Source organism: Adiantum capillus-veneris, chromosome 14, assembly GCF_014529385.1.
Source record: "Adiantum capillus-veneris isolate H3 chromosome 14, ASM1452938v2, whole genome shotgun sequence".
NCBI classification, from domain to species: Eukaryota; Viridiplantae; Streptophyta; class Polypodiopsida; order Polypodiales; family Pteridaceae; genus Adiantum; species Adiantum capillus-veneris.
In genome coordinates, this window is record NC_140944.1 from 146,020,561 (window position 1) to 146,092,649 (window position 72,089).

Genomic DNA, 72,089 nt, shown 5'->3' on the forward strand with positions numbered 1-72,089 from the left:
AATTTATCATTGGACCCCTTTGAAGCCTAGCCAATAGGCTTCAAGCAACACATGAAGGTAACATGGGTAGGGGCCTGACATGTGTCCTTGCTGCCTCTTCAAGTTGGGCTTCCCTTGTGTGTGTGAGTGGGTGTTCTCTCTCTAGCCCCTAGGAAAAGGGCTCGCCCCCCCTCTTGTAGGAATGCTTTTGACTTTTAGGTGATCAAGCACCTTACTCACCAAGCATGACAAAGCACTTGAACTAGGGGGTGTTCCCACAAGCATCTCAGGCAAGCTTCTCAAGGCACCTCAAGTACTTTAATCATGCAGCAAGTCAAGCACCTCAAGCATGGAGCCAGTCAAGCACCTCAAGCATCTTAATCAAGCACCTCAAGCATGAAAAACACCTCAAGCATGACAAGCACCTCGAGCTTGGGCCGGGTTCCCACCTCAAGCTCAGCCCTAGCTTACTTAAGGTCAAAGGACTTTTACACACATTTATTGGAGGTCTTCAATGAAGCTAACCCTAAGGTCTTATGCTCCATTGGTTAGCCTTGCTCTTTGATAGACCATCTCCCTTTTGGGCCCCTTTACCATTGGCCCCGTGTTGAGATAGATCTATAAGCACATACCTATATCTTAACACTTGTTCCCGTTTATTCTCCCACATTAAGTGATCAATTTAATATGAGAAAATCATTTGGGTTAGTTAGATATTAGATTTTATGACACTTTTTCCATCATTTCTTCTTACACTAATTACAAGAAGAAGAGCATTTCATAGATCCCATAGACATGCCAATATCCATTGAATGCTCCACTTACACAATGTACTTTTTTAACAAGGCTTGCTCTCCTGTGAAGATGACGCCTTGCAAGGGTAATGACAAGATAGCCATGTCGTTGGTAAGAACTCCATCACAATAGTGCAGGGTGATTTTCATTGCAGCACAACTCAAGTTGTTTTTTCCATATTGCTATTGCCACACATTGGGGCTAGAGAGATAGCATACGTGCCTCTTCATGCACAAGTGCGAGACCTATTTATGACAATGTTGCAAGTTTTGATGTTCCATCGCTACTTTATTTGCATTTGCACATAGAACTATTCTTGTAAATTAGAATGCAGGGGTGTCTTTTATGTCAAAAGGAGAGCTAGTCTTTCATTGCCACTTTCCTTGCACGGTTTGGGAAAAGTGTTCTACTCAATCAAGGTAAAAACTTAGCAATTAAGGCATGATTTACACGAGGTGGAGGTGGAAAGAGTATGACTAACATGACCACAATTGATTCGTCAAAGCTGGGATGTTTTTCCATAAATCATCTTTCGAACCCTTTGATAGCAAAAAGTTACCAAAACAACAGCTATGTAAACTAAGCCTTTGCAGTTTGAATGCACCCTAGGGTAAAGGAGCCAATAAGAGAACATGACCCAAAACAAGTACAGCTATAACTTGGAGCTAATATATTGTTAAGGTAATGAATGGACACCTACATGAGTAGATCTTGACATGTGCTACAATTTCATACCCATTTTAATGAGCATCATTGAGCACAATTTAAAATAGAGACATTACAATTTGAGTTTTCCTAAGTTGGCCCCTGTATTCTTAACTGTACCTAAATTGGCTCCTTTAGCCTAATATGTGCTCTTTACACTGGTCGAGAGCTGCGAGGTGAAGGCTACAGTCCAAAAGTCTGCACGCACGATAAAGAGGGAGAGAGAAAGAAAGAGAGACGGCGGCCGGTCGTTCTAGTTGTAATTTAAGCAAGACAAACGTTGCTGAAACGTGAAAACTATCAAATAGTAAATACGCTCCGTCAACAAGACGTGTTTTGTGTGCTTCTGCGTGACCAAACAAGCATTGTGCGCGCATAATTGTGTGTGTGAGTGTGTGTGTGTGAGAGAGAGAGAGAGAGAGAGAGAGAGAGAGAGGTGCCTTCTTCTGGTGAGAGAGTCTCATTGGACTGCTTGTTGTTTAGGTTCCTCTTTCCCGCGTTCGGTGGGTTATTGTATGGATACAACATAGGTGCCACTTCTTCTGCCAGCTTATCCCTTGAGGTAGTGTATCTTCCTGGGCTTTGCCATTCACTTGCAATTACGATGGATTGCTGATGAGCTCTGCTTTTTTCTTGTTGCCCTCCTTACTGATCACGATTTATTAAGAGTGAAGGAATTGCTGGAAATAGTTTGTCATACAGTTTAATAGTGCTGCAAGGAGACAAAGGCACTCAAGTTTTGTCTAGAGAAGGACTTAAGTTTTCTTTTGGTTGATATATTGAAAGGTTGCTAACCAAGCATCAAATAGGCCAAAAACATAACTTCTGGTTCCTTTTTTTGAAAGATTTGACTGATTGCTAAGTATGGAATGGGCTCTTTGCCCTTGCCTTAGCACATGTTTTGCTATAGAAATCTAGACAACCAACTTTATTTTGGTAAGATGCCTTCCTTTCAATTAAAAAAGCTCAGAATGTGCAAGGTAGACCCTTACACCATACTTCGGGGTGAAGCAGGAGAGGCCAGGGGACACGGGAATAATGAATGAACCCTATGTTTTGGCTGGGGTTTTCCCCCTAAGGTTTGCTCATGTATATCGCAGGGCTTGCCCTTCGTCTGCTGCAGCGCCATCTCTGTCCAGCCTCGCCATCGCGCCAGCCCTGTCCAGCCTCGCCTCAATTGCGCATCGCGCTCCCTCCCCAGCTGTCACAAGCACGAAAGCGTTCTTAATTGAAAACTTAATTCACAAGACTGAGAGAAAAGGAAGAAAAAAGAAGGGTGAGGGAACGAAAAACCCTAGGGCTAGCGATGGCGTTACAAGCTAACAGCGCCGCCGCCCCTCCCCTCCGTCTCTTCGGTGAGATGGCCTCCCAAGTCATCTCACCACCGATAGCCCCCGACGCCAGACCTCCTAACATTTGGGCGTGAGGAGGGCTTCCCCACTCGTTGGTGCACAATAATTGTGTCGACCCCCACGTCGGGGGACTTAACCTCACCCACGAATTCCTTTCACACCATAACCTAACCGCGCTTCTAAACGGAGGCGATTTTCCCCTCCCTCCCATCAGTGCGTCAAGCTCGAGGCGGCACGACAAGCACGCCACGATGCAGGTTGCTACTCCCAGACGCCTCCTGCCCATACAACAGCAGGGTTTCATTCTCCGTTGTTGAGGGCTTTGCCGCTCCAACCGCCCATGCAGCTCCCACAGACCCTAACCAGGGAGGAAGCGGTAGCTCTACTTCAAGAAGCTTTGGACAAGTTGCAATCGGTAAGCCCCTTATTATTCTCCCTGCTGCTCAAGTTCGTAAAACTCAAGCCGACCTAGAAAACAGAGCACTGATAGGTATGCTAGCAGCCTTGTTTCCCTGTGGAAGTATCAAAAGGGTGGATTAAGAATCATTGGGGTCCTTTAGGCGTGGAGGTTGAGACCATCCAGGCACTCCCAAAACATCAGTACGTGTTTCTGTTCAGAAACTTGGAAATGGCTTTCAAAGTGCTTAGTGCAAGCCAATCGCTATTAAGAACCTCTCTCCTGGGCTTATTCAAATGGCACAAGGAGTATAATGCGAAGAGACACGCCCTCACAAAATACCCAGTGTGGATGGAGTTCCCGAACCTCCCTCTACACTTCCATAATCACATTCGAGTTTTAGGGGATCAACTTGGGAAAGTGCTGAGAATACATCCCGGCGTGGCACTCTCAGGCTCTGATAGAAATGGATACTTCGGTAGATCTCCTTCAGGAGATGGTAGTGGTGCTAGATGATGGGGAGTTCTGGTGTACAAATACCTTCCCAACGCATGCTTTCACTGCAGGGTTAAAGGCCAATTTGTCAGAGAATGCCCTGTTAAAAACCCTCAAAGCTCGTCTAATCCCTCTACCCCTGCCGACAAAGTCAGCAGCAACAACAAAGAAGAACCGGCTAGACCCCCCCTCAGACTCAAAGAACTGGGACCCCCCCTCTGAAAGCCCGTCATTAGTAGGAACAGAACGAGAGGGTCCAACAGATACGCTATTCTGGCCTCCCTCCCCGAGTGGGAGGAATCGGACGTGGCAGACTCCCTAGGTCAAGAATCAGGAGACGAAGATGACTCAACATCTCGACTTGAGTCACAAGTCAACAAAGTGGACAGAGAAACCTCGACATAACTCAACAAGGCCTCCCCTATCCCGCATAATAAGGAAAACTTTGGCACCCAAACCTAAGGGAATCGTGGAGACAGGCCCTGCGCCCATGGAGGTGCAAAAAGATAATAAGAGAGCCCTCAACTCGGTGTCACAGGCCTCTCCTCAGACTCAGAACAAAAGTCGCAAGGATAGAAGAAACCCTAGATGAAAGTCCTCTCATGGAATATCAATGGGTTATCTGACCCTTCCAAAGCTAGCAAGATCAAAGCATGGATTGCTAACTACCCTGTAGAGGTGATAGGACTGCATGAGATAAAGACAACGGGAGTCAGCTCGATCAAAGACTCAGTGCCATATCCAGGGAACTCAAGTGGACATACTCCTCTCACTCGAAGGGCTCAGGAGGAACCGCCCTAGGAATCCCCCAAAGATGGAAAACCAATCACAACCTCTCGTCGATGGGAGAGTACTGGGTAGCCTTGGCAATCGAAGCCCCCCTCCAATGCACCCTAGTCTATGCAGGAGGTTCTGCCAGAAAGAGGACGGCTTTATGGAAAAACCTTAACAGTATACAAGGTCAGGTTATCATGTTTGGAGATTTCAACATGGTAGAAGATCTAGAGGACAAATATCAACGTAAAGGGCAAACCTTGGGAAAGAAGGGAGTGGGACCTTCTTAAATCTAATTTGGAGCTTTGGGACGCGGGGACGCCTGGGGAATTCACATGGTAGAATTACTCCAAAGGGGAGAATGCTAGGAAAGCAAGGCTGGACAGATGTTTGATAACTGTCCCACTGGCAAGGAGTTTCAACCGCATCAAAGCCAAGCCTCGCCTTACCTCTTGTGCCTTGGACCACTATCCCCTAGTCATCACTATTGATGACAAATGCAACAAAATACGCAACCACTGGCTTCACACTAACCCATCCCTCTTCCAACTTGAAGAAGTGCGTGAAAGCGTCAAGGCCATATGGGTGCAAGAATTCTCTAAAGGCTCTACCCCAGCGAAGGCCTGGGTGGAGTCCATTGCTAAAACCCAACACACCCTCATTAGCTACAAGAAAATGGTCTTGGAGATCAGAAGGAAAAGAAAAGACAGCATATACAACGCTTTTACTAACTTGGAATCTTTAAACAACCAAGACGGAGAAACACAGGACAAAATATCAACTCTAAGATAGCAATTAAGAGCAGAGGAAGAGCTCACCATCAAGCATATTGACGACTTCTTCAGAGTATGGTGGGCAGGAAAGATCGACAAGCCTACTAAGAAGATGTTCAAGCTCCTCAGAAAAAAGAACCAAAGGGAAACCATCCCGCTATTACAGGGTCCGAATGGCAAAGCTTCATCGGAGGCTGAAAACTTGGAACTTGCCAAATCTTATTTCTCGGACATGCTCAGTCCCCTGGAGACAGCGTCAGTGGCTAAAACTGAAGCTAGGGTACAGATAAAGAGTTGCGGCAAAAAGGTCATCCCTCCTCTAATTGCCTCCCAGCTGGACTCAGACTTATCAATTTGGGAAATAAAACGAGCCATAGACTCTCTCAAGATCAAGAAAAGGCCAGGATTGAATGGATTGCCGGCTGAATTCTACCAAGCATTTAAGGATGCTATGGCACCTATTTTGGTCCTGGTCTGGGAAGAAGCATTGGCTTATGGCGCCCTACCTGTCCAGATCAATACGGGAGTCATCAAGCTACTGCATAAAAAAGGTTCCAAAGAAGACATCTCCAACTGGAGGCCACTAACTATGCTCAACGCGGCTTATAAAGTCTTTGCTAAAGCAATTGCAATCAAGATAACTTCAGCTCTTGCTGAATGGATCTCGTCCGAACAAAAGGGTTTCATCAAAGGCAGAAGAATCATGGAGGCTATCATCGCAATGTGGGAAGGTATCGAGCACGCGGAAGAGTCAGACCAAGATTACGTCTTTGTGAAAGTTGACTTCGACAAAGCTAATGATCGGCTAGAATGGTCCTTTCTCATTGATTGCTTAGAAATGATGGACTTTGGTCTAACAGTTATCAGGTTTGTCCTTACCTTTCTTGGTAATGCTAAGGCTAGAGTCTCTCTTAATAACTCCCTTTTCGAACCCTTTCCCCTCAGTCAATCTGTAAGACAAGGCTGCCCACTGGTCTCCCTCCTATTCACTATTGCAGCAGGCTCTCTTAACTGGTTAATTAAAAACAAAGTAGCTGAAGGCAGCATCAAGGGCATCTCCCTCTCCAAAGGGAAGCAACAGTGTCTAGTGCAATTTGCAGACGACACTAATGGCTTTCTCCACAATGATGACCAATCACTTCGGGAGTTTTGGGAATGCTTACACATCTTCTGCACAGCCTCGGGCTCCAAAATCAACCACTCCAAAACGGGCATCAGAGCCTCGCACTCCCCCTTTCCTAGGTGGATCCTCGAGCAAGGCTGCTTGGCCCTATGGGATGGAGTGATTTTTCGACTCCTAGGGATACCATTCGGGTTCAAAGTCACCATGAAGCAAAGGTGTGTCACGTGACACATCCAACCCTATGTGTCCGTGGACAAGCTACATCATAACAGGGTTCAGTCAGTCCAGTCAGTCTAGATTAGAAGTGACCTTGCACTTTTTGTGAGTCTATTCGTAGACCGTGCATGCCCAGTCACTTAGCATAGATGCATATCCTCTGGTTGCACAGAGCATGATCATCAGTATTTCCATCAGAATCCATTAGAATCAGTTAGGGAATTTTTCCAGCATTTAGCCTATTTTCCCTATTTTTGACATTTTTCACTTATTAATTTAAGTGACTTTCCAACAAAAGTAGGTAGGGCAATTTTGCTAAGTTTGTATATAAGCAAAACCCAAGTTAGCACTCAATGGCAGAAGAGGCAGCAGGAGTTTCCCGCTTAACAGGCATCTTCTCAGCAAGAACCCCTCAAGCACCATCAACCTTGGCGTTTTCCCTCTCCCATCAGCTAGCGTTTTTGGTCTCCATCCTCACCTCCTTCAAACCTTGGCGATTTCAGCCTTGCATTCCTCGCCAGTAGTCCTAGACTCCTACGTTTTTACTAACGCTACAAGCAGATGGTTCAGCGTTTTCAGCATTCCATACAGCAGCAGATTCAGCCCTCGATTCATGCAGAAGATCCCCATTTCGGCTCTCAAAAACACAGCCAAAACAGTCATTTTCAGCCACCCGGAACAGTCCCAGATTTTCAGCCATAGCGTTTTTATGGACAGCAGATAGAAGACCGCAGATTTCAGCCCTAGAGTCGTCGTCGTCGTCCCCGTCGTCGTCACCGGCATAGTCCCAAGTTGCATCAGTTTCCATGCATCATCATTGTACCACTTTGTGCAATCAATAGTAGACCACTCTCGCCGACGAGAGTGGGGCCTTCGGAGGAGGGTTTTACGTCTGGTGTCGTATTTCTCTTCTCTCTATCTCTCAGTCTCATACACTTGCACGCACAGTGTCCATTCACTTTGTTTGTGATCATAGCACTTTCCATTAAGAACGGAAGGCTCTCCCTTCCATAAGAACTAAAAGGAACCTTGAGCACAGTTTGGAGCACTCATCTTGAGCAAAGCGCAAACATTCATTCCGCTGCACCTAACATTGGTATCAGAGCTTTGGTAGTGTTCTGTATCACTCAAGGAAAGAACCACAAGAATCACAAGAATTTTTTTTGTAATGGAATTTGCCTATTCAATGTGAGAGTAGCGGAATTTAATGAGAGTACTTTCAAGAAATGATTTTGTGAGCATAGCGGGTTGACATAATTGAAGATAGCAACATAATCATAGCAATTAGTTAACTTGGCATAGACAATACTTTTGCAAGAGAGAGAATTTAGAGAACATGACAACAGTTGAGGACCGGATTTATGTGGAGCCAGTCCCCCCTCCAATAGGCATTTGTATTATGATTTCTCCCATAAAGAGAGACTTGTTACAATACATTCTTTGTGTTCCTTGTGACCTAGGTGAAGCAATGAAGATGGAAAGCTTCATGCATCACCATCATAGCATAACCTAAACTTGAAGAAAGCTTTAACTATACCAAGCCTCAGTCCCAAGACCTCAAACACCTTCGAAGGTGGAGAGAGCTAGCAGGGAATGAGGGTAGGGAAGAGGAAGAAGAAACATCTCATACGAGAAAGAGCTAGTTCCTCACTTATCATAACTCTTGTGCTAGCATACATAATAGCATAGTAATGAAGAAGAAATAGATGGCAAGCTCAAGCATTGAAGCATGGCTCTTGGATGGATTTGCACTCCATAGCCAAGAGTGTTGGTGTAGGCTCTCAATCTCTACTTGCTTGGAGAAGGAGAGGGAGCTCTTGCACTTTGCATAGTACACAATGAGAGTGTTTGTGAGTGTGTGGGTGAGTATACCCCCTAAGCACCCCCCTAGCTTGCTTGGGTCGACCCCCCTTTGTAGCTCATGCTTGAAGCTCATTGGACCCCTCCAGGCCTAGCCAATCACAAGCAGGAGCCATTACAAGCAACATGGGTAGCCTTGGGACAAGTGTCCCCCTTTCCCCTTTGAGAGAGAGGACTTGATAAATGCAAAAACAATTAGATAATTCAAGTAATTTATCATTGGACCCCTTTGAAGCCTAGCCAATAGGCTTCAAGCAACACATGAAGGTAACATGGGTAGGGACTTGACATGTGTCCTTGCTGCCTCTTCAAGCTGGGGCTTCCCTTGTGAGTGTGAGTGTGTGTTCTCTCTCTAATCCCTAGGAAAAGGGCTCGCTCAGGGATGCTTTTGACTTTAGGAGCTCAAGCACCTTAGTCATCAAGCATGACAAAGCACTTGGACTAGGGGGTATTCCCACAAGCATCTCAGGCAAGCATGTCAAGGCACCTCAAGCACCTTAATCAAGCGGCAAGTCAAGCACCTCAAGCATGGAGTAAGTCAAGCACCTTAAGCACCTTAATCAAGCACCTCAAGCATGGAGTAAGTCAAGCACCTTAAGCACCTCAAGCAGGACAAACACCTCAAGCACGACAAGCACCTCAAGCAGGGCAAACACCTCGAGCTTGGGCCGGGTTCCCACCTCAAGCTCAGCCCTAGCGTACTTAAGGTCAAAGGACTTTTACACACATTATTGGAGGTCTTCAATGAAGCTAACCCTAAGGTCTTATGCTCCATTGGTTAGCCTTGCTCTTGATAGACCATCTCCCATTTGGGCCCCTTTACTATTGGCCCCGTGTTGAGATAGATCTATAAGCACATATCTATATCTTAACACTTGTTCCCGTTTATTCTCCCACATTAAGTGATCAATTTAATATGAGAAAATCATTTGGGTTGGTTAGATATTAGATTTTATGACATTACCTCTCTCTTGAAATCATAGTCGTCCTCGACTATGAGGTAGAAGAGATAAAGCCTTAGTCATTAGTCAATCGTACTTAGCGGGTAGAGGATCTCTTTTTTACCCTACGACATCTTTCTAAGATGGATGACTAATCCATTTGGTGCTTGGGAGACATAGCTGCCGCAAGCATGTCTGCTCTTTAGTCCATTTCATTCTCCCAAAGTAGAGTGACAAATTCTACTTGGTGTTTGAGAGACGTCATCATTACAAACATGATTCTAAGCATGCATACTAGTTAAATTTGTGCACAATTAAAAAGAGGATTAGTCTTATAAGACAAAAACATGAGTCATTTAAAAGAGAGTTGTACATTTGCTTACTCTAATGTAGCATTGTAAGCATTGACAAGGTTCATACTATCCTTAAGTTGTACTCCTTGCATCCATTTAGCATCTTCAAAAGGATAATTTTTGAAATTAATAAGATACCGTCGGATTATCTTACCATGTCGTAGTACCTTGTCTTCATGCCGAAGGACAGCTTCGGGTTGTAGCACCTCTTCTTGGTCTTCAATTTCGGGAGGGTCTTCAATAATTGGTTCAATTGGTGGCTCTCCTTTGTAGGGCTTAAGTAGGCTTACATGAAAGGCATTGTGTATAAGCCAATGGTTGGGAAACTTGAGTTGATAAGCCGTCTCATTGATAGGCTTCAAGATTTGGAAAGGACCATAGTATCTTTTTGCTAGTTTAGCATAATACTTTTGATGGCCCGTAGGATTTTTGCCCGTCGTTTGCCTTAATCGAGCCTTAGGAAACTTGAGTAAGACCCAATCATTTTCTTTGAACATTAAAGCTCTTCTGTGCTTATCAGCAGCAGCTTTTTGCCTTTGTTGAGAGATGGCTATAGCCTCCCTAATCTTTTGAAAAGATTCTTGTAGGTCACGGCTATACTTATCGGCGGCGAAGATCTTCCCATGTACTTTGAGTAGCAAGGGACTTTTAGGTCTTCCCTCTATGATCTCGAAAGGTGCTTTCCCCGTAGAAGTATGTACAGTATTATTGTAGGCATACTCTACTAGAGGTAAATACTTTTCCCATTGTGAGCGTTGATCTACTTTGGTAACATAAGTCTTGAGTAGATCGAGTATCGTAAGATTGGCTATCTCACTTTGGCCATCCGTTTGTGGGTAATAGGCCGAAGAGAAATTCAATCTTGTTCCTAGATTTTCAAAGAGACCTTTCCAGAAATTACTGGTCATTCTAGGATCTCTATCTGACACGATGGATGTGGGTAATCCATGGTGCTTGAAAATCTGAGATATGAAGAGAGTTGCCATTTGATGTGCCTTAATAGTCTTTTTGACAGGAATAAAATGTGCTTGCTTGCTAAACCTGTCGACTATTGTCCATATTCCTGTATTCCCATGGATAGACTTGGGTAATCCAAAGATGAAATCCATGGATATACTCTCCCATGGTGAATTTGGAATAGGCAATGGCTGGAGTAATCCAGGTTGCTTCCCTCTATCATACTTGGTCTTTTGGCATACTACACATTTTGAAACATACTCTTGTATGTCCACTTTCATGGTAGGCCAATAGAAATACGTCTCTACTCCTCGGAGAGTAGGTTGAATACCTCTATGCCCTGCATATGGAGGAGCATGGGATTCATACATAACCTTCTCACGAAGGGAAAGGGTAACACATAGCCTATTGCCGTGGAGAAGATAACCATCCTGCAAGGTGAATGGTTCCTCTTTCTTCCCCAAAGCAAGGGCTGACATTATGTCTCTAAAGTCAGGGTTAGTAGCATACTCATCTATCATAGAGGATAGATCATTGTGAGTAGCTATAGACACCGCATTAACTTTTGGTCGTCGTGAAAGTGCATCGGCAACTTGATTGTGCTTACCAGCTATGTGAGCAATATGGAAATTAAATTGCGAAAGAAAATTTGCCCTCCTCATTTGTTTGTCGGAAAGTTTGGTTTGCGTCATGAAATACTTGAGACTTTGGTGGTCGGTTCGTAGGATAAAAGGAGTCCCCAATAGGTAGTGCTTCCATGTATCTAGGGTATGTAGAACAGCTAAAAGCTCTTTCTCATAAATGCCCAAGACTTGTTCATCACTATTGAGCCTTCGGCTCTCATATGCTATGGCATGCCCTTCTTGAAGCAAAACCGCTCCAAGGCAATCACCACAAGCATCACATTGGACCTCAAATGGTTTTGAGAGATCCGGAAGCACGAGGACTGGTTGGGAAGTAAGCTTCTCTTTGAGTTTTTCAAAAGCATTTTGCTTCTTAGCAGTCCATACAAACTTAACGTTCTTCTTTGTTAAGTCGTGTAGTGGTCCTGCTACTTGAGAGAATTTTGCTATGAAGCGTCTATAGTATGCACACATACCAATAAAGCTTCTTAGCTCATGTAGATTCCTTGGGTTAGGCCATGATTTTATTACCTCTAACTCTGATGGATCCATACGAATACCATCGTGAGAGATAATATGACCTAGATATTGAATCTCTTGAAGGAAGAATTCACTTTTCTTTTGGTTGAGAAAAAGTTTGTTTTCCCTCAAGGCTTGAAAAATCACTTGGAGATGTTGCTTATGTTCCTCCAAAGATTTGGAGTAGATGATGATATCATCAAAGAACACTCCAGTGAATTTACGATATGGTCTAATAATTTTCTCCATGAGACGATTGAAAGTAGCTGGTGCATTAGTCAAGCCAAAAGGCATGACTAGATATTCATAAAGACCAAATGTTGTACGAAACGCGGTCTTTAGGATATCTTCATCCAGTATCCTTATTTGATGATAGCCACTCTTAAGGTCAATCCTACTGAAGTAGGTAGAGCCTTGTAGCTTATCAAACAGCTCTTCTACCCAAGGCACGGGAAATCTGTTTTTGATAGTGATATGGTTTATCAAAAGAAAGAGGATTTACAAGTGGAATAGTGCGGTCACGCTCACTAGCATCTATATACATGTTCTTTCCCCTGTAGGTGAAGTAAATTCTCCTTTCAGGGAACTTCATGTTGGCAGCCATGCGATCAAACCATGGTGCCCCTAGGATAACATCCAGATGTTGGAGAGGAGAGATGAAGAAGTCTTCTTTGTCGACATAGCTTTGGACATGAAGCCTCAACTTGCCAATCAAGGGAGTAACGGAGGCTTGTTGTCCCTTGAAAGCTGCATCGGCTGTTACTATATCTCCCATCTCAAAAGCTTGAATGCCCAACTTGGTGGCCAACTCTATTGATATGAAGTTGAGAGTAGAGCCTGGGTCAAACAAGATGAAGGCATCATGCTCTCTTACCTTTCCCCACGCATAGGAAAGTGATGATCCTTTGCAATGACCATCCTCTTTTGGAGCTTCGATGGTGAAAGCCCTAGGAGTCTCATTGCGAGTATTCTTCTTGGGGCAAGAACGATAGCCATGTCCTTGCTCTCCACACTTGAAACACTTATGGTCCTTGCGAAAAGCTTCAAGCTCTTCAGGAGAGAGTTTGTTTTTACCTTTGTAAACTCCTTTCTCCTTGGACCGATTGTTGTTGTTGTTGGAAGTGCCTTGGGAATTATTTTGAGCATTGGATTTCCCCTTTGCATCATTTTTATCTTTGTTTTCCATGGGCTTGACATTACGTCTAGCCCCTTGATGGAAATTGATGCGTGAAGCAACCATGGTGTGGTGGATTACTTCGGTAATAGTACCGGGCCGTTGAGAGTTGATGTATTCGGCCATCTCTTCAGGTAATCCCGCACAGAATTGCTGTCTTTGCTCGGCAAAGTCTATCTTTTGAAAGACAGTAGCTTTGAGATGTAAATCCCAAAACTTGTCTACATACTTGTTGATAGACTCATGAGAGAGAAGCTTCAAGCCGCGCCATTCGGTAAGAACTTTATCTTTAGTATCGCTTGGAAGAAATTGCTTCATGATGGAAACTCGTAGAGTTTTCCATGTCTTTGGGGCTTCTCCATTGCCACGAAGGCTAGCCCACCATTGACGAGCTGATTTTTAGAAGTGCATAGCTACATGGCGTAGCTTGGAGGACTCTGTGAAGCCCTCGTCGCCAAAGGCCGCATCAAATTGCTGGATGAAGGCCAACACTTTGTCGGTAGCACCAAAGGTGCCATCGTAGGTGAGAAAAGAGATACTCTTTCCTCCCTCCTTGAACTTCTTTAGCTTTTGTGACCTTCGCCATGCAGGAAATGATTTGCGATGTCCTCCCCTCTTGTATTCTCTAGGAGAATAGCCATAACTTTCATCGGAAGAGGAGGAAGGTGAAGAAGAAGGAGAAGAGGGTGACCTCTTCCTAGCCCTTTTCTTCCTTTGTTTCCTCTCTTGCCTTTCAGAATGATGAGAAGAAGGACTATAGGTTGCTCTTTTCCTCTTGGGAGGAGTAGGCGATCGTCTAGACCGCCGTCTTCGTGGAGCCACATCTTCAGAAGAACTTAGACTGTCATTGCTTTCTTTCTCTTTGGATTCCTCCTCTCGAATGGGAGAGAGTCTTCTTTTGGGGGTCTCTTCAAGAGGCCTCCTAAGCTCTCTCTCCTCTGGGAGAGGAAGAGAAATTCCATAAGCACGAAGTTGTTGAGTAACTTCGGCTTGTAAAACAGAGTTGCCCATAGCTTGTTGCAACCTAGTGACGAGATAATTCACAAACATGGGAGCATCATCATTAGCACCTTCATGTGCAAAATCAAAGCTATCAATGTTCATTCTACTCTCTTGATTATTGTCAGCCATGTTAACAAAATTTATGTTTATACTTAGTGTATGCTTTGGCAATACAAAACCTTAGTTGCCACTCCTCTTAGCCTTTGAAAATCGGCTCTTAAGTATCTACACCCACGGCTCAAAGTGGTTAATTATAGAGAGTAGAGGAGTAGGTCTAACAAAGCAGAGTTTCCAAGGGTTAGCTCCTTTCGGACTTCTTATGGCTCAATAATGGTAAAGCCGTAGGCAAGTCTAGAAAGACTCCATTATTAAGTCCAAAGCTCCCGAGGTGTGCACCATCCCCCACATAGTGGGCTTAACAAAACCGATATTAGATCCCAATTCCTCTTTCTCTATTATAATTAACAACATCAACCATTTATAGGCTACTTAAGGACCTCTCTTCTTAAGCAAGAAAAGAGAACCAAATGCTCTGATACCAATGTAATGGAATTTGCCTATTCAATGTGAGAGTAGCGGAATTTAATGAGAGTACTTTCAAGAAATGATTTTGTGAGCATAGCGGGTTGACATAATTGAAGATAGCAACATAATCATAGCAATTAGTTAACTTGGCATAGACAATACTTTTGCAAGAGAGAGAATTTAGAGAACATGACAACAGTTGAGGACCGGATTTATGTGGAGCCAGTCCCCCCTCCAATAGGCATTTGTATTATGATTTCTCCCATAAAGAGAGACTTGTTACAATACATTCTTTGTGTTCCTTGTGACCTAGGTGAAGCAATGAAGATGGAAAGCTTCATGCATCACCATCATAGCATAACCTAAACTTGAAGAAAGCTTTAACTATACCAAGCCTCAGTCCCAAGACCTCAAACACCTTCGAAGGTGGAGAGAGCTAGCAGGGAATGAGGGTAGGGAAGAGGAAGAAGAAACATCTCATACGAGAAAGAGCTAGTTCCTCACTTATCATAACTCTTGTGCTAGCATACATAATAGCATAGTAATGAAGAAGAAATAGATGGCAAGCTCAAGCATTGAAGCATGGCTCTTGGATGGATTTGCACTCCATAGCCAAGAGTGTTGGTGTAGGCTCTCAATCTCTACTTGCTTGGAGAAGGAGAGGGAGCTCTTGCACTTTGCATAGTACACAATGAGAGTGTTTGTGAGTGTGTGTGGGTGAGTATATCCCCTAAGCACCCCCCTAGCTTGCTTGGGTCGATCCCCCTTTGTAGCTCATGCTTGAAGCTCATTGGACCCCTCCAGGCCTAGCCAATCACAAGCAGGAGCCATTACAAGCAACATGGGTAGCCTTGGGACAAGTGTCCCCCTTTCCCCTTTGAGAGAGAGGACTTGATAAATGCAAAAACAATTAGATAATTCAAGTAATTTATCATTGGACCCCTTTGAAGCCTAGCCAATAGGCTTCAAGCAACACATGAAGGTAACATGGGTAGGGACCTGACATGTGTCCTTGCTGCCTCTTCAAGCTGGGGCTTCCCTTGTGAGTGTGAGTGTGTGTTCTCTCTCTAATCCCTAGGAAAAGGGCTCGCTCTCCTGTTGTAGGGATGCTTTTGACTTTAGGAGCTCAAGCACCTTAGTCATCAAGCATGACAAAGCACTTGGGACTAGGGGGTATTCCCACAAGCATCCCAGGCAAGCATGTCAAGGCACCTCATGTCACAAAGTGATGACGTGGCGGACAGCAGAAACCCTAATTTCTGCCAGAAACCCTAAAATTCCTGCAAACCCTAATTTTTGCCAAAAACCCTGAATTCCGGAAATCGCGGAGGCGGATTATTAAAAAAAAAAAAAAAAAAAATTTTTTTTTTTGTGGAAAATGATGAGCGACGCGAATTTTGCTTTTGCTTTTTTTTTTTAATTAAAAAAAAAAGAGAAAAGACTCTCTAAGAGAGAGAGAACTGATGCTTTTGATTTTAAAAGCTTTTGGGGCTCTGCTTTTGGGCATCCCTTGTAACCTTTAAATTAGTGGTGAGGGCCTCACTTCTCAGGGCATCTGGACGCAGAGTCTGAGAGTGAAACCCTAACCGCTCTCTTGTACTTTGATGATTGATTAATACAAAAAGAAATACCGAAAGGGGCGCCATTCTTTGGGGCCAATATCTCTAGGCACGGAACTCCGCCGGGCCAGTGCAAATCTATTGTGATCTGTGAATTGTTTTGAAGTGGTTATTTGGTGCTGTCGCGGTTGATTCTTGACTTGGAGTGTCCAAGTTTGTTACAGTGGTATCAGAGCACGGCCGATTTCTCTTCTACGGGAAATCCGATCCCCGAATTTTTTTTCCGCGGCACCTATGGCTTCAGGCAATGATCAGTCGACTCCCTCTGCATCTGGAGATGCGGGCTGGGATCACAACGAAGATTCAGACAGAGAGTATGGCCCGCCTCGGCCTACTCAGGCGGAGCAAACAGAGATGGAGCGTCGTCAATTGATTGGCGATGCAACAAAGATGATGCTCAATTTTGCCAAGGACCCGAAGATGGTAAAATATATGAACCAGACCTCTTTGAAAGAGGTACAGATGGAGTGGCAGAGAACCACAACACCACTCCCGAAACCCGCTCTCAAGAAACCTTCTACCTCTAAGAAATATACGGAGAAGGAACTGGAGAACGTGGTTGATGCACGGATTGCTCAGCTTTTTGACACGCAAAAGAAAGCCAAAAAGCACGGCAAAAAGCAGAAGAAAGGCACTGACTTCCCGGGATATTTGGGTCGTTGGTTGACATTTGACAAGGCAAAGAAACGGAAGAAGCGTGTTCGATTTGAAGGAGTACCCAGTTCTTCTTCTTCTTCTTCTGACAGTTCTTCTAGCTCCTCGGATTAGAGCGAAGAAGACAGAAAAAAGCAAAAAGTGAAGCAAGACACAAAGCTTCGGAACGGGCAAGAAAAAGGCAAAGAAGGCTACATCTTGCCCAGAGACTGACAGTTCTACTGAGGACTCGTCTACAGACAGCTCAGATTCCGATGACGGAAAGTTTTATGCGAACAAGAAGAATTTTTACAAAGCCAACCAGTATGACTTTCTCGAAGATAACAGCAAGAAAGTCCGAGAGTTTAAGGAAGGTGGCCACTCGATCAAGTTTGATACTTTTCAGGATACTCAGATGCTTCGAAGGCTTTGTCTCTTATACAGCAGTTTGACATCGCTTTCGCGGGAGGACGCTATTCAGAGCACTCCAAGATTCGGAGAGCTGCCTCTTACTCTGAGGGGAATGCTCGTACTTGGTGGTCCACGCTTCTATTAAGCAAGACTGTGCCAGTTACATGGCTGAAATTCAAGAGGCTTTTTATTTCTTCTTGGTTGACTCAAGAGTTTGAGCGAGATATACGAGCTGCTTGGAACCATCTCCGGATGACCAAGAGCGATACAGTGAATTCTTATTGTGAAAGATTCTGGAGCTCTTTTCTACCCACCTCTTCATTCAAGAAGATCTCATTCAGAGAACAGATTGAGCGGTTTACCTTGGGTCTACCTACAGAGATCCGAGATCACTGCTTGGAACAGAAGTCAGCTTCTATTCAGGAGTTGATGAGTCATGCGAAGCGGGGCTTTGCCATTCACTCTGGCAGTCTGACCTACCCCACAGATGAGGCCATGACACAACGAGCCGAACAGACTTCTGGGAATGAAAGTAGAATGAAAAAGAGCAACCTAGAGAAAAAAAAAGGATGCACGACCCAAGCTTACTCTTGAGGAGAGAGCTCGCTTCATTAGAGAGGGGAAGTGCTTTGGATGCGGGAAACATGGACATATTTCCGCAAAGTGCCCTAATAAGGCACAGAAAGAACAGAATGATAAAGACGACGACAGGTCTGAGAGTTCGAGAGCAGCTGAGGAATGTGGCAGAAAAGGCAGATAGAAAAGCAGAACTGGTACCACATGGCGTGGGACTTGCACCGAATCAAATGAATGAAAGTACAAACTTTGCCGTTTTTTTTTTTGGGGCAAAGTGAAGGATCAGGAAGCTCTTTTGAAGGAGCCAAGGCCAACTTCTTTTCACTTGGAATTGGCGGCTCGATTTGGAACTACGCCCGACAGACTGACGCCACTGGCGGAGGTAGTTCGACTGGCACCCGGATGGGATGTTGCCATTACACCGAGCATTGGCAAACTTCGTTTGCAATGACAGGGGTGTTCAGGGCACGTGAGTGACGTTCTACTCGGGATCCCTTGGTACCACAAGAACTACGCCGTGGTTGACTACCGGGCCGAGAAAGCGACTTTGATAAATGAAGGGCTTAGAGATTGTACTTGATGAACTTCAGTTTTCTTACTCATTCTTTTGGGAGAACTGAACGATGGATAAAAGGTTGAATATGTTTTGACCTGAAGAAAAGAACGCCAAGATTTTATTTTATTTTTTTCTCCACGCTCATGCCGATTGCTTTTGAGAGGGCTGAAGATCATACCATTGATCTGATATCTGGAAGCACACCACCGAATCGGCCACCTTATTGTGTGAGCCGAGTACAGAATGAAAAGATTATGAACTCAATGAAAGACCTCTTGGAAAAGGGTCTTGTCCAGCTTAGTACTTCACCGTATTGCTCTCCAATGTTGTTGATTTTGAAGAAAGACAGATCTTGGAGAATGTGCATCGATTATAGCACTCTCAACGAAATCACCATCAAGAACAGATTTCCGATTCCTAGGATCGATGATATACTCGACAGGTTACAGGGATCCTCGTGCTTTAGCAGGATTGACTTGAAGAGTGGATATCATCAGATCAGGATAGCGCCAGGAGATGTCTACAAGACAGCTTTTCGGACGACTTTTGGGTTATTTGAGTTTTTGGTGATGCCTTTTGGCTTAACCAATGCTCCTGCGACATTTAACCGAATGATGGACAGGATTTTTCGAGAGTACAGGCTATTTGTTGGCACTTTCTTTGACGACATCATTGTTTTCTCGAAGAATGAGGCAGAACACAGAGATCATCTGCTTCAAGTCTTTTAGGCATTACGAGATCACACGCTAGTGATTAATGCAAAGAAAAGTGATTTTTTTTCCTACCATGGATACACTTTTTGGGACACATTGTGTCAGCAACACAACAGGAGTGCAAATGGACCCGGCCAAGATAGAGACTATCCGTGATTGGCCCGATTTGAGGAATGTCCATGAAGTTAGAAGCTTCTTGGGACTATGTTCATACTACAGGCGGTTCATACGAAAGTTTGCAGAGGTTGCTTCCCCTTTGCATATCTTGACACAGAAAGGAGTACCTTTTTCGTGGGGACCCACAGAGGTGACTGCCTTTCAGACATTGAAAGAGAAATTGACTACGGGACCTATTTTGACTTTGCCGGACTTGCAGAAGTCATTCGAAGTATATTGTGATGCTTTTGGTCGTAGTCTGGGTGCGGTCTTGATGCAAGAAGGCCATGTCATAGCTTACGAGAGCCGTTTGTTCTCTAGGCCGGAGATGACAGCACAGATCTATGAGAAAGAGCTTTTGGCGGTTATCCATGCTCTTACTCAGTGGCGGCATTACCTACTCGGAGCGGATTTTACTGTCTTTACAGACCATCAGAGTTTGCGCTACTTCTTGTCACAGAAGCAGCTTTCGGAAAAACAGATGCGGTGGGCGAACATCTTGTCACAGTTCCACTTCCAGATTGTCCATGTGCAGGGACAGAAGAATGTGGTGGCAGATGCTTTGTCTCGGAAACCGTTGGTTCTGGCTATTTCCGCGATACATCATAGGAGCTTCGAGGATATGGTCGATCAGTATGCCACAGATACAGGTTTTGCAGATATGTTCACACGGATACGGGATGGGGAGACAGTAGCTGGATACACCCTTCGGGAAGGCTACTTGATGAAAAAGACTATGTTGTGCGTTACACAGCCGTTGAGGGAAAAGGTTATGACTGATTGTCACTGTCCACCTTTTACGGGTCACCGCGGCATTGCTACCACCATGAAAGGGGTAGAGAGATACTTCTTTGGGCCGAGACTCAAAAAGGATGTGGAAGAGTTTGTGCGCAGTTGCTCAGTATGCCAGAAGGTCAAGTTTGACAGGCATAAGGCACAGGGATTGTTACAGCCTTTACCCATACCCACCCGCCCCTGGGAAAATATTGAAATGGATTTAATTTTTTTGATCTCCCGAGAATACAGAATGATCACGATGATTTTCCGATTACATGGCACGCCTGAGACGATTGTCTCTGACAGAGACCCCAGATTTATGAGTTTGTTTTGGAAGGCAATTTGGGAGAACATTGGCACGCGGTTGCAGTTCTCGTCATCGTTCCACTTGCAGACTGACGGGCAATTTGAGATTGTCAATTCAGTGATTTTAGATTTATTGAAGTCTTGTATCTCGGATCAGAAGACTCAATGGGAAAAGAACTTACCTTTGGTGGAATTTGCCTACAATAACACGATACACTCTTCGACGGGGAAGACGCCATGTGAGATTGTTGAAACTGCTGCGAAGGTTCCATCCTTCCAGAGCACGAAAGATTAGAAATTTGAAGCGGATGAATATTCGCGAGATTTGGATACGGCTTTTGCCAAGGTTCGCGAGACTTTACAGAAGTCTCAATAACGACAGAAAAAGGCAGCGGATCGCCATCGTCGCGACTGGAAACTGAAGGAGGATGATTGGGTGCTCTTACTTTTGAGAAGGCACGCCTAAGAAAGAAACAGGGAAAGGAGAGGCTTTTTCCAAAGCTTAGTATGTGATACTACGGACCTTTCCAGATTACTGACAAGATAAATGATGTCTCCTTTCGATTGAAACTGCCAGATACTTGGAGGATTCATAATGCATTGCATGTGAGTCTCTTGAACCCTGTTAAGGGTGATGTGCCTGATGATGGGGAGCCTGATGAGCAACCCAAAGTGGAAGAAAACGAGGAGATCCTTGTTCCTGAACAGATTTTGGCACATAATGATACGAAGAATAAGGGTAAAGTCCGAAGGCGGTTCTTGGTTAAGTTCAAGAATTATCCTGCACTTGATGCGAAGTGGATGGAGGAGGAGGACCTAGCAGATACTCCTCAGATTATGAAACTTTACCTCGATGCTTTTGGTTTAGCATAGTCTACTCCAAATGGAACCCAAAATTCAGCTTGGCCGAAGATCTGGTGCAGTGGGATGCACAAGAGGGGAGTTACTCCACTCCTTTGTCAACAGATGCCTCGATTTTGATACTAAAGTCACTGATGTCTCTTTGAGCTTCAGGGATACTGAGAGCTGACAGTATTCTGCTGGATGACTTTATCAAATGGAATTCCTGATTATGATACTGATTTGTTCTTGACTTCTTGTGAGTGCAGGAACTGATAGACGAAATGACTGCAGCATTTTGGTCTACTTGATCTCGAATAGACATGGTTGCAATAGGGGTTAGTCAATCGGACATCGATGAGGTCCCGATTGGACCTAGATGTGATTGCTAGCTACATTGCCGATAAATCATGGTCTAAGATCCGAATGAATGTTGAATGTCATGTGATGTCCTGTGATGTCTGGTGATGTCCTGTGATGTCATGTGATGTGACTGTCGATTTTGTACATGTGCTAGATGTGTGTTCCTAGTACGTAGGTACTAACACTCAGTGTCTGCTAAGACGGTTTATGGCTTTTGTCGGTTTTGCAGGCGTAATCGCGGTCGATTACAATGCTTTCAAGAGGGGGGTATGTCACAAAGTGATGACGTGGCGGATAGCAGAAACCCTAATTTCTGCCAGAAACCCTAAAATTCCTGCAAACCCTAATTTTTGCCAAAAACCCTAAATTCCGGAAATCGCGGAGGCGGATTATTAAAAAAAAAAAAAATATTTTTTTTTTTTTGGAAAATGATGAGCGACGCGAATTTTGCTTTTGCTTTTTTTTTATTAAAAAAAAAAGAGAAAAGACTCTCTAAGAGAGAGAGAGAACTGATGCTTTTGATTTTAAAAGCTTTTGGGGCTCTGCTTTTGGGCATCCCTTGTAACCTTTAAATTAGTGGTGAGGGCCTCACTTCTCAGGGCATCTGGACGCAGAGTCTGAGAGTGAAACCCTAACCGCTCTCTTGTACTTTGATGATTGATTAATACAAAAAGAAATACCGAAAGGGGCGCCAGTCTTTGGGGCCAATATCTCTAGGCACGGAACTCCGCCGGGCCAGTGCAAATCTATTGTGATCTGTGAATTGTTTTGAAGTGGTTATTTGGTGCTGTCGCGGTTGATTCTTGACTTGGAGTGTCCAAGTTTGTTACACCTCAAGCACCTTAATCAAGCGGCAAGTCAAGCACCTCAAGCATGGAGTAAGTCAAGCACCTTAAGCACCTTAATCAAGCACCTCAAGCATGGAGTAAGTCAAGCACCTTAAGCACCTCAAGCAGGACAAACACCTCAAGCACGACAAGCACCTCAAGCAGGACAAACACCTCGAGCTTGGGCCGGGTTCCCACCTCAAGCTCAGCCCTAGCGTACCTAAGGTCAAAGGACTTTTACACACATTATTGGAGGTCTTCAATGAAGCTAACCCTAAGGTCTTATGCTCCATTGGTTAGCCTTGCTCTTGATAGACCATCTCCCATTTGGGCCCCTTTACTATTGGCCCCGTGTTGAGATAGATCTATAAGCACATATCTATATCTTAACACTTGTTCCCGTTTATTCTCCCACATTAAGTGATCAATTTAATATGAGAAAATCATTTGGGTTGGTTAGATATTAGATTTTATGACATTTTTTTTGCTTGTTGAGGTCGAACGAACCCAGGTTCGCTTTGGGCGTGTCGATTTCTAATCGTGTTTTTGAAGAGTGACAGGAATCCCAAGAAAGAAGGGCTTGTCCAGCCTCCCCTTGTGTCTCTTTTCACTCATTGAGAGCGGACCGTGCACTTAGTGGCCGGCCAATCGACGTGAGGCGGGAAAAAGCAACCTTGGTGTGAGCACAAGGCCGCCAAGAGTTGCGCCCGCGGAAAAGAGTAGAACTTGGGTGAAGAGAAGATCCTTTTCAAACGCGACTCGAAGCAAAAGAAAACCTCACAAACCTCAAGAACCTCAAGAACCCAAGTTCCTCGTGAACTTAAGAACCACAGATCAGAGTGCATGGTCGTCACCCGAAGCGGAATGGATACTTCGCATACAGGTGATGAGCATGAGAGAGGTGATGAAGGATTCTCCCCACCAAGAGATTTTTCCAACCTTCCCCCTTCGCCATCTTCGCCACGAGTTGGACTCACGTCTATGGAGGCGATGGTCAAGTCGATGTTGGACATGATGACACAACAACAAGAAACGAATCGAGTTGCATTGGCATAACTCGCAAGCAAAGCAGAACAAGAAGAAGCTAAGGACCACGAGCGCGATGAAAGAAACGCAAGAATTGCCGCACAACAAGCAACTAAGGACCGCGAGCGCGACGAAAGAAACGCGAGACTTGCTGCAGAACACGCAGCTAAGGACCGTGAGTGCGACGAAAGAAACGCAAGACTTGTAGCACAACAAGAAGACAATCGTATTGCTTTAGAACGCGAACGCGACGCACGGAAAGAAAGAAAAGAACTAAGAGAGGAGGAAGCGGAAGCACGAAGCGCGGCCTTGGAGATCGAGCGAGAGGCTCAAAGAGAACTACGAGCTCAAGAATTGGTTCGACAGGTACTTGCGTCAAAATCCGAACCACCCAAGGATCGTGGGAGTTCATCAAGTGGCGCAAGCCACGATACGGATTCCAACAACCCAGTCATAGAGAAGTTGACTTTCAGTAAGTATGACGGTAAGATGGATGCTACGGTTTTTCATTCTTGGTTGCATCAATTTAATGCTTATTTTGCGACAACTAAGAAGACAGGAAATAGCAAGGTTTTGACGGCAGCTATGTACCTTGTTGGTGATGCCATCAATTGGTACCACGCATGGCAAGAGGCACAACTAGCCGCGCACCTAGAGAAAGCCGACGGCTTCACGTCCCTTTCCTTCAATTGGGCTGATTTCCAAGACAAGCTCAAGGTGCGGTTTATGCCACCTCAGTACCTTGCACGATTGAAGGACGATTGGCGCGCTCTCAAGCAAAATGGTATGCAGGTTATGTCTTTTTCTAATCGTGTTTTTTGCAGCTAGGTACCCAATTACGCAAGTCGGATGATGAACGCAAAGAGGCATTCCTTTTTGGGTTAGACGACTATATCAAGTTTGATGTAGAAGTCTTCGATCCAATCGATCTCAACAAGGCGGTAGCGATCGCTCTCGCACAGGAGATGGGAAAGCCTAAGGAGAACAAGACTTCCACAAGTACCTCGCAGACTTCTCAGAACCCTCAGAACGGTAAGAACGGTAAGAATGGTAACTCTTCTAACCAATCTTCCAACAGTCTCTCAGAAAAGAATTCGTCCAATGAATCTAAGGGTAAGGCTAACACAATTGCTAAACCTAAGCTTACTCGAGATGAAAAGGCAGCACAAGGAATTGTAGGAGGATACATCACGTCGGAAGAGCAAAGCACTTATTCTAAGGACGGTCGTTGTTTTCATTGTCACATTAAGGGTCACATAAAAAGGACATGTCCTAAGCTTGAATTGAATGAATCTAAAGAATCCACAAAACCCACTTCCTCTGTCAATGCAATGAATTGATAACACGAGTGTGCCCCAAGTTTCTCATGACCCTCCCATTGATGATTCTCTCATCAAATGTTATGGTCGTACGTCAGGGCAGCGTTTTGTCATATTGTTTGACGCAGGTAGTATGCATGATGTGATCAGTCCCTCTCTTGTTGAGAGAGCCCGCTCGAAGTTAGTCCGAGATCTCCTATGGAGGTCTCTGGCTTTGTTCCCGGTACGGACGCTCTCATCACGGAGGAATTCCTTGATGTGTTGTTTGCAATTCAAAAAGCTGCCTTCACTAGAAGATTTGTTGTTTCTCCTCTCTCAGGATGTGATACGATTTTGGGCATTCGATGGTTTCGTGATAATAACCCTTTCATTGATTGGGAGGCTAACACTTTTACTCTCAATGCCAAAAGTGAGTCTCCCATTGTCATTCATGGAGAGGACATTGTTCATTCTCCATCTCTCATTGCTAATATGCAGGACAAGATTGAAAGGATTTAGGAGAAGGAGACTCTCTCAGTCTCTTTTTCTCCAAAGCATGACACACAGGATTTGCATGATTGTGAGCAGCATGATGATTTGATTGACAAAGACAAGCATGATGTTTAGCATGATTAAGATGTGATTTCTCACAAGCATGATGAGTTGCATGAAGAAGATGTGATTGTTCACAAGGATGATTTGTTAGTTGAAGCTTTTTCTAGCAAAGCTAACCTCGTTGCAGATTTGATCAATCACGAAGGATCGATCTTGGCTCTCGAGCTTAGGTCCAAAGAACCCTCACAGGAAGTATTATATGTTCTCATGATTGATATGCCCGCATTGTTCGAGTGTTTCATTTGTGATCGTTTTCGATATTTTAGTCAGCATCTTTATGTGATCCCTTTTCCTAGGCATGACATATTGTATGTTGAGCACGTTTCTCTCATGGATGAGCACTACTGTATGCGGATTTCTCATGAAAAGCTGAAAGGTATGTATGTCAGGAAGTCACATTCCATGTCTCTTCCTTGGCATGACACAGTTTCCGAACGAGCACATGAAAGTATGAGCACCAAGCGTGGGCATTTCCGTTGTGAATTGCCAAAGTTGATTCTAGATCAAAGGAGAAAGATTCGATCTCATTGTTTGCATGTGTTTGATGAACGGTTTGTCACTCCGTCTATTTGTTCATCTACATTGCATGCACAGTCTTTGAGGAAGACAAGCCATGGAGATTCTTGAAGACGAAAGAAGCAGGTCTCTAGACGAAGTTGAAGCAAGGAAGGAGCCACAAAAGCCTTTGTGTCGCTTTCGGCGCGGCCCAAAGAAGCAAGCATTGCAGACCTTTATGAAGTTCAAGTATCGCACGACCCACACATCAGAGTGGGCCGACGAAGAGTCCCTTCCAGGATTCGGGATGCTGTTGGCGCTCTCCCTCGACGCTATCCAGTTCGGTACCAGTACCTTACTTGGAAAAGGAGGGGATGTCACGTGACACATCCAACCCTATGTGTCCGTGGACAAGCTACAACATAACAGGGTTCAGTCAGTCCAGTCAGTCTAGATTAGAAGTGATCTGGCACTTTTTGTGAGTCTATTCGTAGACCTTGCGTGCCCAGTCACTTAGCATAGATGCATATCCTCTGGTTACACACAGCATGATCATCAGTATTTCCATCAGAATCCATTAGAATCAGTTAGGGGATTTTTCCAGTGCATTTAGCCTATTTTTCCTATTTTTGACATTTTTCACTTATTAATTTAAGTGACTTTCCAACAAAAGTAGGTAGGGCAATTTTGCTAAGTTTGTATATAAGCAAACCCAAGTTAGCACTCAATGGCAGAAGAGGCAGCAGGAGCTTCCCACTCAACAGGCATCTTCTGAGCAAGAACCTCTCAAGCACTATCAACCTTTAAGGCGGCAGCACTTCAATGGACTAAGGCTCATAACTCACCTCCAGGAAGTTCTTAGTTCATTGCCCAATGGAAACAACTGGTGACTGTTTGTAGCAAACTAAAAGCCTATGTAATCTTGATCAAAGTGTTTCGATCGAGTAGTATTACCCCTCGGCTACCTCACTGGTTTTGTAATCTCCCCTTGAATTTTGTAACAATGTTTCTTATCTAATACATTCCCAAAGCTTTTCATGGGGGAAAAAAAAAAAAAAGACTGAGAGAAAAGAATTGTCACATCATTGGGGACCCGAAGATGGGCTTTATTACTAAGGGGAAAATTCTTTACAAGCACAGAAACGGGGCAAAGCCCCCCTGAATTCAATTTCTCTTTCTTAACGAGAGTATGCTAAGAGGAATCCTCCTCTACCGCGAGATTATGGAAGCTGTCACAAGGAGAGTCTATCTTCTAGTCTCTCCTAGAAAGCTCTCAAGTGTCTATCTTCGACTGACTTATGTTTAATCTGCTAAGAGGTGTTCCCTCTTCTATGAGATTATGGAAGCTCTCCAAGAGAGTCTATCTTCCAAAATCCCCTAGGAGGCTCTCACGAGGAGAGTCTACCCTCCTTGACTCATGCAATTGGAAGCCCTCTAATGAGAGGGTCTATCTTCCAATTGAGGGTAACTGAATTTCTGATGCAGTTAATGCACAAATCAAGCACACACGAATATGCATTTGACCTAGGAAGAAGTCTCCTTGATGGGAGACTCTTCCCTTATGCAATTCATGCACTTAGATAAAAGAACAAGCAAATGCGCATACATAGCTTGCTGTAATGTTCTGCACATAACCAGAAAATGATACCTGGACTCGTGTATTGTCGAAATGGAGGCCTTCTTTGCGATAGAATCGCGCGAAACTTTGCTTGCACGTAGGAGACGTATAGAGAGACAAATTTCACTATCTTCCTCTCCAAAATCAGCCCCACATATGGTGAATATGGGCTGAAAACAGAGAATTCCAGCCACCTGTTACGCGAGAGATGGAGATCTCTAGCACTTCCCGTGATGAAACTTCCCCAAGACCTTGCTCTAGCTATGAGAAGTTTTGTTCTAGGCAATGGGAGCAAGGAGACTCTACATGAGCCACAAGGGCTGCTCTCAAGCTTCAATGGAAAGCTCCAATGCGAAGAGCACGCCCACTTTTGGGGGGGGGGGGGAGGGGAGGGGGGGGGGTGTGGTGACTTGCTAGCCCTCTAGAGTGAGGGGGGTGTCACAAATGGGTGACGTGGCAGGCTGGCAGCAAACCTGGAGACACACACACACACACACACACACACACACACACACACTGCCCGGACAAATGACAAGTGGCAGGCTGGTACGGAAACCCCCGAATTTGCGCTGCAAAACGCGCTGACAGGCTGACGTGGCATCCGTACGGATTTTCCGCAAATTGGACAATGTATATGATTATAGCATGGATTCAAATGCTAAAGGACAGGTCTTCTGTAGGTGACGATGCAATCATTGATGGCCAAGGGGTAGTGTGGTGGGAGTTGTATTGCAATAAGAGCTTAGATTAGACGCATGGTCCAGTGCTGGAGCTCGTCGATTGGGAGGACATTATCATCTCCACCTTGACATTCAGAATCACCATTTTGGAACATTAATCGAGTATATTGCAAGTTAGTCTTATACCTGTCTGCTTTAATTCATCGTATCGATCAACTTTAAGATGCCAGGGTACTTACAACAAGGTCCTGATAATTTTTGTGCAGGATTTTTTTGATTCAGAATGTTACGATTTTAGCGCCCCGTGACTCACCCAACACAGACGGAATTAACCCAGATATGTTTTGCACTTCCTTCAAAACAACCCTTTTTTGTTGTAGCATGCTATGCATACCAATATGAGTGTTCTGTCTTGTGAAAAACTGCATTTTCAAGGTCCCTTGGCTGTGGATGACCTCGTAGGTACGCATGGATTCGTGTGAAGACTGCTAGAGGGAGGGGTGGTTATGTGAAGGACATCTACATCTCTAATGCCAAGTTTGCTATTGGATTCACAATGTAACAAACTTGGACACTCCAAGTCAAGATTCTACCGCGACACAGCAAAGATTCGACACGGCCCGGCGGAGTTCCGTGCCTAGAGATATTGGCCCCAAAGACTGGCCCCTTTCGGTATTTTTTTTTGTTTTAATCTGTGTTCAAAGTACAAGAGAGTGGGAGGGTTCTCACTCTCAGACTCTGCGTCTAGAGCAAATGCTCTGAGTTGTGAGGCCCTGCTCACCAATTTAAAGGTTACAAGGGATGCCCAAAAGCAAAGCCCCAAAAGCTGTTCTTTTAAAAGCTTTGTAAAAATAAAGCATCTATTCCCAAAAGCTTTCCAATTAGCTTGCGTAGATTTTCAGCAGCGCAAAAAGCTAATTTCCGTACACTGTCAGCGTGCAAAGCGGGGATCCGTATGGCCAGCCATGTCAGCACTGTCAGCGGGATTTACTGCGTGAAATCCAAAAATCTGCCACGTCAGCATGTCAGCGCTTTTTCCGAGTTTGTCTGCCAGTCGTGTCTGGTCTGCTGTCCCACTTGATGCTAGGGCCATGCCACGTCACTGGTTTGTGACATACCCCCCTCTTGAAAGCATTGTAATTGCCCTTAATTATGTCATGATTGTGACTATGTTAACAGCAATACATCTACTCCTAATTGCAGATACACGAAGTGCCATGCCAAGGAGAACCCCTGCGCTTGGATGGTCACGACCCTTCGCTCAAGAGACATGCCTCTTCGCCAAAAGCCACACTCCAACGACTGGTCACACCCCTTCGCTCTACGGGTGCGACTCTTCGCCCAATGGTTGCAGCTCTTCGCTGAAAGGATGCGTCTTTACGTCTAAAGTCATGTCTCTTCACCAAGAGACATGTCTTTTCATTTGTGTCTCTTCGTCTCCTAAATAAGGAGCCTATTTTACTCAGTTTCAGGCAGTCAATCATTCAATCAATCAAACACAGAGTCTTTTGAATCTTGTTTTTGAGTACGGTTCAAGTTTCTTAAGTCTTAATCATGAGTTTAAGTACTTAAGAGTATAAGTACTTAATAAAGGATTAGTACCTAGAATCCTTACAGTGGTACCAGAGCAAATTTTTCCCTGGGACTTAGGGGTTTTGAGCCTTTTACCTTCGCCGCTACCCTCTTCACCCTCTCCCCTTCTTGGAGTTTAATGGAGGAAGAAGAAAGGCGTCTTAGGACAATATCTAACAGGTGCATGTAAACCTCACCCGCTCCCGAAACAGAAACTCACACACAGAGATGGTGCGCACCTCTTACTGGGGAATCGCATAGGCATGGCTGCTGGAGGTTTTACGCAGGTGTGGACAGGCACTCCAAGTTGCTTCCTCACGCTCTGCCTCCTTTTCTGCATCTCTATTGGCACCCCTTGGTGAAGGGGCGCACCCCCCTTCAAGCTTCGCACCTCTCCATGTGTCCGTTTGCACCCCTCTGGAATTCGTACGCTGGTTTGATTAATTTCCTTGGGCCTTTTCGCTAATGACATTCTTTCGCATGTGCCTATTGCACACTTCACATTGGTGGCCGGCCTTTTTCCCCACTTGGGCCACTTGATGACATGGCGATTTTTTAAATCAAGCAAAGTGCCCAGCGCATAAACAGCCAGCGAACACAAAGTTTGGGGCCTCCAACGTATTTACCAACACAGTTAAAAAAAAATGGAAATCGTGGGTAGCCAAAATCGTGGGCAGTGTGGGATTCCAGCGTCGAACCCCCATCATACCCCTGATTTGGGCGATTACCACCCTTAGCCCACAACATGGTTTTGCTACCCCCTTGGTGCCTGGTTTGCAGACAAGCAGAGCCCAACAATGGTTCAACACTTCTCTTCTCCCAGTAGCTATTGCTACATAATCGGCTATGGATACAAGATGGCAACGACAATATATTACCGAAGATCCGATAGCAGTTTTCAAAAAGGAGATGACAGCAATTTCATCAAGCCTCGCATCGATTCACATTCGCTTGGATCAGATGCAAATGCAAACCCCTTCTCGGAGTTAACCAACAACTTCTTGGACAATACATGTATCTTCTTCTGACGCTTCAATGGTTGACCAGGAAGAACCACTCAAACAAAAGCCTTCGGAACTCAAAGTTTCTCACCCAAAGCATGGTTTCTCAGAGACAACTAGACACAAAGTACCTTCATGCGAGCAACAAAAGTCTCAGCATGAATATTCTTGGAAATGTTATAGTTCTCAACAACCAACTTATTTGAATCATCAGCAACAGAAGCAGCAATATGAAGCTTCCAACAAATCATCAACAATATCAAGATGGGCTTACTTAGTGGCACATATATCCGACCCTAGTCGAGTACTCGGTCGTGAATGCTACGACGCTGGACAAGTTCCCCCTCGCGAGCCATGCCCTACATTTAAGTCTTTCTTGTCTGATGGTGGTACAGTTACAGATTTATTGATCCTTTCCTTGTGCAAGAGAATCCTTCAGAGGTCTAAGAGGCAACAACTCCCTCGACCTCCCCCTTATCAGATCTCCCCCTTATCAATTGGAAGCCTTAATACCCGCTAAAACAGCTGAAGATTCAAAAGATTCCGGTTCTTGTGTGACAACAGACAAGCACATAACCCCTTCTTTAGCCGTGATCCAGGCAGGAAAATTCGCCTCGTCACTGTCCTTGCAGAATACAGTCTTTGTCTCTAAACAGATACCAGATGCTATGGTGAATGATAATTCTTCAAACTTGAAGACTGCAGTCCTTACCTTCAGCAGTGCAAAGGATAAAGCAGATACAGATCTTGCAACACGACTTTAGTCGCTGCAAATGAATCGTTGGACACAACTTGTTCTATTGATAAAACTTTACAAATGGATATACCTCCAAACACTACTTTGTCTCAGTCTACAATATCCCTTCAGGAGGTTCTTACTGTTCCAGACAAACCAATGGAATACCTTACAGATTTCCAACCAGTGGTCATCACTCAACAGAAAACTCAAGTCAATCTACCAATAGTTTCAATTAAAGCAGATAAAAGATTCGATCTTTTATTAGGCAAAGCTCGAAGTTACAAAAGACTTTGACAAAGATACTTATCAAGTTGCAGAAATGATCAGTTTTCAGTTTGGCAAAATAGTCATGGTCAATAACAGTGCCATGACATGGGACTTAACAGAAAGAGCTTTGGATGCAGAAGCACTACAAAAAAATATTTCCTTCTCCCAGAGTTTCTTCAATTACCCTGTGTTTTATTTAAAGAGGGAGGGAATGTCACGATTGTGACTATGTTAACAGCAATACATCTACTCTTAATTCCAGATACGTGAAGTGCCATGCCAAGGAGAACCCCTGCGCTTGGATGGTCACGGCCCTTCACTCAAGAGAAGTGCCTCTTCGCCAAAAGCCACACTCCTTCGACGACTGGTCACACCCCTTCGCTCTACGGGTGCGACTCTTTGCCCAATGGTTGCAGCTCTTCGCCGAAAGGATGTGTCTTTACGTCTAAAGTCATGTCTTTTCACCAGGAGACATGTCTTTTCATTTATGTCTCTTCGTCTCTTATATAAGGAGCCTATTGTACTCAGTTTCAGGCAATCAATCATTCAATCAATCAAACACAGAGTCTTTTGAGTCTTGTTTCTGAGTACAATTCAAGTTTCTTAAGTCTTAATCATGAGTTTAAGTACTTAAGAGTTTAAGTACTTAATTAAGGCTTAGTACTTAGAATCCTTACAAATTATGCCTGCAAAACAGATAGAGGCAATAAACTGTTTTAGCAGACACTAACTGTTAGTACCGACGCACTAGGAACAATGCATCTAGCACATGTACCAATCAACAGTCACATCACAGGACATCACATGACAAATCACATTCACCAATCATTCCAATCTCAGATGATTAATCGGCAACGTATTTGCAATCGCATCTAGATCCAGTCGGGACCTCTGTAAGGTGTAGCGGAAATGAATGTTGAACTCTCCTCAAGATGAGTGCTCCGAACTGTGCTCAAGGTTCCTTGTTCTTAGGGAAGGGAGAGCCTTCCGTTCTTTAATGAGAGAGTGCAATGGACACAAACAAAGTGAATGGACACTGTGCGTGAGGGTGAATAAGACTGAGAGATAGAGAGGGAAAAGAATACGACACCAGAGACGTTGTAAAACCCTCCTCCGAAGGCCCCACTCTCGCCATCGAGAGTGGTCTACTATTGATTGCACAATCTGATACAAGTGTAAGCGGAAGCCGACTGATGCAAATCTAATGGCTATGTCGAGGCCGACGATGGTGACGACGGGAACGAGATTATGGCTGAAAACTGAATGCTTCGATGCAGACTATGGCTGGATTTTGCTGCTCCAAAAACGCTGTTGTACTGCTGTCCAAAAATGCTAAGGTTGGCTGATTTCTGTTGCTTTCAAACTCTGTTGTACCGCTGTCCAAAATGCTGAACAACCTGCTGTAAATCGCCCAACAAACCGTGTCTATGGTGCAATAAAAACTTTGGATAGCCTGGCTGAAAAACGCTAGACAGCAGTACAAAGAAACGCTGTGTTGTAGGGTCCTTCAAGCGCTGAGTGGGGTGCTGAAAAACGCCAATGCAGGGGGGCTGAAAACGCTGATGCTGTTGGAGCAAAAACGCCAGCTATGGTGGGGAGGTCTTGCTTGAGAGAGAGAGGGGGAACCTGCTGCACTTGTGCCTGTGTTCTCCTTGCTCTTCTGCCAAATGATGCTAGTCCTGGCTTCCTTATATATTATCTTACCCATTTTGCCCTACTCAGTTCCCAACAAAAGTCACTTAAAATAATAAGTGAAAAATGTCAAAAATAGGAAAAATAGGTTTAATGCATTGGAAAATGCTCTTGATGGATTTTGATGGTAATGCTGATGATCATGCTGTGTGCAACCAGAGGATATGCATCTACTCTAAGTGCCTGGGCATGCACGATCTGCGAACAGACTCACAAAAGTGCCTGAACACTTCCTATTCTAGGCTTACTTGACTGAACTGAATCCTGGTCATGCTGTAGCTTGTCCATGGACACATAGGGTTGGATGTGTCACGTGACATCCCCTCCCTTTCAAAGTAAGGTATTGGTACCGAACTGTATGGCGTCGAGGGAGATCGCCAACAACATCCGGAATCCTGGAAAGGACTCTTCGCCTGCCCACTCTGATGTGTGAGTCGTGCGATACTTGAACTTCATAAAGGTCTGCAATGCCTTCTTCTTTGGGCCGCACCGAAAGCGACACATAGTCTTCTGTGGCTCCTTCAATGCGTCAACTTTGTCTAGAGTTATGCTTTTTCCTTCTTCCAGAATCTCCATGGCTGAATATTCCTGAAACCCACTTCCAACACAAAAACATGAACATACCTATTCCATGTAAAGTGACTGGAAAAATTCTTGTCTTCTCTAAAGACTGTGCATGCAATGTAGATGAACATAGAGTCGGAGTGCCAAACCGTTCATCAAACACATGCCAACAATGAGATCGAATCTTTTCTTTTTGATCTAAATCAATCAACTGTGGCAAATCACAATGGAAATGCCGATGCTCAATCTTTCTTGTGCTCTTTCTACCACTGTTTCATGCCAAGGGAGAGACATGGAATGTGACTTCCTTGAATGCAAACATTTCATCTTTCCATGAGTAATCCGCATACATCCGTGCTCTTTTATGAGTGAAACGTACTCAACGTACAATATGTCATTCCTAGGAAAAGGGATCACATAAAGACGCTGACTAAAACACAAGAAACGATCACGAATGAAACACTCGAACCATGCGTGCTGACTAATCACTCGAACACATAATACTTCCTGTGAGGGTTCTGTGGACCTAGGCTCGAGAGCCAAGATCGGTTCTTCCTGAGAGGGTTCTTTCCGAGGGGGTTCTTTCTGAGGGGGGTCTTTGGACCTCAACTTGAGAGCCAAGATCGGTTCTTTGTGATTGATCGAATCTCCAATGAGGTTAGCTTCACTAGAACCAGTATCAACTAACTCATCATTGTTGTGAACAATCACATCGTGGTCATACAAATCATCATGCTTGTGAGAAATCACATCTTGATCATGCAAATCATCATGCTCGTGAGAAATACCATCTTGATCTTCATGCAAATCATCATGCTTATCATTCTCATTCAAATCATGTCTGTCGTGCTTTGGAGAAGAAGAGACCGAGAGAGTCTCCTTTTCCCAAATCTCTTGCATTTGTGCCTGCACTTGAGAAAAGAGTCGCAACATCTCTTTCATGTGTCGGGCGCTCTGTTCGGCCACCAGGTGCGCTTGCTCACGCTCACGCTCCAAGTCGGCCTTCCGTTCCTCTTCTCTTTCTGCTTTTCTTACTTTGGCTTCCAAGCGGTACTTACGCTCTATGGCTGCCACTCTTTCTTCGTAGTCACGATCTATGGCTGCCCTTCTTTCTTCGTGTTCTAACTTCGTGTCCATAAACAATTGTGGCAATGCTTCATAGGAGTTAGTGCAATCCTTGGCGTAGATGGGGAAGGGGGAGGGTTAGAAAAACCTCCTGGTGGGGAAAATTTTTCTTCGCCTCTCTCATGCTCATCACCTCCAAGCGAAGTATCCATTCCGCTTCGAGTGATGACCATCCACTGAAGTCGTGGGTTCTTGTGGTTTTGGGTTCTTAAGATCACGAGGAACTTGGGTTCTAGGGGGTCTTGGTTCTTGGGGTTCTTGAGTTCTTGAGGTTCTTGCGGGTCTTGAGGTTCTTGTTTAGCTTGCAATCTGTGCTAGAGAAGGATCTTCTCTTACCCGAGCTATACTCTTCCTTGCAGGTGCACCCATTGGCGGCCTTGCGCTCACACCAAAGTTGCTTTTTCCCACCTCACGTCGATTGGCCGGTCGCTAAGTGCACGGTCTGCTCTCAATGAGTGAAAAGAGGCACAAGGGGAGGTTGGACAAGCCCTTCTTTCTTGGGTTTCCTGTCACTCTTCAAAAACACGATTAGCAATCGACTCGCCCAAGTGAACTTGGGTTCGTGCGACCGCAACAAGCACAAAAAATTCTGTGGTTCTTGTGGTTCTTTCCGTGAGTTATACAGAACATTGGCAAAGCTCTGATACCAATGTAAGGTGCAGCGGAAATGAATGTTGAACTTTGCTCAAGAAGAGTGCTCCGAAGTGTGCTCCGAAGTGTGCTCAAGGTTCCTTGTTCTTAGGGAAGGGAGAGCCTTCCGTTCTTTAATGAGAGAGTGCAATGGACACAAACAAAGTGAATGGATACTGTGCGTGATGGTGAATGAGACTGAGAGATAGAGAGAGAGAAGAATACGACACCAGAGACGTTGTAAAACCCTCCTCCGAAGGGCCCACTCTAGATGGCGAGAGTGGTCTATTATTGATTGCACAATCTGTTACAAGTGTAAGTGGAAGCGGACTGATGCAAGTCGAATGGCTATGTCGAGGCCGACGATGATGACGATGGGAATGAGACTATGGCTGAAAACTCAAGGCTTTGACGTTGACTATGGCTGGATTCTGCTGCTCCAAAAATGCTGTTGTACTGCTGTCCAAAAACGCTAAGGTTGGCTGATTTCTGCTGCTTTCAAACTCTGTTGTACTGCTGTCCAAAAATGCTGAACAACCTGCTATTAATCCCAACAAACGTTGTCTATGGTGCAATAAAAATGCTGGATAGCCCGGCTAAAAAACGCTAGACATCAGTGCAAAGAAACATTGTGTTGTAGGGTCCTTCAACTGCTGAGTAGGCTGCTGAAAAACGCTGATGCAGAGGGGCTGAAAATGCCGATGCTGTTGGAGCAAAAACGCAAGCTATGGTGGAGAGGTCTTGCTTGGGAAAGAGAGGGGGAACCTGCTGCACTTGTGCGTGTGTTCTCCTTCCTCTTCTGCCAAATGATGCTAGCCATGGTTTCCTTATATATTATCTTACCCATTTTGCCATACTTAGTTCCCAACAAAAGTCACTTCAAATAATAAGTGAAAAATGTCAAAAATAGGGAAAATAGGTTTAATGCATTGGAGAATGCTCCTGATAGATTCTGATGGTAATGCTGATGATCATGTTGTGTGCAACTAGAGGATATGCAACTACTCTAAGTGCTTGGGCATCCACGGTCTGTGAACAGACTCACTAAAGTGCCGCAACACTTCCTATTCTAGACCGACTTGACTGAACTGAACCCTGGTCATGCTGTAGTGTATCCACGGACACATAGGGTTGGATGTGTCACGTGACATCCCCTCCTTTTCAAAGTGAGGTACTGATACCGAACTGTACGTCGTCGAGGGAGATCGCCAACAACATCCGGAATCCTGGAAATGACTCTTCGCCGGCCCACTCTGATGTGTGAGTCGTGCGATACTTGAACTTCATAAAGGTCTGCAATGCCTTCTTCTTTGGGCCGCGCCGAAAGCGATACAAAGTCTTCTGTGGCTCCTTCACTGCGTCAACATTGTCTAGAGTTATGCTTTTTCTTTCTTCCAGAATCGCCATGGTTGAAAATGCCTGAAACCACTTCCAACACAAAAACATGAACATACCTATTCCATGTAAAGTGATTGGAAAAATTATTGTCTTCTCTAAAGACAGCGCATGCAATGATGATCATAGAGACGGAGTGCCAAACCGTTCATCAAACACATGCCAACAATGAGATCCAATCTTTTCTTTTTGATCTAAATCAATCAACTGTGGCAAATCACAATGGAAATGCCGATGCTCAATCTTTCTTGTGCTCTTTCTACCATTGTTTCATGCCAAGGGAGACACATGGAATGTGACTTCCTTGAAAGCAAACATTTCATCTTTCCATGAGTAATCCGCATACATTTGTGCTCTTTTATGAGTGAAGCGTGCTCAACGTACAATATGTCATGCCTAGGAAAAGGGATCACATAAAGACACTGACTAAAACACAGGAAACGATCACGAATGAAACACTCGAACAATGCGTGCTGACTAATCACTCGAACACATAATACTTCCTGTGAGGGTTCTGTGGACCTAGGCTCGAGAGCCAAGATCTGAGGGGTTCTTTCTGAGGGGGGCTTTGGACCTCGACTTGAGAGCCAAGATCGGTCCTTCGTGATTGATCAAATCTACAATGAGGTTAGCTTCACTAGAACCAGTATCAACTAACTCATCATTCTTGTAAACAATCACATCGTGGTCATACAAACCATCATGCTTGTGAGAAATCACATCTTGATCATGCAAATTATGAGAAATCCCATCTTATCATCATGCAAATCATCATGCTTCATCATTCTCGTTCAAATCATGTGTGTCGTGATTTGAAGAAGAAGAGACTGAGAGAGTCTTCTTTTCCCGAATCTCTTGCATCTGTGCCTGCACTCGAGAAAAGAGTCGCAAAATCTTTTGCATGTGTCAGGCGCTCTGTTCGGCCGCCAGGCGCACTTGCTCACGCTCACGCTTTAAGTCGGCCTTCCGTTCTGCTTCTCTTTCTACTTTTCTTACTTTGCCTTCCAAGTGGTACTTACGCTCTATGGTTGTCACTCTTTCTTGGTAGTCACGATCTATGGCTGCTCTTCTTTCTTCGTATTCTAACTTCCTGTCCATAAACAACTGCGGCAACTCCTTCATAGGAGTTAGTGCAATCCTTGGTGTAGATGGGGAAGGGGGAGGGTCAGAAAAACCTCATGGTGGGGAAAATTCTTCTTTGCTTTTCTCATGCTCATCACCTCCAAGCGAAGTATCCATTCTGCTTTGAGTGATGACCATCCATTGAAGTCGTGGGTTCTTGTGGTCTTGGGTTCTTAAGCTCACGAGGAACTTGGGTTCTAGGGGGTCTTAGTTCTTGGGGTTCTTGAGTTCTTGAGGTTTTTGCGGTTCTTGTTTAGCTTGCAATTTGTGTTAGAGAAGGATCTTCTCTTACCCGAGCTATACTCTTCCCTGCGGGTGCACCCATTGGCGGCCTTGCGCTCACACCAAGGTTGCTTTTTCCCACCTCACGTCGATTGGCCGGCCGCTAAGTGCACGGTCCGCTCTCAAGGAGTGAAAAGAGGCACAAGGGGAGGCTGGACAAGTCCTTCTTTCTTGGGTTTCCTGTCACTCTTCAAAAACACGATTAGGAATCGACACGCCCAAGTGAACTTGGGTTCGTGCGACCGCAACAAGCAAAAAAATTTCTGTGGTTCTTTCCTTTAGTGATACAGAACACTGCCAAAGCTCTGATACCAATGTAAGGTGCAGCGGAAATGAATGTTGAACTTTGCTCAAGATGAGTGCTCCGAAGTATGCTCAAGGTTCCTTGTTCTTAGGGAAGGGAGAGCCTTCCGTTCTTTAATGAGAGAGTGCAATGGACACAAACAAAGTGAATGGATATTGTGCGTGAGGGTGAATGAGACTGAGAGATAGAGAGAGAAAAGAATACGACACCAGAGACGTAAAACCCTCCTCCGAAGGCCCCACTCTGGATGGCGAGAGTGGTCTACTATTGATTGCACAATCTGATACAAGTGTAAGTGGAAGCTGACTGATGCAAGTCTAATGGCTATGTCGAGGCTGACGATGGTGACGACGGGAACGAGACTATGGCTGAAAACTGAATGCTTTGATGCTGACTATGGCTGGATTCTGCTGCTCCAAAAACGCTGTTGTACTGCTGTCCAAAAACGCTAAGGTTGACTGATTTCTGCTTCTTTCAAACTCTGTTGTACTGCTGTCCAAAAATGCTGAACAACCTGCTGTACAACGCCCGATAAACACCGTCTATGGTGCAGTAAAAACGCCGGATAGCGTGGCTGAAAAATGCTAGACAGCAGTGCAAAGAAACGCTGTGTTGTAGGGTCCTTCAAGCGCTGAGTGGGCTGCTGAAATACGCCAATGCAGGGGGGCTGAAAACGCTGATGCTGTTGGAGCAAAAACCCAAGCTATGGTGGGGAGGTCTTGCTTGAGAGAGAGAGGAGTAACCTGCTGCACTTGTGCCTGTGTTCACCTTGCTCTTCTGCCAAATGATGCTAGCCCTGGTTTCCTTATATATTATCTTACCCATTTTGCCCTACTCAGTTCCCAACAAAAGTCACTTAAAATAATAAGTGAAAAATGTCAAAAATAGGTTTAATGCATTGGAAAATGCTCTTGATGGATTCTGATGGTAATGCTGATAATCATGCTGTGTGCAACCAAACGATATGCATCTACTCTAAGTGCCTTGGCATGCACAGTTTGCGAACAGACTCACAAAAGTGCCATAACACTTCCTATTCTATACTGACTTGACTGAAATGAACCCTGGTCATGTTGTAGCTTATCCATGGACACATAGGGTTGGATGTGTCACATGACATCCTCTCCTTTTCAAAGTGAGGTACTGGTACCGGACTGTATGGCATCAAGGGAGATCGCCGACAACATCCGGAATCCTGGAAAGGACTCTTCGCTGGCCTACTCTGATGTGTAAGTTGTGCGATACTTGAACTTCATAAAGGTCTGCAACGTCTTCTTCTTTGGGCCGTGCCGAAAGCGACACAAAGTCTTCTGTGGCTCCTTCAATGCGTCAACTTCGTCTAGAGTTATGCTTTTTCCTTCTTCCAGAATCTCCATGACTGAAAATTCTTGAAACCACTTTCAACACAAAAACATGAACATACCTATTCCATGTAAAGTGAGTGGAAAAATTCTTGTCATCTCTAAAGACTGTGCATGCAATGTAGATAAATATAGAGACAGAGTGCCAAACCGTTCATCAAACACATGTCAACAATGAGATCGAATCTTTTCTTTTTGATCTAAATAAATCAACTGTGGCAAATCACAATGGAAATGCCGATGCTTGATGCTCAATCTTTCTTGTGCTCTATCTACGACTGTGTCATGCCAAGGGAAAGACATGGAATGTGACTTTCTTGAATGCAAACATTTCATCTTTCCATTAGTAATCCGTGCTCATCCATGAGTGAAACGTGCTCAACGTACAATATGTCATGCCTAGGAAAAGGGATCACATAAAGATGCTGACTAAAATACAAGAAACGATCACGAATGAAACACTCGAACATGCGTGCTGACTAATCCCTCGAACACATAATACTTTCTGTGAGGGTGCTCGAAAGCCAAGATCAGTTCTTCATGAGGGGGTTCTTTCTGAGGGGGTTCTTCCTTAGGGGGGTCTTTAGACCTCGACTTGAGAGCCAAGATCGGTCCTTCGTGATTGATTGAATCTGCAATGAGGTTAGCTTCACTATACCCAGCATCATTTAACTCATCATTCTTATGAACATCACATCGTGGTCATACAAATCATCATGCTTGTGAGAAATCACGTCTTGATCATGCAAACCATCATGCTCGTGAGAAATCCCATCTTGATCATCATGTAAATCACATGCTTATCATTCTCATTCAAATCATGTTTGTCGTGCTTTGGAGAAGAAGATACTGAGAGAGTCTTCTTTTCCCGAATCTCTTGCATCTGTGCCTGCACTTGAGAAAAGAGTCTCAACATCTCTTTCATGTGTCGGGCGCTCTGTTCGGCCGCCAAACACGCTTGCTCACGCTCACGCTCCAAGTCGGCCTTTCGTTCTGCTTCTCTTTCTGCTTTCTTACTTTGGCTTCCAAGCGGTACTTACGCTCTATGGCTGCCACTCTTTCTTCATAGTCACAATCTATGGCTGCCCTTCTCTCTTCGTGTTCTAACTTCCTGTCCATAAACAACTTCGGCAATCCTTCATAGGAGTTAGTGCAATCCTTGTCGTAGATGGGGAAGGGGGAGGTCAGAAAACCTCCTTGTGGGGAAAATTCCTCTTCGCCTTTCTCATGCTCATCACCTCCAAGCGAAGTATCCATTCCGCTTCGAGTGATGACCATCCACTGAAGTCGTGGGTTCTTGTGGGTTCTTGTGGTCTTGGGTTCTTAAGTTCACAAGGAACTTGGGTTCTAGGGGGTCTTGGCTCTTGGGGTTCTTGAGTTCTTGAGGTTCTTGCGGGTCTTGAGGTTCTTGAGGTTCTTGTTTAGCTTGCAACCTGTGCTAGAGAAGGATCTTCTCTTATCCAAGCTATACTCTTCCCTGCGGGCGCACCCAATGGCGGCCTTGCGCTCACACCACGGTTGCTTTTTCCCACCTCACGTCGATTGGCCGGCCGCTAAGTGCACGGTCCGCTCTCAATGAGTGAAAAGAGGCACAAGGGGAGGCTGGACAAGCCCTTCTTTCTTGGGTTTCCTGTCACTCTTCAAAAACACGATCAGGAATCGACACGCCCAAGTGAACTTGGGTTCGTGTGACCGCAACAAGCAAAAAAAATTCTGTGGTTCTTGTGGTTCTTTCCTTCAGTGATACGGAACAGTGCCAAAGCTTTGATACCAATGTAAACTGCAGCGGAAATGAATGTTGAACTTTGCTCAAGATGAGTGCTCCGAAGTGTGCTCAAGGTTCCTTGTTCTTAGGGAAGGGAGAGCCTTCCGTTCTTTAATGAGAGAGTGCAATGGACACAAACAAAGTGAATGGATACTGTGCGTGAGGGTGAATGAGACTGAGAGATAGAGAGAGAAAAGAGTACGACACTAGAGACGTTGTAAAACCCTCCTCGGAAGGCCCCACTCTGGATGGAGAGAGTGGTCTACTATTGATTGCACAATCTGATACAAGTGTAAGTGGAAGCTGACTAATGCAAGTCTAATGGCTATGTCGAGGCCGACGATGGTGACGACGGGAACGAGACTATGGCTGAAAACTGAATGCCTCAACGTTGACTATGGCTGGATTCTGCTGCTCCAAAAACACTGTTGTACTGCTGTCCAAAAACGCTAAGGTTGACTGATTTCTGCTGCTTTCAAACTTTGTTGTACTGCTGTCCAAAAACGCTGAACAACCTGCTGTAAATCGCCCAACAAACGCTGTCTATGGTGCAGTAAAAACGCTGGATAGCCTGGCTGAAAAATGCTAGACAGCTGTGCAAAGAAACGCTGTGTTGTTAGGCCGTTGAAAACGCTGATGCAGGGGGGCTGAAAACGCTGTTGCTGTTGGAGCAAAAACGCCAGCTATGGTGGGGAGGTCTTGCTTGAGAGAGAGAGGGGGAACCTGTTGCACTTGTGCCTGTGTTCTCCTTGCTCTTCTGCCAAATGATGCTAGCCCTCGTTTCCTTATATATTATCTTACCTATTTTTCCCTACTCAGTTCCCAACAAAAGTCACTTACAATAATAAGTGAAAAATGTCAAAAATAGGGAAAATAGGTTTAATGCATTGGAAACTGCTTTTGATGGATTCTGATGGTAATGCTGATGATCGTGCTGTGTGCAACCAGAGGATATGCATCTACTCCAAGTGCCTTGGCATGCACGGCCTACGAACAGACTCACAAAAGTGCCTGAACACTTCCTATTCTAGACTGACTTGACTGAACTGAACCCTGGTCATGCTGTAGCTTGTCCACGGACACATAGGGTTGGATGTGTCACGTGACATCCTCTCCTTTTCAAAATGAGGTACTGGTACCGAGCTGTATGGCGTCGAGGGAGATCGCCAACAACATTCGGAATCGTGGAAAGGACTCTTCGCCGGCCCACTTTGATGTGTGAGTTGTTCGATACTTGAACTTCATAAAGGTCTGCAATGCCTTCTTCTTTGGGCCGTGCCGAAAGCGACACAAAGTCTTCTGTGGCTCCTTCAATGCGTCAACTTTGTCTAGAGTTATGCTTTTTCCTTCTTCCAGGATCTCCATGGCTGAAAATTCGTGAAACCACTTCCAACACAAAAACATGAATATACCTATTCCATGTAAAGTGACTGGAAAAAGTCTTGTCTTCTCTAAAGACTGTGCATGCAATGTAGATGAACATAGAGACGGAGTGCCAAACCGTTCATCAAACACATGCCAACAATGAGATCGAATCTTTTCTTTTTGATCTAAATTAATCAATTGTGACAAATCACAATGGAAATGCCGATGCTTGTTGCTCAATCTTTCTTGTGCTCTTTCTACGACTGTTTCATGCCAAGGGAGAGACATGAAATGTGACTTCCTTGAATGTGCCCTTTCCACCGGTCTTGCATCGATGGCATCCCGTTTGGATGTCGTACGGGCATTTTCTTCTTCGAGGACGCAGTCAGCTACACATTTTGTTTCTTCTGTAGCAGAGTCAGTTCCTGAGGAAGTCGAGTCTCCAGAACCAGAGGTAGACAATCCAGAATTAAAATACTGTTTTAAAATAATAAACACAGCACAAAGAAGAAAATTGATGCAAAGTTGCCCAAGCCATACAACGATCGCTATGATAAGTGCGTGTTGGACCATTGGCTTTTTAAGATGGATGTTTTTTTCGCAAATACCGATCTCATTGAAAGTAAGATCCCTGCTAAAGGATACTGCATTCCTTTGGTGGCATTGACGAGTTAAAGATTGAAAGATCACCGCTACATGGGACAAATTCCGGCGCGTCCTTTGCAAGGCGTTTGAGCCTGCAAATGCAGATTTTCATGCCTGGTCTTCTCTCTGCCGCCTGAGCCAAAATAGTTCCTTGGCCGCGTACATCTCGAAGTTTCAGAAACTAACTCTTGAGATAGAGACTCTCAGCCCCTCCGACAAACTCCATAGTTTTGTTGACGGACTTGAGTCTTTTCTGCGAGAATAATTTAACCCTGTCACATTGGATGCTACAATCGCTTATGTCAAGCGTCTCGGCGATAATCGGCGCCCATTCAGAAGTTTCCTTCCTGGCGATCGAGCTTTCAATTCTGCTGGCTCTTCACAGCGTAATCATCAAGGACAAGGTGGTCAAAGCTAGCATTCTTTCTCAAGACCTCAATCTTCGAGACAATACTCTGCTGGACAAAACTCATTTCCACCATCTTCTGGACAAGTAGCCACTTCCAGAGCCTCACCTTCTGCAAATAACCAGAATCGATGACACAATTGTCCCAATCATAGAAGGAGTGGTCGTCGTGATTTTCGGTAGGATACTTATTCTAGGCAGCAAGCCTCTTCATCGGCTCCTTGAGCATCCCACTCCAACCGTCCAGGATTATGCACAATTTGCAATGGACAGCACAGGTGGTATGAGTGTCCCAAGAAGCCAAACCCTTCAAATCCTCACGAGAATTCTCACACAGAGACAACAATTTTAGAACCTATCCACAACCAACCTCCTGTCCCAGACAAAGGCAAGCAAGCAGCACGTTGTGTTGGAGTTTCTAAGGTGGTGAGTGCCTTAATGTTAAATGCTCGAAATCATGTCGCTGCTCCAGTGGATCTTTCGAATCAGGTTCTTAGCCTCCTTGGCTTTGTTGGCAAGCAGCCAATCAATGTTCTTGTGGATAGTGGGTGTTCTACTAATTTCGTCAGCACATCCTTGATTACTAAACTTTGCCTTCAAACACAACCTAGTGAAGCGGCTTACCAAGTAGAACTTGCTGATGGTTTCTTTCTCGAGTGCAACAAAAGGATTGAAAAGCTGGATTTTCAGATTCAGGATTACCAGGATCAGCTTGGTTTTTCAGTTACGCCCTTGTCACATTACTACCTGATCCTTGGCCAATCTTGGTTATTTCAGTATGATCCAATAATCAGTTCAAAGATCACTCAATTCGGTTCTTTCACAAGCAACAGGAAATGGAGCTTCGTGGTCTTTTCAGTACCAAACCCATTATATTGGTCTCTGCTTTATAAGTCAAACGGCTGGTTCGAAAACGTGATTGTGCTACTACCTTAATCATGTTGAGAGATGTCAAACCCGGTGCAGAAGAAGAAAAAGCTAAATCCTTGTCAAATATTGCTTATTTGCAACAACCCTTCTTTCAACCCCATCTGGACTTGTTTCCCGATGAGCTACGAACAACTTTGCCTCCTCGGCGTCCTGTGGATCATCCCATAGATTTGATCCCCGGCCAACCTCCACCAATTCGAGCCCCTTATCGAGTTTCATACTCAGAATCTCAAGAGATACAGTGGCAGCTAGAAGATTTGTTGGATAAAGGTCATATTTGCCCAAGCAAAAGTCCCTTTGGAGCTCCTGTTCTGTTGGTCAAGAAGAGATACAGTGGCAGCTAGAAGATTTGTTGGATAAAGGTCATATTCGCCCAAGCAAAAGTCCCTTTGGAGCTCCTGTCCTGTTGGTCAAGAAGAAAGATGGGTCTATGCGTCTTTGCATCGACTATCGTGCTTTGAATAAGTTGACAATCAAAAACAAGTTTCCCTTCCCTCGCATCGACGAGTTATCTGATCAATTATTGGGTGCAAAGATCTACTCCAAAATCAATCTAAAGTCAGGATATCATCAAATTTCATACTCAGAATCTCAAGAGATACAGTGGCAGCTAGAAGATTTGTTGGATAAAGGTCATATTCGCCCAAGCAAAAGTCTCTTTGGAGCTCCTGTCCTGTTGGTCAAGAAGAAAGATGGGTCTATGCGTCTTTGCATCGACTATCGTGCTTTGAATAAGTTGACAATCAAAAACAAGTTTCCCTTCCCTCGCATCGACGAGTTATCTGATCAATTATTGGGTGCAAAGATCTACTCCAAAATCGATCTAAAGTCAGGGTATCATCAAATTTAAATTTGCATTCGCATTGGTGATGAGATACAAGGTAACTTTTCGCACAGAGTATGGTCACTATGAATTTTTGGTATTGCCATTCGGGTTAACCAATGCCCCGGCCTCTTTCACGACGCTGATGAACGAAATCTTCGGTCCTTACTTGGACAAGTTTGTGATCGTATATCTGGATGACATTCTGGTTTTCAGTCGAACGATGGCTGATCACAAGGAACATTTGCAGCTTGTCTTCCAAATTTTGCGAACCAATGTGCTATACATCAACAAGAAGAAAAGTGATTTCTTCAAGAATCAGGTGGAATACCTTGGTCATATTATTTCTGCTAATGGCGTTGCAGTAGATTTCAAGAAAATACAAGTCATTGTGGATTGGCCTTTACCGCTCACCATCTCAGATGTGCGCTCTTTTTTGGGACTTGCAAATTTCTATCATACCAAGGTGCACAAGTTCTTGGATATTGCAACTCCTTTGAGTGAGCTTACCAAGCAGGATAAACTTCAATGGTCTGAGGAAGCAGAACAATTGTTCAAAGCGGTTAAACATGCCTTGACGACAACTCCAGTCTTGGCTATTGCAGATCCCACTCAACCTTTTCAGGTAATGACAGATGTGTCAGATTGTGCTTCTGGAGGTGTTCTTATGCAGAATGAGCGTGTCATTGCTTTTGACAGCCTCAATTTTTCAGCCATTCGAATGAGATATTCAGTTTATGACAAGGAGTTCTTGGCCATTGTTCATGCTTACCGCACTTGGAAACACTATCTTGTTGGCGTAGATTCCATGGTGCAGACAGATCATCAGTCATTAACATACATTTTTACTCAACCAGTGATGAATCCTCGTCAAGGACGATGGGTTGAGTTCTTGGCAAATTTTCATATGATTATTCAATATGTGCCAGACCTTGCAAATGCAGTTGCATATGCCTTAAGACGCCTGCCTTGTGCTATCAACTTTGCCATTTCTGGTGTGCAGATGGAAATACCTGCTTGTTTCAAGCATGAGTATTTGAGAGATAGAGATTTTGGATATGCATTTCAAGCTCATAAATCCTCTACTCCGACTCCTGCAGAGATAAATATGTTTGCAGATTACACCATTGTTGATGAATTGCTGTATTACATTGATCGCATTTGTGTCCCACACAATGTGCCATTGAGGAAGATTTTGATCCAAGAGAATCATGAAGTTCCTTTTGCTGCTCATCCAGGCATCAACAAGACACACAGATTGTTATCCCAAACATATTTTTGGCCACAAATGCAGCAAGATGTTATCAAGTTTGTCAAAGCTTGTCATTCCTGTCAAACAATGAAGGCTTCTCGACAACTTCCTCAAGGTTTACTTCATCCTTTACCAGTACCTCATGAAAGATGGGAAAGTATCAGCATGGATTTTATCACTACTTTGCCTTGTTCCCGAAAAGGCAATGCATAGATTCTCGTAGTGGTTGATCGGTTTTCAAAGATGGCGCATTTTATTCCTTGCAAGAAGGCTGCTTCGGCCCAGACGTTGCGCAATTGTTTGTGCAACACATTTTCAGATTACATGGATTACCAAAGTCTATTGTTTCAGACAGAGATCCAAAATTCACAGGCCATTTTGGGACATCTCTCTTCAAACCTCTTGGTACAAATTTGCTATCCAACTCAGCATACCGTCCTTAAATTGATGGTCAGACAGAAAGAGTGAATCAAATTTTGGAAGAAATGCTTCGACATTACATACAAATTCGATTGGGGTCATGGGAAGAGTATTTACCACTTGTAGAGTTCGTATACAATAACTCTATCCATTCAGTAACTGGAATGACTCCATTCCAAGCAGCTTATGGGCATACTCCTCTTGTACTGACAAACTTTGTTCTTCAACACAAAGTAGCTCTAGCAGATCAGTTGGTTCAAGAAATGCAAGTTGTAGTACGTGACAAGTTGGTTCATATCCAACAAAAATACCAAAAACAAGCCAATAAGAATTGATGACATGTAGATTTCCAAGAAGAAGATTTGGTCCTGTTATGTGTAGCAGCTCATCGCTACAAAACTGTGAAATCGGTTTTTTTAAAGTTGCGCACCCGCTTCTATGGACCTTTCAAAATAATCAAGAAGTATTCAATTGTCAGTTAGAAGTTGGAGCTTCCATTCTCATGGGGAAAACCAACCTTCCACATTTCTTGGCTTAAACACTACATACAAGGAGATTCGCCAATTTCCGACTTATCTTCTTATGTGTCAGAAATTGAGGATGAACACATAATTCTTGTTCCAGAAAAGATTCTTGATGTTCGACAAAAAGAGACAGGACAAAAGATCATAACAAATTTTTTTTGTTAACACTAGTTCTGTAATTGGACACTAAAGTGTCCTGAGACACTAAAGTGTCGTGTTTTTCTACCATGTTTTGGCAATTTATTTGTCAAGCTAGAATGAAGTTTTTTACACCTTGCTTCTACCATAGATTGGCTATGAGGGAAAGAAACACCGGATTTTTCTCCATATCAAAATACAATCTGTATGGAGAGAATTCTTTTAAGTTATAAGACATAAAATTTAGTAAAATTTCAAGCTGTTTTGCCAAAAAAATCATAAAATTATTATATCTTTTTGTAGAGATGGCCTTTTTTATGTTTATAAAAGCCTCTAAGTGACCCAACGTTGGAATTTAAACTAAAGCATCCATTTGTGACGCTGAGACTAATCAACAGCATCCCGAAATACGACAGGTGCACAGAGGTGCTGGAGATGGAATATGATACAATTTTAGAATTCTTAGAGCTTCTGGCACCACTAGTGGGACAATACCCTGAAGTGTACAAGTGCGATGGGGAAGAGCTGGCAGTGAGGCCCTTGCACCAGGAACTTCTCTTTCTTCTTGGACGGCTAGCTCAAACATTGACGCAAATTTCTGATTTAGACGTCGAGGGGGAAGATCGGGAGGGCACAAGAATTTCCGTGCCTACTGGCAACGAAGTAGGTGACGATAAGGATAATGACGCTGAGGTGGATGCTGCCAGCAAGGGGAGCTCCTCTTGTTCTTCTAGAGAGGGAGTTGTTGTGATGCACGAGCGTGCTTCATCGAGGCCTCACTCGGACTTTGTTGCACAGGCCTATGATAAAGCTTACATCCAAATGAATCGGCTACCTCGGTTCAGTGAGCTGGCCTTGTGCGCATTTCTAGTAGTGGAGGGAAAAGGGAATGACCTCCCCAAGGTGGCTCTCTGGACCATTGCAAGCTTTATCTTGTGTTTATGTAAACTATTGCTCATTTCTTTTGGTTTGATGTTCTTCCGTTGTGAAAGGATTGGAAAAAAGATCTCGGTGCTGTTGCCCCTATAGGCGGCTTCCTATACCATCATTGAGGCCCTCGAGAGTGTTAAGAAGGGGAGAAAGAAACCCATCAATTTTCAAGGATGGTCAAAGTACCATTGGGCCTACGGTGACCTTCACGTGGATGAAGTCGTCAAGCTGATTGATGGGAGTGTACACAGGGTCATGGAGGATGGGTCCCTTGACGTGGATGCTACTTTGCAAGCCATCTTGTTGGCCCAACAAGTGGAGTTGCAAAAGTATCTTGGTGATTTCAGTGCGGAGTATACCCAAATGGGGACTATTTAGTCGGAACGTTGTACACAAGTAGGGAGGTGGGAGTGACTTTGGTTTATCACTGTAATAGATTGTTCTTTAGCGCATGTATTAAAGTGATGATCATTGGCTTTACGGGTCTTTGATTTTTCCAACCGAGGAAAAGTTGAGTATCCCAAACGCACACATATATAGATTTATGCAGGGACTACTCCACCTTTTCCTAGGCAAGAAAGTGTTGGAGTGGAAGGTTCAAGATGCCAAGCGGCTAATAGCTGCCATGGTGGCGGGTGATGAGAAGAGGCAAGGTGCAGTGTGCCGGCGTGGGGAGAGGGATGCTTATGAAATAACGCAAAGAGAGAAGAGGTATGAGTTGTAATAGCCAACAAATTGAATGTTGTATGCAATATTTTCTCATCTTTGTGTTTGGATTGCCCTTTCAGATTGCGGGTCTAGGCAATGCTAAGTCTAATCCCACGAGACCTTGGGTTTTGGATGCCAATTTTCCCGGTAGTGTGCGAAGTTCTTCATTCAATTTCCACGTGTTTTGCTCGTGTTTGTACCTGTACCTGTCCTTATTTTTGCCGCGCGAGGCCCTGTTTGTGCCTTGCTAGCTAGCTAACTGGCAATTCTGTGTTCCTTGTATATTGCGATGTTTTATGTCGAGCAGGTGAAAACATTGTTTTGCTCAGACTGTGGAAAGTAGTTGGTAGGACTTACACTCGAAAAAACATTTCCAATCTTTGTGAGAGTGATTATATGCAGGTTGATCTGCCATATCTTGTTTGTGCTATGCTTATGAGCTGATGCCTCGTGTCAAAATGTTGTCACGTGTGTGCTTTTTACAAAGTATTCCTGAGAAAAGTACTTTGTCTGGGATGGAAATGGGGCTTTGATCACATGTATGTGCATTGTGCCTGTTCATATATCTTGATCTTTTTTATTGGGCTACTCTTTCCATGTAGCAATATTATCTCTGGATAACATGCGCATGTGTGTGTTATCAGATGTTTGTTTGGCCAAAGAAGGTTCTTACATGTTCAGGCTATTCCAAGATGTGCTACTTTAGAGATTCAAGATTTTAAAGTCGAAAGGAAACCACTCATCTGCGTGTGAACTCTAGGCCTTGGACCCAGCAGGACTGCATTCAATTGAGGAGCTTGCAGTCGAGCCCTCCATAAGCATGTGAGCGAGGACTTGATGGAATGACCATGGTGGGATGAAGCTTTTGCAGACCATCAGCCACATGTACTTTGTGTTCGTGCAATCCCATTTATTGATTATATTTTGTGCTTGATGTGGAATTGACAAATCATAGCTATGGTTGATGCAGATGGTCCAATTCACAAGTTGTATGTTGAAACAATTTTTGGACCAGTAAGCTCTCTTTGTTGATAGCTTCCATCCAATTGGGTGCTACTTATTGGAGGTCCTGAAATTTGAACACCTTTCGCAAATCAACTTGGTTTTTTTATATTGCTTCAATCTACTTCGTATATCATCAAATCTCCAGCATCGTGAGTCCTTAAATTGTCTGCTTTACTTCAGTATGTTTTGAATGCACTAGTTGAATGGAGTATGCTTGAAGCTAACAAGTAGAGAGAAAAGATATAATCTGAGAAACCATGCAGAGGTTAGCGATGCAGGACGTTCTACATTCTGATGTCATCTATTTACGCAGTACAATTCGGTGTGCATTATGGTAGTTTTATTTGGACCAAACTGAAAATCCGAGTTGGCCACAAACATGTCCCAATTTCTCCCTTGAAAGTAGAAATTCAACCTTCTTTGTGACTGGTTTAGTAGCCTATGTCCACAGCAAGGAATCTTGTTTTTTTATGTGATAGAATGAATTTGTCATGTTGGAAAATTTGCCTTCAGTTTTCTACCAATATTCATGAGAATTCTTTTTAATGGCTAGATAACTGATACAAGATGATGTCTCCTATTATTTCCCTTTGTGATTTATGGAAAATGGTTACTTCTACGTGTATTAGTCATGTGAGAGACAAATATATTGTCATTCATAGAAATATTAGGCTTTACACGTAAGCTCAAGCATGGGTTTCACAAGGCTTTAAGGTTTGGTTGAACCTTGGTTGGTTACCTACTACAGCTCACCTTGCTCCACCGGCATTGATACTAAATCAAGTAAGCCGCCACCTGTGTAGAGGCAGAACCAATCCTCTTCTCTTAGTTGGCAAAATCGTTTCTAGAAAGGGTGATGAAGGATTAAGCTTTTGGTCAAATTATACAAGATTCTTGCAGGTCGAGTTGGTGGTCAAGACATTGAAGCTCAAGATTTGTGGCTTGAGGTCATCTTCCGCTTAAAGTAAACACCAGCCAGGTGGTGCTTCTCGCTCAAAGCCAACCGATGCACTTGGAGCATCTCCCCCAGTCCGTTGATTTCTTTAAGTGGAACTATTTTCCTTCAGTTATGTAAGGGGTGCTTTATATGCACATGTAAGGACTCTACAAGCTTCAATATGAACATTTCTTTGCTAAGGCCCTCCTAAGAAGCACACATACAAGTTGCATAATCCGTCAAGCCCTATATGTTTGTATGTATGCCATGTCTATTAAAGCATTCACACTTCTAGCAAGGTGTTACTATGAGCCCTTTATGGAAAGTCCCAATTTAAGGTCATGCGTGACAAAGGGCATAACAACTTTTAACCAAGGAGAAGCGTCAACATCGAGCATCAATGATATAGATAAAGATAAAGAGGAGGCAAAGACCAAAGGATTTCCATTCAAGGAACGAAGGACATGAGCAATCAAACTAAAAATGAAGAAGACAAGAAGATTCGAAGTATTGAGGACAAAAAGACAAGACAGCGGGTTCATGACAAAAATTGTAGTGCTTAGGCTACATGGGAGCATCACTAGTAGGAGAACTGGATTGAAATTTGTTTCTCAAATGCACCTCCATTTGTAGTCGGGGAGGCAAAGGTAAATTTGTAAAGTTATAGTCTTGCCGTGTGTGGTTGTGAACTCATTGGATCCCTACACCCCATGGGGACGTATTGTAATTGAGAAGCCTTGTAGTAGTGGTTGGCATTCTCCTATCCTATGTATACCCATGTGCTTGAAAGGAGGGAAAAGACAAGAATTAGTAGTAGTTATACAAAGCCTAATCCTAGGCTTAAGGGGAGGGTTGTAGGGGTAAGCCTTGTAGTAGCAGGCTAGCCTAGTTTGTGTACCTCATGTTGTAATGTATGTCATGAGACATGTAATCATGGATATGGATGAGTCTAGAAGACAAAAGTATAAGCAATGACATCATCCACAATCTCAACAAACATGATGCCATGTCTCTAATTCATGATAGCTTAGATTCATGTAGTGGAGGTTAAAGGAAATGACAAGAAGTCTACCTGATATTGACATTGTTGTCCACTCTCTTGAGGAGAGAAGATGGCTTAAGTAAAGGCTAGTTAACATAAGTTCTTCCCTAAAAACTTTCATATGGTCACTTAAGGATAGAATCTACTTTAGATGTATCCACTTAAGGATAGTATCCACTTTGGATGTATCCATCTATATTCGCGTAGAGGAAATATTATGGCGTAGTTAGTGAATTTTTGTCTTAAGAAACTCAAACTTGATTTCCTTAGCATAGAGCTTATTTTTTTTAAGTAGCTAAAAAAGTATTCGAAGATGCTCTAAGTGCTCCTCTTCAGTAGCTCTATAGATAAGGATGTCATCAAGGAAAACAATGACAATTTTTCTTAAATAAGGTCATAGCACACTATCATATGAGCATCACAAAAGTGGTAGGAGCATTGGTTAACCCAAAAAGCCTAACCACAAACTCATAATGGTCGAACTTTGTTCTAAAGGCAATCTTAGAAATATCAGCAAGTCGAATATGAACTTGATGACAACTTGAATGAAGATTTATCCTTGTAAAATAGCACGCTCCTTTGAGTTGATCGAACAACTTATCTAAAGGTGGCAAGAGATACTTATTCTTAATTGCAATCAAATTAAGGCCACAGTAATCAATGCATAAATACATTACACCATCATTCTTTTGCACAATTGTGTGTGATATGTGATGCCCATGGTGAGAATTTCATCTTTGTATTCTTGTAACAACTCGTGAGTTGCATCGGTGCTTCATTGACATCCATTGAAGAGCACATATCTTGAAGAATATTCTTAATGTTAACTTTGTGATTACATAAATGTTTAAAAACTAATTCTTTTTCAGCTTGAGAATTCATTTTATGTAGAATATTACTTGTCGCTTTCATACTTGTAGTAGGTTGTGGTGTTTGCATAGCCATAGAAGAGGAAGAAGACAAAGCAGCATGTGGTGTTGAAAAATGATCAGGAGAGAAAGAATTAGACACATTAAAATTAGACAAAGCTTAAGACAAAGAGTAACAAAAAGACTTCTTCTTGTTTACTTTCTGAAGAGAGCTTCAAAAGTTCAGCAGTACAAATGAGTGGAGAGAAGGTTATAATTCTTCTCTCCCAATAGCAACACGTGCACCATTGGCATCATCTAATAGAAATGAATTATGTTCATATTTACGCTTGAGAGAAGGTTCTAATCCTTGTAACCACTCTTTACTGAGAACCACATTTGCATGATCCATGTTCATAACTTGGAAAGTGAGAGGCATAATGTGTCCTTGAATGTCAAGAGGAACATCGTGCACATGCATCTCCCAAACTTCGGAATCTATTCCATTCATAAGTTTCACATGTAATGGTGAGAATAGGAGTGTAAGGAAAAGAAAGTTAGTTAATTAATATGTAGTTATGAAAGTTGTGAGAAGGACCATTGTCAACCAAGATACACACCTTGTGGCCTTTGCTTGACCCATGCATCCTCATTGACTCATGTGGTCCAAAGGTTGGTTGTCATAGAGAGACCATCAAATGACGGTCATGAACCGTCTTAGTGTGTGACACTTGCACACTAGCATACTTAGAGGACAATGCAAGAGGCCTGATCCTATCTTGTAGTAGTGGTTGGCATTCTCCTATGTATACCCATGTGTTTGAAAAGACAAGAATTCGTAGTAGTTGTACAAAGCCTAATCCTAGGCTTAAGGGTAGGGTTGTAGGGGTAAGCCTCGTAGTAGGCTAGCCTAGTTTGTGTACCTCATCTTGTAATGTACGTCATGAGGCATGATCATCATGAGACATGTAATCATTGACATGGATGTGTCTATAAGACAGTAGTGTAAGCAATGATGTCATCCGGAGTCTCAACAAACATGATGCCACGCCTCTTGTTCATGGTAGTCTATGAGTTGCTTAGATTCATGCAGTGGAGGTTAAATGAAATGACAAGAAGATCTTGATATTGACATTGTTGTCCACTCTCTTGAGAAGAGGAGATGGCTAGGTAAAGGTTAGTTGACATAATTTCTTCTCTAAAAACTTTCATCGATTATTGATAAAGAAGTTAGTCACTAAACATCTTTTCTCACCAATATACTTCTTATACTGACCTTGTGCTTATTGAACATTTTGACAAGCAACTTTTAGCTTGTCCATATGGTTAGCTAAAAAATTCGTCACATGTTGAAGTTTCTCGGTTGCTAGCCTGACCATAGTCAGTGACCTAGGTTGAAAACTATACATAAGAATGAATACACTAAACTTCGGAGTCACCTTCTTGGCAATAGTTAAGCAAAATCCAAAATGAGTAGATGATCTTTCTAATGAGATTTCTTTTTTGTTGACACATGCTCTTAGCATATATTCCAGTACATGATTGACTTGTTCTGTCTAGCCATCCATGTTAGAATGATTAGAAGTACTGAGGATGAGTTGAATATTTAAACTCTTAAAGACAACCCTCCAAAAAATGGCTATTACACTTAGGATTGCGATCATTGGCTATGTTACTAGGAAGGCTATACGACCTGTAAATATTTTCCACGAATGGCTTAGCTAATTTGGGTGTCTTGATGGTTGACTTGGTAGATTAGTCAACTTGTTCGCAATCACCCATAGCGAGTCATGACCTCAAACAGTACCAAGTAAACCTACTATAAAGTCCATCGATATGCTCTCACACTTACTAGATGGGATCTCAAAAGGGTGCAAGAGTCCTTCTGCTTTTAGGCAGACTGCCTTATTAATTTGACATTGTTGAACATAGTCCTGAATAATGCGGTGCAAGCTTGACTAGTAAAATTACCATCCTAAGTTTTTCCATATGCCTGGATGCCCTACACTTGAACTGTGATGGCTTTCATATAAAATTTGGCATCAAATGTCTCTGTCCATTGATGCACATACTTGACAAATCTGAAGTAAATATCCATCTTTAATGGAATTTGTGAAGTAAATACGCATGTTTAATGGAAAATAATTTCCATCTAGTAAGTTTGTCACTCGAAGAGGAGAACTATATGTGGAGGAACTTGAATAAGCACCAACTAACTTGGTGGGTGAAGGATCCCTTTGTATAACATGACTCCACACCTTGGAGCTTGCCTCGTCATGCTCATGGTTTCCTTTCAAAAATATAAGAAATTCACACTTGATTTCAATGAATAAAAGAGAATTAATCTCAAGCATATGACTAAGACCATTTTTTGTTATAGCACCCTTTGCGATACTGTAGCAGAGCATCATACTCCTGAAGAATCTCAGTCCAATGAGCCTTTTGACCCTTAAAATCAATTTGTTGTGTAAACCACTTGATACTCTCAGGATCAAACAAAACCTCAATTGAGTGCCATATCATAATGTTGCCACTTCTTAAGAGCATACACTATTGCATACAGCTCATGTTCGTAAACATAATAATTCTGTTGAGCTTTATCCAATTTCTACTCTCAAAAGAAATTGCCTTGCTATCTAAAAGAGAACAACACCGATAGCCTATCATTGTGTTAGTCTCAATTACAAACGGTTTTGTAAGATCAACAATTGCTAAAATAGAGGTAGTAGCAAGAGCCACTTTGAGCTTTTTGAAGCTACTCTGCTGAGCTTCACCCTAATTGAAAGATTTTTCTTGTGCTTATTCAAACGGTCGATCATAGGTACCACAATTTTGGCATAGTCCTTGACAAATTTGCAATAGAAATCGGCAAGACCTAGAAAAATTTGGAGTTCTTCCAAATTTGCGGAAAATGGCCACTTAAGGATATAATTCACTTTGGATGTATTGATTTGTATTCCCATAGAGAAAATATTAGCCTAGATAGTGAATTTCTTTCTTAAGAAACTCAAACTCAAACTTGCTTTCCTTAGCATAGAGCTTATTTCTCCCGAGTAGCTAGAAACGTATATAAAGATGCTCTAAGTGCTCCTCTTTAGTAGCACTATAGATAAGGATGTCATCAAGAGAAACAATGACAAACTTTCTTAAATAGGGTCGTAGCACACATCCATTGATCATCACAAAAGTGTTAGGAGCATTGGCTAATCCAAAAAGCATAACCAAAAACTCAAAATGACCGCATTTTGTTCTAAAGGCAATCTTAGAAATATTAGCAAGTTGAATATGAACTCGATGACAACTTGCACAAAGATCTATCTTTATAAGATAGCACGCTCCTTCAAGTGATCAAACAACTTATCTAAACATGACAATAGATACTTATTCTTAATTGCAATCGAATTAAGGCCACGGTAATCAATGCATAAACACATTGTCCTTTTTTTCAAAGATCCTGCAAGTGCTGGACAACAAACTCAATCCAATTGAACTTCATGGCTAAACCACTTGCAATTGCCACTAGATTGAATTCTTTTACAAATCCCTTTGTGAATGCCGAGTTGATCTCCATGTTGGTTGGGGCCTTTTGGTACACCTTGTAGTGCAGTTACATCACTTGGTCATACATATTGCTATGTATGCTACTGCATTTGAAGTGATATTGGCTGCGATCCTTTGCCTCTCTAAAAACACTGAACCACTCCACATCAGTGATCTGCTCCCACTTCACCAGTTTGGGGTTGTCTCCATCCATGGAGACGCCATGAACAAAATTGAACTCTTCTGCCATAACATAAAACTTTTCTTGCACTAGGATGTTGAGCTTGGGAGCTTTCCATCTGCCTGCACACCACCACTGTCATAGGATTATAAGATTAAACATCTTATAGAACCCACTAGAAAAGGGCTCTCAAGTAATTTGTACATAGGCAATTGCAAGCTCTCTTTAGATGCAATCATATAAGCATGCACCTTGAATGCCTAAGGAACGCACAAGCTCCTGATGAGTGTGAGAGAATCCATAACAAGATCTTGGCCAGGGGCTATTGCAAAAACAAGAATTCCTTTAGGTTGCCTTGACCAACATGTAAGTTGAATGCAGAGTCCTCTGTGTTGATTGCAACATATGCTTAATAAGAACAATATGAAGAAGCTTTGTGCCTAAGGCAATGCACAAGCCTTTGATGACTGTGACACAATCCACAATAAGTTTGTAGGTAGGTGCTACTACAAAAACAACCGTTCCTTTAGGTTCCCTTGAACAACATGTAAGCTGAATACAGAATCCTCAGTGTTGATTGCAGCCTATGCTTAACAAGAAGCATATCAAGAATCTCTGTGCCTAAGTCAATGCACAAGCCCCTGGTGAGTGTGAGAGAATCCATTACAAGATTTAGCCAGGGGCTAATGCTAAAACAAGAATTCCTTTAGGTTTCCTTGGTGGCCAACATGTATGTTGAATGCAAAGTCCTCAGTGTTAATTGCAGCATATGCTTAGCAACAGAATATTGTCATGGGTCATCTCACCCATTGTCATGGGTGAGAGGATCCACTATCAAATTAGTAGTCGGGGACTGCTGGAGAAATGTGTCATGCTTGGGGGTGCTTTGCTTCATATGTATTACAAATGGGCCCCCTCATTGGAGAGAGAGAGAGAGAGAGAGAGAGAGAGAGAGAGAGAGAGAGAGAGAGAGAGAGAGAGAGAGAGAGAGTACCTGAGTCTTGCTTCCCTTCCTTGCCTACATGTACTTTGACATTGGGGATCCTTGGGATTTAGAAAGCTTCAACCTTTTGCAAGGCGGAGGAGAAGCAACATAACCTTTGGCCCTCGACTTCCTTCACGGTGGAGTGTCAAAAGAGATGTCAAAGGTGGCTGGCTGCTATGCTGAGCTATTCTCCACCTGGGCTGCCTGCTGAGCTCTGCCCGAGAACCTGCTTGCAACTCGCAATCACTTCCCTCCCTCTCTCTGACCTGTGCCCCTTGCGCTGTGCTTCCCTCCATGCATAATGACTACACCACTACCTCAAAGTAACGTTTGAGCTTTTGAAAATATTAGGATTTGGTCCAATTTTTTCAAAGTGCAAGTATACACTTTGTATGGTTCACGATGGTGGCCCACACACTTGAAAAAACATCACTTTCCTTATGCTTACAAGATGTGCTCGTTGGCATATGTTAACTAGCACAAAAAGCGTGACACATTAACATGCTTTCACACAAAAGTCCAAATTGATTCAAAATCCAGAGGGAAGGTGTAATAGAGAGTGTATTATTAAACGTTCAAGAAGAGTAATCAATAAACATTAAAAAATTGCTTGTAGAGACAATAATTGCGATTATTGTTTATCTGTCCAATTTTTAAACAAATTGTTGAAAGTTCTAATTTATATGCATCTCATATAGGCATAAAGACAATCATAGAGTCCAAAGAGTGCAATGTACTCTTGGAAGTCTACCTTGTATACTGACAGATTTTGGGGTTAAAGACTGAAATTGGACAAAGTCCAAGTTGTAAAGTTTTTGTTTTGAACAGATACGAGAGTAATTAGAGCTAATTCAAGACATCAGATTTACCATTCCTTAAGGTAACATGTTGGGTTTGAAACAGTTGCCTTGAACAAATTCATGTATCTTAGGTCAGGAGTAGTTTACAAATCAAGACAAGAGCAACCTAGAGGCCAAGCTAGCAAGATTCACTACAAGAGGCTATTCATATTAGCGACGCTCACACAGCGACGCTCAAAAAAAAAAAATCCCGACGTCGCTATGAGCGTCGCAAATTTACTTGTAAATTTACGACGCTCATAGCGACGCCGGTTGGGCTAAAAAAAATAACAGAGAGCGCCCAAAAACTCAGATTTCAGATCTGATTTTTCGGCGCCCTCAAGCAAGGAGCAGGTAACGCTCTCCCTCTCTCTCTCTCTCTCTCTCTCTTTCTTCTCCACACACACACACACACACACACACACACACACACACACACACACACACACACACACACACACACACACACACACACACACACACACGAGGAGAGGAAGGAGAGCCAGGTATGCTCCTTCCCTCTCCTCACTCTCATGTTCCCTTCCCCTCTTTCTCTCTCCCTCTCTCTCTCTCTCTCTCTCACACACACACACACACACACACACACACACATAGTGTTTTTGAGAGAGAGAGAGAGAGAGAGAGAGAGAGAGAGAGAGAGAGTACAAACATAAACAAAAACGCACACACACATACATAAACAAAGAATGCACACACACACATTGAGAGAGGAAAAGAGAGAGAGAGCATGCATAAACAAAAAACGCACACATTGAGAGAGGAAAAGAGAGAGAGAACATGCATAAACAAAAAACGCACACATTGAGAGAGGAAAAGAGAGAGAAAACATGCATAAACAAAAAAACACACACACATTGAGAGAGAAAGAGAGAGAAACTAATTTAACGTCGTAGGAAACTAATTAAAATTAAAAGACCTAAAGATCTAGCCGATGAGGAGTTGAACTCAAGACCTATTATTCAAGAGGGAAATGGCATAACCAACCTATCATACTTGGCATGGGTGATAGAAAGGTTATACCATTTATCTCTTTTTATTGGCACACACATCCACACACGCACACACACACACACAAGAAGAAGAGAGTTATAACGTCGTAGGAAACTATCATAAAAGACATTAAAGATTAGGTTAGATGTAGATTTATGTTAAATTAGATTTAGGTTTATTTAAGTTAAATTAGATTAGATTTATGTTTATTTTTAGTTAGATTTACGTTTATTTACGCTAGATTTAGATTTACGTTATATTAGATTAGATTTAGGTCTCCATAGACTTCGATGCCTGCATGAAGCGGGTGAAGAAAGCCCTCAATGGAATATAGGGTATTGCTGCCTTCACTCATGGTGGGCTCCGTCGATCCAAAAGTACTGGTGAAATGTCTTCAAAAGATAGGGAAGAAGGTGGATCTTCAGGGCAGCAAGAGTCACTACATCCCCGACAATGACCATCTAGACAACCTCTAGTCATTCAACAGCAACTTCAAAGTTAGTAACAAGAGCAAGAACGGTCCAAAGGGCAAATTGCTGTCGTCAGATGTGGATGGAGATGAGGCAGCGTCACCGCCGGAAGTTAACTCTCACATCTTTAGTGATGAGAATGCCAACTCTTGCCGAGTTATGTGAAAAATTATGTGTTAAATTAGTTTTAAGGTTCTTATAATCCCTGCTAGTTTAGTTCTTTGTTTTTAATATAACATAATTTACGTTAGAGTTAGATTTATGTTATATTAGATTAGACTTAGGTTTATTTAGGTTTACCCACACACACACACACACACACACACACACACACACACACACACACACACACACACACACACACACACACAAGAAGAAGAGAGTTTTAACGTCGTAGGAAACTATCCCAAAAGACGTTAAAGATTAGGTTAGATGTAGACTTATGTTAAATTAGATTTAGGTTTATTTTTAGTTAGATTTACATTTATTTAGATTTACGCTTATTTACGTTAGATCGAGTCCACGCAAGAATTACTTACGGTTTAGGGTTTAGAGTTAGACGAACAGTGAAAAGATCTACTGTGAAAAGATGTTAAGATGCTGTGAAGTGCTACAGCTAGAGAAGAGGCAAAGGGGTTTTGTCCACTACATGCAATATCATGTAGACGTGGGTCTGTAGATTTCTTGTACCCACAAATATAGGTATTGACCAATAAAGACGAGATTATAACCCGGTGGTTCTGATCTCCGTGCACCTCTAGACCGAGGTGTGTGGGGATTGGACATGACTAGAGAATGTAAGGTAGAGAGAGAGAGAGAGAGAGAGAGAGAGAGAGAGAGAGAGAGAGAGAGAGAGAGAGAGAGAGAGAGAGAGAGAGAGAGAGAGAGAGAGAGAGAGAGATAAGACGAAGAATGCCAATAGAATATTAATTTGTTGTTCAGGTTATAAGATTTTTATCCTCATTATGAGTAGTGACGAGGATGTGGGACCGTCCAACCGAAACACCTATCTCTCAACGAGGGTCTTATGTCCTTGTAATCAATGCAAGCATGCTGTGCGATGGACAAGATGTGTTTCTTTGCAGCACGTTCGCGAATTTGGCAAGTTCGATCCATCTATTATAGATCAAGTTGTTGCCAATTATAACTCGTCGGACTCTGACGCTGGCCAACAAGCAGCAATCTTGCAACCCAATAGACGTGTTTGTAGGCGCTTTGGTCAAGCAGCATATGTGAGGCCACAAGATGTAGCCTCTGACAGCTCGGGGGATGATCATGCATAGCACATTCCCAACGAGGCAATGTTTGAGCCCGAGATTGATGAAATGATCGAGATGATCATGGATTCAGAAAGGCTTATCTATGATGATATGAAAAGTGAAGCCGATACGCCATTGTATAATGGAGCACGTATGTCTAGATTGAAAGCACTCCTGGTTCTTCTCAACATGCAGGCAAAGTTTGGATGGAGTGACACTAGCGTCACAGCGCTTTTCAGGTGATCTATTACAATTAGTTTACTTTAATAAAACTCTAAATGTATAATGATCTGATAGATTTTTACACGACTGTATCGTATTTTTATGTTGTGTAGATTGCTTAAAGAGCACATACTACCAGCTGACAATGTGATGCCAGATTCCTGAGATGAAGCAAGAAAGATTTTGCGAAACTTGGGGATGGATTACAATTCTATCCACGCTTGTCCTAATGACTGCATTCTTTTCAGAGGGGAATACATAGACATGGAGAAGTGTCCGAAATGTGATTCCGAAAGATATCGAGTAGATCTCCACGGGACAAAAATTCCACAAAAGGTTTTGCGACATTTTCCTCTGCTTCCTCGCATCAAGCATTTCTTCTAATGTAAGTCCATGGCCGCCCTAGCATCATGGCATGAGGAGAATAAATCTTCGGATGGTGTGCTACGAATTCCTGCAGATTACGTAGCCTGGAAACATATAGATGGAACATGGTCGGATTTTGCCAGGGAAGCTCGAAATTTGCGCTTAGGCCTGGCTATGGATGGCGTAAATCCATTTGGTCAAAGATCAACATCTTACAGTGTATGGCCCGTTGTCATCGTCAACTACAACATTCCCCCGTGGTTGACTACGAAGAAGGGGCACCTATGGCTAAGCTTGATTGTGCCAGGGCGATATAAAGTGGAGAATATGGATGTGTATCTTTGTCCACTATTGGAAGAGCTACAACAATTGTGGATTGGCATAGAGGTGGTGGATATGAGCCGACACACAGGACGACGGAATGCTTTGATCAGAGGCATTCTAATGTGGACCATGCATGACTATCCCGGGCTAACAGAATGCTCAGGTGATCTATTGACACTCCTCACTCAGACACTGTAAATCTTGTTTTTTCCCATAGTTGATCTATTATCATGTGTATACATGCAGGGCTTCAAACAAGCGGATACAGAGCATGTGTCACATGTGGACCTAGACTGAATGCACGTAGGGCGCCCTCACTGAAGAAGCAAATCTACGAAGGTCATCAAGCGTATCTTCCAGAGAATCATGTGTTACGCGACGGCTTTTTGGGAAGAGAGCCACCAAGGATGTCTGCACAAGCATGGTTAGAGCAGAAGGAGATGTTCTATGACGGATTGCCTCCAGGGATGAAGAGACTATCTCTATGGTATGAGTTACCATACTGGCCCCGACTCATGATCAATCACTTGCTCGATCCAATGCACATATTCAAGAATGTGGGTAATCTACTATGGGACCATTTGACCGGCAAGAAAGATACTTTGGGAGCCAGAGTTGACCTTAGAAATGTGGATCGTATGGAGCAATATTGGCCGCAAACAGCGTCTGATGGATCGATAAAACTCCCTAAAGCACCATGGATTTTCACAGGAGCCCAAGAACGCAAAGTAAAAGAGACCATTCGATCTTTGCGGACCCCCACTGGCGTAATGCACTCGCTCCGAACGTGTTTTACTAAAGAAGGAAAGCTTACCGGTTTGAAGTCACACGATTGGCATAAAATGTGTCAGGTACGTTTATAGTGGACTTTAATATCATTGCATAAAATGTGGACTTTAATATCATTGCTGCACATACTTTACAGTTTATTTTACCGGTTGCCATTGAGGGATGTTTGTCTCTCGACATCCGTAACACAATCTACAAACTTGCAAAGCTGGTGCAATGGATCTCACAAAAGGAGATCAACGTAGACTCCATACCATTCGCCAAACTAAATGCTGCGGAGCTTGTGTGCATGTTTGAGAAACATTTTCCTACTACCATGCTAACCATTCAGGTGCATCTTCTTGTTCACATAGTTGATGAGGTGGAAATAGCTGGCACAGTTCATTCCAGATGGATGTTCTTCTTAGAACGTTTCATGAAAACGCTTAAGGGATATGTGCGTCAAAAGGCACGTCCGGAGGGTAGCATGGCAGAAGGTTGGTTGGTATCAGAGTCCCTAGTGTACATTGGAGAGTGGCTAGACGGATTTGATAAAGCCTGGGACACGCTATGGCGAACCATAGATGATGAGCGCATATCTGGGATTGTCATGTTCCATTAGGGGAATTTTGAGGTCATTTTTGTGCCTTTTAGCGTGTAGAGAGAGAGTGGTCTCAACCAATGGTTGAAGAGCTTCCGTTACGGAACCTCTATTTTTGAAAACTCACAAAAAAAGCAAATATTCTATCTTTACCGCAACTTTGAGCTGGTAAATAGCAATGTAAACAAGTAAAAGTGCAAAGGCATTCAATAGCTGTCGCTTTCAGAAATACGTACTTCTCATATTATATTGTTTTCATTTTGCACGTCGTCATCATAAAACAACGTTTGGATTCTATCTCATGATCTTTTCCAGATTTGAACCGTTTTTTGCACATTCTGCTTATTCTTCTCTTGAACTCAGACTAGACTTCTCTGCTCATTTATTTTTTCACCATGGAATCTTCATCACGATCAAAACGACCAAGAACTTCCATTGAAGCCATTGTCACTTACAACACGACTGATCAAAATGGAGAATGGATTCCAATAACTATACACAAAGGAACGTGGATACTGATGCAACAGAACAAGAGAATAAAGTCTTCCACCAAAAACTCTTTCTTGGCGGGATGGAAGGGCATTGTTAAAGATTTCAGCTTTGGCGACAACAAAAAATCAATCAAAGAGGTGCTGGTGCAGCATGTGTACATGCATAAAGATCTGCATATTAACTCAGAGAGTTCTGCTTTGCCATTACATAGACCAAACTGTAAGTCTCTTAACTTAAATTCTTATTTGTAATGCATGTTGTACAAGGTTATTTGTTGTACAGATTTGTATCCTTCAAACATTATGGAATGGCAGCCAGTAGAATGTGTTATAAATATTCTGGATGTGTGTCATGGATCAATTGGTGAAGAAATATACAAGGGAAGGACTAAGGGTTCATTGGCAGAGAATGGAATATTCTTCTTTGACCATTATTATGTTCCACCTAGAAGGAATGGAGAACTTGGAGCCACAACTAAGCTAGACTTGCCTGATTTCAAAAGTGGAGAATGGTCACTCCCTAGCTCAAATACAAGTGAGGGCTACAGGTGCAAACTGTTTTGTGAGATTCAAAAGTGTGATCTTTATTTCAATAAGATCCTTGCAGGTCATGTGATACAAAACAAGATCCTTGCAGGTCATGTGTTACAAAATTGCCTTAAAGGATGTTCAAGGCACCAAATGTACAATGCCATCCAAGATGTCCTTGCACTGTAGCCTCTTTTCATTCCTTTTTGATACCTACAAAAACAGCCCAAGTTAAATAAAGAACCAATAAGAGAACAAGAGACTTTTAGGGATAACAGTTACCTTTCCACCATTTATTTGAAAGCAGAATGTTGTGGGCAGTTCAATTTCATCATTTTGCAGGTCCAATCTCAATTGATGTAAGCTACACATGCCTCTTATCTTTACAATTGACAGATGCTCATTGTTTACCCATATATCAATGTCTTCTATTGGGCTGTCAATGAAGTCCTCCATGTCTTGATCAAGTGGAGTTAGCTGACCACCAACATAGTGCCATCTTCTGTAATAAAATGACATAATGAAGTTTTGTGTCCCTATCATGTATTTGCAAGCAATTGAGCCAGCTTGCACATTACAAGTGATTCCATTCACTGTTTTGGTGTTCCAACCCTCATCCACAAATTCAAGTACATTTGCTGAGTCTAAAGTCTTCACTGAAAACATTGTTCTAAAAGGATCTTTATTTTGTTATTGAAATGCAACTTTTCCAAACATCAATGATTTTACTTCAATGATTTGATTTTGTAACAGAGTCTTAAAACAAGGTGATCAAAATGTATTCAATTTCAAATATTTGCAATTACATAGACAATTGGATACAAGTGGGCTATAGAATAGACAATTGGATACAAGTGGGAAGCTTGATACAAGTGGGCTGCAAAAATCTTGATACAAGCTTGATACAAGCTTGATACAAAGGGCTATAGAATAGACAATTGGATACAAGTGGGAAGCTTGATACAAGTGGGCTACAAAAAGCTAGAATAGTTTTCTGCCAGGAGTTTTCCTGTCCCTAGGGGTTGGTGCTTTTGCAGTGGTCTCTTTTGTCCTGGGAGATTTTCTTGTGGGCTCTTTGGCAGGAGGGCTTGAGGGCTGCTTCCTCTTTCTCTTATCATCCATCTCTTCACTTGCCTTTTCCTGCTCACCACTCTCTTCTTCCTCTTCACTTCCCTTTTCCTCTTCTAGTTTTGCTTTCCCCTTTGCCTTTTCTAGCTTTGCTTTCCCCTTTGCCTTTTCTAGTTTTGCTTTCCCCTTTGCCTTTTCTAGCTCTTCAGCATCATCATCTTTAAATACCTCTTGCAGTCGTCCATTTGCTTCAATCATATACTTGATAATCTTTGCTCTTGTCAACCATACATGGTTCTCACTATAGCACTCTCTGTTGATCTATACAAGGCAATAGAAAGCAAGTTTTAGGAAAAATAAAATGAGAAAAAATACAGCTAGCAAATATGAAATATGCTATACTTCTATATTCTGATTGTCATTGCAGTATATGAAGTCCAAGAGGAGCTTGGCATTTGTCACTACTCTCCATCCACATGAATGGCTTTCAGGCTGGATTGGAACCTGCAACTCATTACATGTATTTATGGGAAAAAATATTTGAGGATAATCCATTGAAGTGAACAAAGCATAAAGAATTCCAACGTTCACAACTGAAAATTGGATTTCAGTCAGCATCTTTGGCATGGGTGGACAATTCTCCAGTGTCTCTATAAATCTTGTAGCAACACTGTCCAAAATTCTTTATTAAAAGTATGTGCTTGAGGTTCTGCTTGTGGTTTACAAAATGTGTCTGCTACTATACTTACAATTTTGCTTGACCATGTACTCCAGCAAGAGAATTGACAAAGTAGCATTTTCTTTTCACAATATCAATTGCAATTAATCTCCAATGTGAGCTATAAAAACAAGCCTCAGTTAGCCTTCTAACATGAATTAGTAAATTCTCTTCACAAGGTGTAGGTAGGAAACTTACCTCTCATGATAGGGAATCAAGAAAATTTCACAGATTTCCAAGTCCACATGAATCAACCACTTTGTGAGCTCTCTAATATTTGTCTCTGTCCTGAGAAAGTGGGAGATAGAAGGGTCTAAAAATTCCACCTTTTTTTGAAGGTCTGGCTCATATGTATGCATCATTAACCTGGTACAAGATATTGTTATATAAAGAGTTCTTGCTATAAACAAAAATACATAGGAAAACAAAAACAACCTGAGGCATGTGATAAGGAGTGGAGAATTGATCTCCTTGGTCCAGTCCTTGAGAATTTCCAAGGTCTCAGAGTCAAGTGAATTGTAATCCTCCCTAGGATCCTCCTCACTGAATAGAGCGACAACAAAACCAGTAGGATTGACACTCCTCAAGAGGGCCACTAGTTGAGGTTCCAACAGGTCAAGCTCCTTTCTCTCTGCAATTTCCTTGTCTTCCTTTGCTCTCTTTTTCCTTTCCTTTTCCTCTTCTTCAGTAATATCAACTACTCCTACTTTAGGCTCCTTGGGCTTCCTCCATGGAGGAATGTTGAGAATATTAAAGGCCTTAATATCATGCATAGGGACAGGCTCCAACATTCTTGAAAACCTGTATCTCAGCCTCCTGAGGGTGATCATGTCTTTGTCCATCAAAGTAACCCTATGGGCATGAGCTGCACAGATATAGGCATCTTGGAAAAGCTCAATCATAAAGTCCTCAGAAGCCTCTTGGATACATGCTAATGCAGTTCTAGTCCACCTCATGTCAATCTTGTACTCCTCTGCAACTTGTCTGCATAGTCTTTGGAAGGGCAGTTTGGGAATTGCAAGATTGATGGCCTTTATGGCCTTCCTTATCTCTCTTAGACATTTGACCCCCTGCTTGAACTTTCTCTTTGTAAGGAGAGGCTTAAGCTGCATTGGCTTGAAAGCTTTCCTCTGATGTGTAGTCTTTCTTTTGCTTGGTTGAGGGTCAGGTGTACTTGGTTTAGGGTCCTTCCTCTGAGATGTGCTCTCCTTTGGTTTTGAAGTACCAACTAAAGCTTTGCTAGGCTGAGCTTCTTCTTCATCTTCGGATAGAGGCTTCTCAACCGGCTTATCAACCTTCCTTGCAGTCTTCTTGGTCCTTGCCATCTTCAAAAGGGATAGGAATGATTGTTACACAACAAACATTAGTAAAAAAAAGTAAACGATGTATATTTAGTGGCACACATTTCCGTACATAGTGGAACACATTGCGGTGACACCCCGTAGGCGAAATCACAAAGGGACCAATGTCCTCACACTAACGGTGGTCGCGCACGGCGTGATGGAGCATTACACAGATATGGTGACACTTCGTACGCGAAATTGCGAAAGGAAAACAGTCCTCCCACTTACCAAATTCACGCACGGGGTGACGGGAGTCCCAAGCGGTGATAACCTCTTAAACATCTTGAGACACATATTGTACGCATGGTGAAAATAATGGCACACATGCGGTACACATCGTAAACATGATCACATATGTGGACATAGTGGAACACATTGCCTTGAAACTCGGTAAGCGAAATGACAAAGGGGGCAATGTCTTCTCACTTACGAATATCGCGCATGGAGTGACGGTCAAAGCGCTCGAAGTTTCCTCTTTCAAAATCTCCTTCAAAATGTATATTTAGTGGCACACATTTCCGTACATAGTGGAACACATTGCGATGACACCCCGTACGCGAAATCACAAAGGGACCAATGTTCTAACACTAACGGTGATCGCGCACGATGTGACGGAGCATTACACAGATACGGTGACACTTCGTACGCGAAATTTCGAAGGGAGCACAGTCCTCCCACTTACCAAATTCGCGCACGGGGTGACGGGAATCCCAAGCGGTGAAAACCTCTTAAACATCTTGAGACACATATTGTACGCATGGTGAAAATAATGGCACACATTGCGGTACACATCATAAACATGATCACATATGTGGACATAGTGCAACACATTGCTTTGAAACTCGGTACGCGAAATGATAAAGGAGGCAAAGTCTCCTCACTTACGAATATCGCGCACGGTGTACGCTCAAAGCGCTCGAATTTTTGGGTTGTGGACCTCCTTCAAAATCTCATTCAAAATGCGCTTAGTTTGGGCTCTGAGGATGTTTATATAGGGTGCATGGCGCAAGTCCCTAGGTGCATAAAAACTAGCCGTTGGACCAAACTTCGAGGCGGCAACGGATTTGCACACTTTCCGAGGCGGCGTTTTTGCCCATAAAGGGAACCTACCCAACCCGTTGATTCGCTTATTGTCATTCACAAGGCTTCGAATTTAAGCCTCCAACCCTCCAAGCGACACACCGCGACACCCGTGCGCGATTTTGGTGGACGTCAACCTCTTCCTAGCAATAGGAAAACGCGTACCAAGTGTCACATTGTGCGCGTTGTTAGTGAGTGACGAGTTTCTCTTAACTTCTCAAAGTTCGCATAGCAAGTGACAAACATAGCATGTCACAATTTTATGTAATTCTTTTTTGCTTGCGCTTAATTTGTGCGCCTAATTTGCTTGACAATTTTATGCTTTTAATTTGTTTGTAGACTTGATATAAAGAAGGGTGGTTAATGTCTTGATAGACTTCTCTTTTCTCTTTTTCAGTTGAGCATTTGTGGATTGTCATAATGGATACAGAGGATATACAAGAGACCGCTGATGATAGGCTGATGTCTTTTCTTTACAAAGTTAATGAACTTACAAGATTTCAAAGTGTCAAACACATTTTTAATGCTGCTTTTGATCTTCAAGCACTTGTGGATGGCTTCTCTACACAAATTAGTGACTTGAAAGAGATATATACAGAATTGATCAGAGATCACAGGCTTGACAATCTTGTTCATTTTGTTGATATATGCAAAGCAGGTAGCTTGTCAAGGACAGTTATTGCAAAGAAGTGGTCAAGCCTTCATCCAGACTGGCAAAAGATCATAAAGCCTTGCAAATTTCATGGTAATATGCATTGCCAGTTGGTAGATTATGACCTTGGACTTATCATTTTCTTCAGTGTACTCCCAACACCAGAGGGCAAAGAGATTCCAAAGCAGATTTCCCAGGCTGCGGAGGACCAGGAGAAAGAGGAGATAGAGATGGAGTTCCATGAAGAGGAAGAGAAGCTACAAAGCACTGAGATGCTGGACATTGCAAAATTTAAAGCAGAAAACATCACTAAAGTGGAGAATGTTGACATTGAGGATGAAGATGTTGATCCTTTGCATTGCACAGCAACATTTCCCACATACAAAGTTAACAAAAAGGAATATGTTTTGCTGAATGACATTCAACATCTTTTTGATCTAAGGGAAGATTATGCTTTGGCAGTTTTGGCTGAGTGGGGATCTAATGACATAGGATTTATTGATTACTCACCTTGCCCCTTAGCAGTCTTGGACACAGAGGCAGAAAATTTTATTGACAGCTCAAGTGTTGGAAAGCATGTGCAGGACATTGTTCTGAGATATGAGCAACAGGGTGTACCTTCTGAAGAGGAGTTCAATGAGATCCAGAAAAGGCTTAAAATAGAGCATATGGGAGAGGAAAAGACCAGAGATTATGACGTAAGGCCAACTAGATCCATTGATATATGGGAACCTGCCTTGTTTGAGGAGGATGAGTCTCCTAAGGTATGTTAATGACCATTTTGCCCTGTCTTATTAATGTGCTGAACAATTAACCAAGACATATTTTTGCAGATTGAAATACTGGACACAGACAAATTCCTTGGCAGGGGGAAGGGTTCCAGACCCTTAAATTTAGGAAGGAACCAGAGCTTGGGACACTTTATTGGGAAGCTCAACAAAGAGACTGTCATTATATTCCATAACAAGTTTACAAGAGAACCATTGCTGCCAATGCTTGCAATTAAAGCACTTACAAAGGTTGTTGGTTCATATCAGCTTCCTCCAGGGTTAGAGAAGTTAATATTGGTGGAAAAGGAGGAAGCCATCATAATTTTTGGATTCTTCCCTGGCCTTACTGGTTCTAGAGCTGGTTATTTTGCAACAATGGCATCCTATGTGCTTGCCGACTCTGGGGACCTCAAGAGACAAATGATAGGCTACAATAAGCAGAAGTTTCTGAAGTTTAGGGGTGAAGTTGATGTACCTTCATCAAAAGACTGACTTTGCTCATACCTGTACTTTGGCCCACTTTCTACCTTGTCTCTCTCTTGTAGCTAGCCATTGTAAGAATTTTTCATTTGCAGATGAACTATTATATGAATTTTGTCTTTTCTGCTTGTTCCTGTGTAAGGCATTTGCTAAATCTGAGTTCAGTAGTGCTTTCTTTGTCATTTTTGATCTGGTTCTATGCCATATTTGTCTATAGAACCATTGGAAAATCTCAAGCAAGCTGTTTGCCTTCACTGCACCTCCTCCATGTCTTGTATGCTTGAAAAACTTGGTTCTTGCTTGATAATGGGATTTCTCCATGCCTTGTGTAGACCATATGGACAGGGATCCCCATCTCTTTACAAACCAGGGAGTGTGATTGTAAATTATATGCTGGCAAAGTAAAAGTGTGTCAATAATTAGTAAGTATGAGATTAGTCATATGCTTCCAAACTAAAAGTATGTACATATTAAAAAGGAATAAAAAACTTACCATGTAATGTGTGAATTCCTGATCCCAAGCATCTTT

The 72,089-nt window shown here is 43.1% G+C and overlaps 1 long non-coding RNA gene across 5 annotated transcripts; it reads left to right on the top strand.

Annotated features, from left to right (window-relative positions):
* The first annotated feature begins 1,637 nt into the window (after nt 1–1,637).
* LOC147443310 (uncharacterized) lies at nt 1,638–51,143 on the top strand. Of its 5 annotated transcripts, none has more exons than XR_015190249.1 (5): nt 1,638–1,786; nt 1,963–2,041; nt 49,875–50,035; nt 50,113–50,179; nt 50,677–51,143. It is a non-coding gene; the product is annotated as an uncharacterized LOC147443310 (long non-coding RNA). The 5 variants fall into 5 exon arrangements; XR_015190251.1 differs by having other exon boundaries at nt 1,783–1,860; XR_015190250.1 differs by lacking the exon at nt 1,638–1,786 and adding an exon at nt 1,790–1,866.
* Nucleotides 51,144–72,089: the final 20,946 nt, after the last annotated feature.